Source organism: Lissotriton helveticus, chromosome 8 (genome assembly GCF_964261635.1).
Source record: "Lissotriton helveticus chromosome 8, aLisHel1.1, whole genome shotgun sequence".
NCBI lineage: Eukaryota > Metazoa > Chordata > Amphibia > Caudata > Salamandridae > Lissotriton > Lissotriton helveticus.
This window is the reverse complement of record NC_136069.1, coordinates 1,716,673,974-1,716,746,062: the sequence shown is the minus strand read 5'-3', so window position 1 is coordinate 1,716,746,062 and position 72,089 is coordinate 1,716,673,974. Positions and strand designations below refer to the sequence as shown.

General features: G+C 46.0%; 1 protein-coding gene across 1 annotated transcript; it reads left to right on the top strand.

The window, feature by feature from the left end:
- The first annotated feature begins 25,588 nt into the window (after window positions 1-25,588).
- LOC144772178 (uncharacterized) lies at window positions 25,589-51,621 on the top strand. Its single transcript, XM_078656315.1, has 3 exons — window positions 25,589-25,706; window positions 26,786-26,899; window positions 49,915-51,621. Exons 1-3 carry the CDS (start codon window positions 25,607-25,609, stop codon window positions 51,171-51,173), a joined length of 1,473 nt encoding a protein of 490 aa, XP_078512441.1. The 5' UTR covers window positions 25,589-25,606; the 3' UTR covers window positions 51,174-51,621.
- The last annotated feature ends 20,468 nt before the right edge of the window (window positions 51,622-72,089 follow it).

Here is a 72,089-nt window from a genome sequence, read left to right as displayed (position 1 = left end):
GGTATTTTAACACACTGAGTGTATTCCAACAACATCGGAATATGTATTGTATATTTGTTTCAGGTGGTCTCTGTTGATTATTTAAGCGTTCATAAGAGGAGGATTAGCCCACCGCGGTGCCTTGTTGCACCACCTCTTCACTCCCTTTTTTGATATTTTTGAGTATATGTACACCCCGTCAGTTAGGATAAACACGGAAATGAACTAACTTATGTTAAAAAGCGGCGACTGTGGAAAATGACAATGTATATGTACATAAGCGGCGTTCATTTGTGTTCACCATACCCCTCGCTGTAAGCAGAACGAATACCGCGAAGCATTGACCGCATCATCCCGCCAGCATAGGCCCATGCGCGCATGTACGCGTCAGCCATTTTAGGCACCAAGGCCTCTCTGCCCGTTTGTTAAATCCCCAGCACGCCCCCCTCCCCGTTGAACACCCCCGCTCTCTCATGCATAGGCCATAAAAACCTTCTCCCTCTGCGCGACCCCGCTCTAAAAGTGACACCCCTGCCTGACTGACACCCCCTGCATTCCTCCCAGGAACACCCTTCCCCTCTTCTGATGACCCCCCCTCTGGCTACACCTGGCCTCTCGACCCGGTCCCAAGTCATGAAACAAAGCCTCGTGGATGTACCCCCCCCCCCTGGCCCCGCATAGCAAAACGTGATACACCAACCAAAGTGCCCGATCTTATCGCCTGCCCAACCTTAGATCTGACCACCCCCTCTTTCCCTCGTGTCCTGTTGGAATGTCCGGCCGCAAGATTACAATCACATGTTACATTTGGGAGGGGGAACGACATCCGAGCGACGGGTGTGGGAATAGGCCTGAAGCTGGGATTCCAAACATGCCTTTTCGTACTTCAAAGTTTCTTTATTGCAATAAGGAATGTTTGTGCATCATAAACCTGTGTATAAAAGACGGAGCCTCAGAAAAAGTTGTTAGAGCACCTCTTGAAGACATTGTGCGCGTGTCCGAAATGACAGGCTCTCCTCATGAGAAATAAAAATCTGTTCTTGCACTCCCGCTTCCAGCGCCCGTCTCTTCATTTGGTAACTGATCAAAATGGGAACTAAGAGGCGTCTTGTGCCAGCAGCCTGGGCATCGGTTGTAAATTGGGCTGTTTTTCCTCACGTCCTCAATTCAAGCCATCTTTCCGGGGCCTCTCCACTACTGAGCTCTTCAGCGGAAGAAAGCCTCGCACCTCCGCAAGGGTCTCACAATTGATTACCCTGTCCTCGGAGGCCAGGTCGGAACTTCATTGGTGGTTGAATCACATGGGGGCCTGGAATGGAAGAGCGATCTTCGGCTCCCGTCCGGATCTCGTGATAGAGTCGGATGCCAGTCGCCTCGGCTGGTGAGCCAGTTCTGGTGCCCTCTCAGTGGGGGGTCGTTGGACGGAGGAGGAACTTCACCTCCACATCAATTGCCTGGAACTTCTTGCGGGTTCTTTCGCAATCCGGTCGTTCACGACCAACAGGGTTTCTTGTTGTGTACTCCTCCGAATGGACAATACGACGGCTGTCAGATATATCAACCGTCTGGGGGGCACTCATTCCAAAATCCTGGCGGATTTCGCCAAGGACTTTTGGAATTACTGCCTCCAACGTCAGATTTCTGTAAAAGCGGAGTATCTTCCGGGGGACCTGAATTTTGTAGCGGATTGGAACTCCAGACACTTCCGGGATGCCAGCGATTGGAAACTGGATCCTGTCGTTTTTTCACAGATCGTCTCCCTGTGGGACCCTCCATCGGTGGATCTGTTTGCCTCTCGATGGAACACCCAGCTTCCCCCATTTTTCAGTTGGAAGCCGGATCCGGGGGCGGAAGCGGTGGACGCCTTCCTTCAGGATTGGTCAAGCCTTTCCGGTTATGCTGTTCCCCCCCTTCCTTTTCATCCAGAGAGTGGCAGCCCAAGTTCGCAGACAGAAAGCCTCAATAATACTTGTCACCCCAATTTGGCGAGCACAGATTTGGTTCCCCTCTCTCCTGGAATTGTCTTGGGACAGGCCTCTTTGGTTACCATCTTCCGACAACATTCTGTCGGATCCCCTGGGTCATCATCACCCCCTGGTTCTCCAAGGCCATCTACATCTCATGGTTTGGAGGATTTCAGGAGACGATGGACTGATGTCCTAATTTTGAGAGAAGCTAAACTCCTCATCCAGCAGGCCTGGGCCCCGGGTACTACCAAGCGTTACAGGTCCGCTTGGAGACGATGGGTTCGTTGGTGTGTGGCGAAACATCTGGATCCCGTGGGCGCCTGCGTTACTGAGGTTGTAAACTTCTTGGCAGAGCTTTTTCATCAGAAGCTAGCTTATTGCACTATCAATTCTTTTCGGTCAGCTATTTCTGCGGTCATGGCGCAGTGGACGGAGCTCCTGTCGGTGAACATCCTTTAGTCTGTAAGCTCTTGAAAGGAATTCGGCTTTCGCGTCCGCCTGAGCCTTGTTATCTAGGTCTCTGGGACGTTAACGTAGTTCTGCGTTTACTCTTATCTTGGTAAGATAATAAAATAATTTCTTATCCCGAAAGGAAATTTCTGCGAAACTTACAGGGCCCTTGATATTTCTGCCCGTGTTTTTACCCCGGATGGGGTTACTGTTACCATTTCTAGGAGAACGAAGACGAGTACGAGGTCAGTATCCTATCCTGCTTTTCCAGATGCTCCTAAGTTGTGTGTGGTTAAATGCCTGAAGGCTTACGAGGACATGGCTCTAGAGGTTCGACCTCCTGGTGAACGGCAACTCCCCATTGCCATTAAAAAACCGTTTAAGGCGGTCTCTTCCCCTACCACTGCACAATGGGTCAAATGGATTATGACAGAATCCAGTATTGATATTCAACACTTTTGTGCGCACTCTACTAGGGGAGCTATGGCCTCCAAGGCTGTCCAGGTGGGTGGCAGATTGGAGGACATTATGAATGCGGCTGATTGGTCTTCAGAATCAACTTTTAATGCACCCTACTCAACAACATGACATGCCTACGTCTCTCTTCATCTTTTGATCTTCTATCTCCTCACGCCACCAGGGGGGCGGAAAGATAACCATGCCGGTGGCAAAGGGACACGGGGGAAACTGGAACGTGCAAGAATGGAGTGAAGAAGATGTAACAAATTGCAGAATGAACTGTCAAGAGCCAAACTAATTAAAGCCAATGTATACAATGCTTGACAACATCCCCACCCCCCCCGTGCGTTTTTTTTTTCTTCTTCCTCTTTCCCCATGTGTTCTCCACCAAGTACCATGTAAATATGCTCTTTATTTTCAATAAAAAATTACAGAAATAAAAAAAAAAAAGAATCAACTTTTAAAAGTTCTATTTTAAACCAATTCACAAAGCTGCTGCGCAGGTGGTAAGTAAGCTTTAAACTTGCATAATCCTCGCCTCTGCTTCCTGACATAGAATGAGAAATGTCCTAGTTATCACAAAGGAAAGTTTCAATTCTATTGAGGACGCGGAGGCGAGGATTATCCCTCCCTGGCTCTTTCTAGCCTCCCTCCCTTGCGTAGGCAGGTTCCTGGAGGTTTTCTTTTCTGCGTATCAGGAGAGTATTTTATTTACATATTCTTCTTGTACATGGATTGCTTTTATATTCTTACTTCTGCTTTATGTGCATAATTCTGTTTGCCTCTCACATTGCCTTTGCATTTCATTGCTATTGCCCTTTGGTTATTTATGCTTTAATTTATATTTCCGTTGGATGTCAAACTTAAAGTTTTCTGTGCTCCTAGGATTGGATCAGAAGATGGATTAGGTGCTGGTCGATTTAACTTCCTGCAGCAATGAAAGAGGAAGGACTACGTTAGGAGCTTCCCTATATGCTGTTTGATGGACTGTGATTGGTGGACTGGCTCCCATGACTACTACTGTGCCTCATGGGATTTGTAGTTTTTTTTGCTATTTTTTCTTCTAACTTGCTGTCATTAAAATGGAGAAGGGACATGCATAATCCTCGCCTCCGCGTCCTTAACAGAATTGAAACTTTCCTTTGTGATAACTAGGAAATGTCTCATTCCCTCAGAGTAGTATTTTCCCGGCCAGTCCCTCAGCGCTTTTATCACGGTTCACATCAGCGTACCTTTTTTTCTCGCCAATCACGCTATCCTCAAGAGTTCACACTCGATTTGATGATCTTACTTACTTTTTCTCTTCGTTTTTCCGTTTCACATATTTTCTTCTTTTTTTTCAATATTTCGCTCCTATTCCTCTTCTCTTGTTGTCTCAAAGCATATTATTTTTCTGGTTCAGCTTCTTGCATATATTCTTTTTTCCCCCTTCACTTTTCCGTTATGACTCGCGTGGATATTCCGGCGTGTGGCCTTTCCTCGATTGAACCAGGCCATAGTAGGTTTCACGGTTTCATTTATGTACGTGGTACAGTGCAAGAGACCGGCAGGAGCGGCAGCGCCACCGCCGCAGCTCAACCCCCCTCAGCTCTCTCAACTGCCACCAACTGTCACCATGAGTGTCAGCCGGCAGCTGATGTCACGGGGGGACGCGCGAGGGCAGGGGACGCGCGAGGGCAGGGGACGGGAGCCGACAAGGGACAGCGCCACCGCCGCAGCTCAAACCCCCTCAGCTCTCTCAACTGCCACCAACTGTCACCATGGGCGTCAGCCGGCAGCTGATGTCACGGGGGGACGCGCGAGGGCAGGGGACGCGCGAGGGCAGGGGACGGGAGCCGACAAGGGACAGCGCCACCGCCGCAGCTCAAACCCCCTCAGCTCTCTCAACTGCCACCAACTGTCACCATGAGCGTCACGGGGGGACGCGCGAGGGCAGGGGACGGGAGCCGACAAGGGACAGCGCCACCGCCGCAGCTCAAACCCCCTCAGCTCTCTCAACTGCCACCAACCGTCACCATGAGCGTCACGGGGGGACGCGTGAGGGCAGGGGACGCGCGAGGGCAGGGGACGGGAGCCGACAAGGGACAGCGCCACCGCCGCAGCTCAAACCCCCTCAGCTCTCTCAACTGCCACCAACCGTCACCATGAGCGTCAGCCGGCAGCTGATGTCACGGGGGGACGCGCGAGGGCAGGGACGCGCGAGGGCAGGGGACGCGCGAGGGCAGGGGACGCGCGAGGGCAGGGGACGCGTGAGGGCAGGGGACGGGAGCCGACAAGGGACAGCGCCACCGCCGGCCGCTCAACCCCCCTCAGCTCTCTCACCTCCTCGTACTCGTAATCATACTCCTACCTGCCTATTTATTTGTACTTTTTATTTTAAATATTTCTGTAGCATTGACTTAATCCGAGAAGGTATTATCGCGCTTTACATAGCGTATATAGAACATGGTGCAGTCACACACAAGGGTGCTGTGGACAGGGGCAAGAAATACGGGCGCAGGTTTGAGTACCTGGCATTGTGTCCAGGAGAGGAGAAGAGGGGGAAGGAGCAAGAATTACAGCTGAAGTGTCAAGGTGGTTTGGGACCTAGATAAGGGGTTTGGGACCTAGACTAGGGGTTTGGGACCTAGACAAGGGGCTTGGGACCTAGATAAGGGGTTTGGGACCTAGACTAGGGGTTTGGGACCCAGACAAGGGGCTTGGGACCCAGACAAGGGGTTTGGGACCTAGGCAAGGGGTTTGGGACCTAGACAAGGGGTTTGGGACCTAGACAAGGGGTTTGGGACCTAGACAAGGGGTTTAGGACCCAGACAAGGGGTTTGGGACCTAGGCAAGGGGTTTGGGACCTAGACAAGGGGTTTGGGACCTAGACAAGGGGTTTGGGACCTAGACAAGGGGTTTAGGACCCAAACAAGGGGTTTGGGACCTAGGCAAGGGGTTTGGGACCTAGACAAGGGGTTTGGGACCTAGACAAGGGGTTTGGGACCCAGGCAAGGGGTTTGGGACCTAGGCAAGGGGTTTGGGACCTAGGCAAGGGGTTTGGGACCTAGACTAGGGGTTTGGGACCCAGACAAGGGGTTTGGGACCTAGACTAGGGGTTTGGGACCTAGACAAGGGGTTTGGGACCTAGACAAGGGGTTTGGGACCTAGGCAAGGGGTTTGGGACCTAGACAAGGGGTTTGGGACCTAGACAAGGGGTTTAGGACCCAGACAAGGGGTTTGGGACCCAGGCAAGGGGTTTGGGACCTAGACAAGGGGTTTGGGACCTAGACAAGGGGTTTGGGACCCAGACAAGGGGTTTGGGACCTAGGCAAGGGGTTTGGGACCTAGGCAAGGGGTTTGGGACCTAGGCAAGGGGTTTGGGACCTAGACAAGGGGTTTGGGACCTAGACAAGGGGTTTGGGACCCAGACAAGGGGTTTGGGACCTAGGCAAGGGGTTTGGGACCTAGACAAGGGGTTTGGGACCTAGACAAGGGGCTTGGGACCCAGACAAGGGGTTTGGGACCTAGGCAAGGGGTTTGGGACCTAGACAAGGGGTTTGGGACCTAGACAAGGGGTTTGGGACCTAGACAAGGGGTTTAGGACCCAGACAAGGGGTTTGGGACCTAGGCAAGGGGTTTGGGACCTAGACAAGGGGTTTGGGACCTAGACAAGGGGTTTGGGACCCAGCAAGGGGTTTGGGACCTAGGCAAGGGGTTTGGGACCTAGGCAAGGGGTTTGGGACCTAGGCAAGGGGTTTGGGACCTAGACAAGGGGTTTGGGACCTAGACAAGGGGTTTGGGACCCAGACAAGGGGTTTGGGACCTAGGCAAGGGGTTTGGGACCTAGGCAAGGGGTTTGGGACCTAGGCAAGGGGTTTGGGACCTAGACAAGGGGTTTGGGACCTAGACAAGGGGCTTGGGACCCAGGCAAGGGGTTTGGGACCTAGGCAAGGGGTTTGGGACCTAGGCAAGGGGTTTGGGACCTAGACAAGGGGTTTGGGACCTAGACAAGGGGTTTGGGACCCAGACAAGGGGTTTGGGACCTAGGCAAGGGGTTTGGGACCTAGGCAAGGGGTTTGGGACCTAGACAAGGGGTTTGGGACCTAGACAAGGGGTTTGGGACCTAGACAAGGGGCTTGGGACCCAGACAAGGGGTTTGGGACCTAGGCAAGGGGTTTGGGACCTAGGCAAGGGGTTTGGGACCTAGACAAGGGGTTTGGGACCTAGACAAGGGGCTTGGGACCCAGACAAGGGGTTTGGGACCTAGGCAAGGGGTTTGGGACCCAGACAAGGGGTTTGGGACCTAGACAAGGGGTTTGGGACCTAGATAAGGGGTTTGGGACCTAGATAAGGGGTTTGGGACCCAGACAAGGGGTTTGGGACCTAGGCAAGGGGTTTGGGACCCAGACAAGGGGTTTGGGACCTAGACAAGGGGTTTGGGACCCAGACAAGGGGTTTGGGACCTAGACAAGGGGTTTGGGACCCAGACAAGGGGTTTGGGACCTAGGCAAGGGGTTTGGGACCTAGGCAAGGGGTTTGGGACCTAGACAAGGGGTTTGGGACCTAGACAAGGGGTTTGGGACCTAGACAAGGGGTTTAGGACCCAGACAAGGGGTTTGGGACCTAGGCAAGGGGTTTGGGACCTAGACAAGGGGTTTAGGACCCAGACAAGGGGTTTGGGACCTAGACAAGGGGTTTGGGACCTAGGCAAGGGGTTTGGGACCTAGGCAAGGGGTTTGGGACCTAGACAAGGGGTTTGGGACCTAGACAAGGGGCTTGGGACCCAGACAAGGGGTTTGGGACCTAGGCAAGGGGTTTGGGACCTAGGCAAGGGGTTTGGGACCTAGACAAGGGGTTTGGGACCTAGACAAGGGGTTTAGGACCCAGACAAGGGGTTTGGGACCTAGGCAAGGGGTTTGGGACCTAGGCAAGGGGTTTGGGACCTAGACAAGGGGTTTGGGACCTAGACAAGGGGTTTGGGACCTAGACAAGGGGCTTGGGACCCAGACAAGGGGTTTGGGACCTAGGCAAGGGGTTTGGGACCTAGGCAAGGGGTTTGGGACCTAGACAAGGGGTTTGGGACCTAGACAAGGGGCTTGGGACCCAGACAAGGGGTTTGGGACCTAGGCAAGGGGTTTGGGACCCAGACAAGGGGTTTGGGACCTAGACAAGGGGTTTGGGACCTAGATAAGGGGTTTGGGACCTAGATAAGGGGTTTGGGACCTAGATAAGGGGTTTGGGACCCAGACAAGGGGTTTGGGACCTAGGCAAGGGGTTTGGGACCCAGACAAGGGGTTTGGGACCTAGACAAGGGGTTTGGGACCTAGATAAGGGGTTTGGGACACAGACAAGGGGTTTGGGACCTAGACAAGGGGTTTGGGACCTAGACAAGGGGTTTGGGACCTAGATAAGGGGTTTGGGACCTGGACAAGGGGTTTGGGACCTAGGCAAGGGGTTTGGGACCTAGGCAAGGGGTTTGGGACCTAAACAAGGGGTTTGGGACCTAGACAAGGGGATTGGAACCTAGACAAGGGGATTGGGACCTAGACAAGGGGTTTGGCACTGATATGCTCAGTCTGACTAATGCTATTTGATTCTGCCTACTTCTGGTTGATTCTGTTCTTCTACACCTACTCGGATGCGTGCTCTTACTCCTGCTTACAGCCACTCTTGTAATTTACCTTACTTGTGCCTACTTTACTATTGATTCATACTTATACCTACTTGTACTTCCTGCAGAATTACTTTTTCCTCTACTGTTCGTGTATTTACCTCTATTTATTACAGCTCTTTGTTCTGTTTAATCGACTCTCACTCCTATTAAGATTTCTTCTAACTTACAGCACTCTTACTACAATTTGCATCTGTCTGCCCAGTTCCAGGCCACACCCATCACCGACACCCAAGTGTCCATCCATCAACTCATAACTAATCCTTCATCCATCCAGACTGGCATCCACCCAGACTGGCATCTATCACCGACACCCAAGGGTCCATCCATCAACTCATAACTAATCCTTCATCCATCCAGACTGGCATCCACCCAGACTGGCATCTATCACCGACACCCAAGGGTCCATCCATCAACTCATAACTAATCGTTCATCCATCCAGCTGTTGAACCTCCTAGCCATTTGCACATTATAGTAGCACCCTCAGCCTTCCCACAATCATTTCATCGTTTTATATTCCCACATAACTTCTTCATACATCTGTTTTCACATGCGTGCATACCTGTTGTCTAACTGCATGTGTCTGTGCGTACATCTGCATATTATCAATATGCATGTGTCAACAACAAACATGCCACCATTGCAACAAAGTACTCATATCCCTAAAACGTGCCAGACCTATTGTTTTTTCCAATGTCTGTTCTTTTTTTATTTTGTATGTAAATCAAATTATGTAGCGTTAATTTGCTGCTGAATGCAACATACAAAGTATTTTCCATCATTCGTAAACATTTTCTATTTTTGCGAAAGCATAAACAACTTGCATTAGTTTATTATTCGCACTGGTTCAAAGGTTTGTTGCTCATTTATTCCCACAAGGCCCTGGGAGCTGAGGGTGATCTTGAATGTGGGGCTGCCTCGCATTGAAGTCACCCCCCACTCCCATCACCTGCGACATGAACTCCGAATCTGATGTCTACCACTCCGCTATGCGACTCTGCCTTCCCTACTTTCCAGAAATACAGTGTAGGTAGAAAGATTGGAGTCCTGATAAGGTAAATGGCAGCTCTGGAATGAAGGCAGAACACACAGTTCTAGTGTGGAGGCGCCTGGAAATAGCCTGGGAGAGTGACACTGGAAGGTGTCTAGCACAGAGTTGAAAACCTGTATTGGCATTTGTACAAGGCATGATTTCTGGCAGACAGTCTTTAGTGGGTAATGAATTGTGCTTGTACATATGGAGAAGCTGAAGGGACTGCTATAAAGAGAGGACGCTGAGAGTAGAACACAAGGTCCTTGATACTGTGGGCTGGAATCAGCTGTGGAACTTTCAGGTGACAGCTCAGTCAGAACTGTACGTGGCTAAGATAGAAGGGTCCTTCACCTAAGCCGGAAGGGTAGAGAGGTATTCCTGTATGTGGATACGTCCTCCCGAATCCAATACTAATCACTTGAGGTATCCCAACCTGTATAATGAAAGCTCAGCACTAAACTTTTGTGGTACTGAAAAGGAAGCAATTCCTTTTTGTTAAGTAACCGTCACACACTCTAGTAGTGTCATGCTTCCTCATTGGGTTCACCCTGACTTCTAAAGGTCAGGGTAGGGTCAACCGTATTTCAGGGAGCACGTAAGAGAGATCCGCCAGGGGGTCTAAAGATAAAAATCTGTCTCCAGGTATCCCTTTATTTGTGGAGACGCAGGGGATATTGAAACATTGTATTAAAGGGGTCGTCAAGAGTTGATGGTCCCATGACCCTAGTGTCATGCAGCATGTATCAGCCCTTCTAATTGGCCACTTGGCTCCTGGGCTTTCTTCAGGGCAAAAAGCAATTCCCTCCCTGGGTATTAAGAGACGAAATGTCCCTAACTTTTAAAGCGAGGGTGCAGAAAGCTGCACTCTTGTGAAACATGGAAGGTATACTTATCTCCAATCCAGTTCTGTAATGCTTTGTATCCGCCCTATTAAGGAGGATTTCATGTGCCTCAAGGGGATGCGGTAGTAGTCTACTACTACTACCGCATCCTTGTAGTTAAACTTTTATCAAAGGTTCTGCCCCTCTGTTCCACATACTTGGGTCAAGCGTCTTCCGGCATTTGCCCCTGTCCGAACATTCCAAAGAGAAGGAGGGGGCGTGTATTAAACCAAGTATAGTAAATAGCTTGGGAGTGTGATACTTGCACGGTCTAACATAGAATTGAAAACCAGCGTTGCCAGTTGGTACGAGGTGAGATTTCTGGAAGACCGCCTGTAGTCGATAATGAATGGTGCTTGTACGTACCAGAAGCTGAAAAGTCCTAATGGCAAAACTAACCAAATTTCCCAAATTGTTTGGAAGGAAAGTCACTGGTAGATTTAACACCTGTTTATCTCCTGCCACAAGGCTTCAGAGGCATTGGTAGAGAAGGAGGATTCCAGCCAGATCACAGGGCTGGATATCAAGTTTTTGGTCAAAAAAGAGAGTTGGAGATGAGGAATAGAATTCGTGCTGACCGAGTTAAAGTATTTGGCAACAGTTTTGGAGGGAGTTCAGCATAAGATGAAAACCCATAAGGCGGCTGTGAAAGGCCCTGAGCTGATGGAACAGCAAAGGGTAAAGAGGAATGGATAAAAAAGGAGCGTGGTCCCTGACGTGCCGGCTCTCTGCTTCACCTGACATTGACGGATCTGCTCTGGAGTGATGAGCAGTAAATTATGAGGTAATAGTGCACTGTTCCTTGCAGCCTGTCTACCTCAGCCACTACTTAAGTCCCAAACTCTCCACTCCAACCACCTCCCGCGTAGTCCATGACCAATATTTGGACCTGCTTCTCCTTGATGCTGACGGTGGACCTTATGACATGTTGTGTTGTGCAGGTCTCCGTCAGACTCCACGGCTCCTTGTACGCTGTTAATTGATGCTGATGGTGGACCTTATGACGTGTTCTGCAGGTCTTCTTTAGACTCCACGGCTCCTTGTACGCTGTTTGTCTTCCTTTCGGACTACTTCATACGCACGGTTGGCCCTAACTCTATAGCAGTTCTCATTTCCCACTGCTGCTACTATCTTGTTTTCATACCTTGTGAGTTGCACCTATGGTTCGAAGTGCATAGTGCACCAGCCTTTGTATTTAACTCTAGTTGTGCTTTGCAGTAAATGTCGTTGTGAGATTCTACGGTCGCTCATGATGTGTCCATTAACGTTGTTTTTATTTTCTCCTCTTTGCAGGGCTTTGATGCTGCTGTGCTGGAATGTGACAAGAGTGTGCCTAAAAAGAGCGGCGGTGTTCCAGTAGTAGAATGTATGGATTTCAAGATGCGTCACTGCACGGTAAGTAGTGGGGCTCTGGTTGCTCTTTCTTCTCTGGTTCACTTACAGTTCGTGTAGGACAGAGAGCACCTGGGTGACTTATCCTTGAAGGAAATTAGTGGCTACTAAGTGTTGTGACTCATGTCAGGACTGCAGAAAAGGAGATCTGAACGAGCCAGAGTGCCCAGGAGTTGCTAAAACGGGCACATGGATGTGTTTCAGGAGTCCTATGTTGAAACCGAGGCAGTGCAATGAGTAGTGGCTGTAGACTGCATTTGATGGTGGGCGTCTACTTGGAGTTATCTCTACAGACTGCGATGGCAGAGATTTGACGTTGTGTGCAGGTTGAGGGGGTAAAGTCTGAGAGAAGTGACAGGAGTTGGAAGTAGGAAGATTCCACCATTTCAGAGGCATATCTCAACCTGCCAGATGCCAGTTTGCAGCCTTCTGGGTTCTTAAATGATCTCTTTATTTTCTTAATTGGATAGATCATGCGAGGAATCTAGGGTGAGGGAGGGCTGGAGTGAATGTATGGTGGAGAGTAAAGTTGAACATTGATGGCAGGGTATAACTTAATATTGTAGGTTTGTTCAGGGCATGCTGAGAGAGGTTTGTGTATATTTGTTCCTGGTTAAGCAGGATCTTGGTTTAAGGGGCTCTTTTGTGTCATCAGTAGTTGCAGCTAATGATATCGGTATCACATCAAGAGGGATTACACCTTCTTTTCTCAACTACATCAATTACAACAGAATATAATGATTTCTTATCTGATGGATGAAGTTGTGTTTGCAATTATGAGCAAAATATTATTTCCTGACCATAAAGATGCATGCTTGGATCTGATTTTAGAAATTCTGATTCTGCAAACCAATACTGGAGACAAAATTTCTCTATTCTGAAAGACAAAAACCTGGCAGAACACGTCCAAATATGAAAGAGTCCTGACCAACAATTACCTGAAAGGCTCAAGAATGCAAAGAAACATCAATTGGGGGAAGTCTTGTCTATTCCCCGTTGGACACACTACAGCCTTGCACTCTATACTGGAGCGTCTACACACTGGTAAAGATGGATGCAAATATTTATGACTGTATATCCCCACGAATGAATCTGACTGCCTTACAGATAACATTAAGCGGGTCCTACAGGAATTCAAAGAAGACATTGCCAGGTGGAGACATCTCCCCCTGACATTCTTAGGGATGGCGGCCATGAAAAAAAATGGTTACGCTCCCCAAACTGCTTTATATACTCCAAAATACATATTACAAAATCCCAGATACGATCTTCGAGGCGATAACAGATGAGGTGCAAACATTGCCATGGGACTGTGGTCACCCCCGACTAGCACTCCAAACTTTGCAGCACAGTCAGTATAACAGGGGAATTGCGCTCCCGGACCTATTGGCCTACTATAGAGCAGCATATCTGATAGTTATTAGCGAATGGGGACATGCACCTGCTGATCACCCCACGTACATCTGGAGAGGCTACAATTCCAGAAGTACTCCTTTCTGCACTACATTTATGGGGACCCTGGAATTTGAAGCTTATTACCCGCAACACAGCAAGTGATTGGAGAGGGGCGGAGCGGCAGATGAAATGGGAGAAGAGACTGACTAAATCCACACCACTGTGGGAGGGTCAGCGACTGCCGGAGTTTGAAAACGACAGGGTGTCAGAGCGTGCAATACAATTGGGATCACAACACTAGGGGATATTATACAGAAAGGAGAATTCATAACCTTCCCAGAGCTCCAAAAAGCGTAGTTTGTCCCAAAAACAGCAATACAGATACATACTACTCCAGCATGCATGGGGAGCGCAAAAACCCGAAATAACATATATCCCCGAATATGCCCCGCTAGAAGGACGACGTCTAGAGGAAGAAATACTGGAAAAGGCCGTGTCCTGGACATACAGAACGATAATCAATAATATCCCTGACACATTATCTCCACTTACAAGCAAATGGGAGGAAACTACTGGCGTGTTATAAGACATCGACTGGGATTTTTCTTTTTTTAATACTGTGTTATATAGCGCAAACTTGACCTGAATCGGATATCAGAGTGCTTTACATAGCACCAGTTGCGTTAAATTAGGACACATGTATTTTTGTTAGGCACGGGGAGATTAAGTGATTTGCCCAGAATCGCAGGATGTTCAGAAATTGCACTAATGCATCCCAGAGAAGTGGGGATTAAGCTGAGGTTACGCCTAATACAGGTCAAAGTCCTACATAGGACATACTATGAGGGAGCCAGACTCCACGCCATGGGTAGAGCAGAGACCCCAGAGTGTTTACCAAAGTCCTACATAGGACATACTATGAGGGAGCCAGACTCCACGCCATGGGTAGAGCAGAGACCCCAGAGTGTTTACCAAAGTCCTACATAGGACATACTATGAGGGAGCCAGACTCCCCGCCATGGGTAGAGCAGAGACCCCAGAGTGTTTACGCTGTAGAGCGGATAAGGGTTCTTACATTCATACATTGTGGGAATGCTACTTATTACGTTGGTATTGGTTACGGATAGTAACCGAGCTTAACAATATACTCGAATCTCAGATCCCAATTGATCCTAAATATATTCTTCTAAGCAGACACACAGAGGTTGACGTTCCCAGACATAAACTACTACTGAGTAACCTTGGGCTCATTGTCGCCAAAAGAGATATTGCAAAATACTGGGGTAGCGCAGAATTGCAACCATAACTGAATGGCGGGCAAATATGGATTTATACATGGGGGATGAAAAATGGTATACTCGGCCAGAGGGTGCCCCAGGAAGTTTAGGAAGATATGGCAGCCATGGCTGGCCTATTATGGACTAGAGGTGGGAGATAAGGGCCCTACCGCGACACAAGGTTAGTACTGAGGGGGTCCACACAAGCGGGTTAACACCCTCCGAGTCCATCAGGGAGCCAACCTAAATAAGACATGTTTAATATAGGGGAGGTGACAATGAGGGGGGAATGTCAAAAGGATTAATGTTATTGTTTGGCCTGCATTCTTACAAATACTGGTTAAAGTTTATACTCCTAATCTCTGTAACAAATGTGATATACCTGCTGATGATTCTTTTGAAAATGAATAAAAACAGTTTAAAAAATAAAAAAGAATGCAAAGGAACCATGGAAAATTAATAGAGCCTAAGCTCATTTTTACAAGATACTGTCTAGTGAGGATGCTTTAGTGGCGAGGAGGATTTAAAACTATTTTTCAACAAGATAGTTTGACTTGTTTTGTCCAGTGAAGAAACGTCAGTTGGGTGCTGACTCCAAAGTCAGGAAATAGAAAATGCTGTTAACTGTAAGAAGGTTGGAAAGTCACTTTGTATTGACAAATTGAGTGTGAAATATTAGCTAATGATATTGAATACAATTGTTCCAGTTCTTTTCCAGTTCTCTGTGATGTTTTCAATCATTTAGAATATGCGGCTTCTGAGAGCTGATTGCTTTAATTCCACGAGTAGATCCCACTGTCGCATTTTGTTTGTGCTCATAATTTAAAGTGAAGTCCCAGACCAATGAAAGAAAGCGGCTACAAAGGTAGTGTTTACAAACCCTTTTTGAACTTCTGTCCACTGGATACTCTTTGCTGTCACATTTACCTCAGTAGGCAGCAGATATTTTCCACCAGCGTTTTCTTTTTGAAATTGTTAAGAGCCCGCCATCCTTCAACCTGAGGCCCCAAGCAAGGCCTTTGAGTAAAGACTTCGAAGTTGATGCCCAAGGACCCAGACCTGCCTGTAAAAGGCTTTGTGATTTGTAGTCAAAATGTGATATCTCACATGGTTACAAATCAGGAGCTAATTCAATCTGCGATTAATTCAATCTGTTAAGCTAATGTTCTTCAACATATAAAAATAAGTTATGATCTTTGACGCAGCATTTTGAATTATAAGAAATTGTTTTTAAATTTTAGAACACTCAAGACCAAACACAAAATATCTAACAATCTGGTGTACTGATACATCATCTTCTCTACCTGGGGGACCCAGATCTCTGTCTAGTTTCCACCTGTTACATAAATTCCCAACAAATTGAACAGGCACACCATGTGCATTTAATGATATTAATCATTTGGCATCATCTGCAATTTAGCTAAGATATGGATCAGAAATTAAATATAAACAGTACACACGGTTCAGTTAAGTGTATGATATTCACACAACTCATTCAATAACTTTCCAAACTTTTAGACAACTCTGCTTAGCGTACAGCACCATCTCTGTAGACATGCACCAGTACATGTTTGAGCTTAATCTTTTTAATCTTGGTAAAAGTTGGCTACCCGGCAATTGTGCAGCGTTATAACGCGCCTGCTAATCCCAAATTAACAAGAGATTTTTGTAATTCAGGTTTTGAATGTTACCCCAGAAACCTAGATTCATTGCCTTCTAATCGTATTGGGATACCAGTAATCGGAACGTGATGGTCAGCCACTTTGTTCCAGAATTCGTGAACCCTGGGACACTCCCAGATCTTATGGGAAAACAGGTCACACAAGACATCTTTGATTCTTCTGAACTTCACCAGGGAGGTTTGTGAACAACACAGAGGAGGATTGTTAGATTGGGGGTCTCTAGTTGGCACGGGGAGGTACTTGTGACAAGTAGGGACCCTCTCCTCTAGTCAGGATAAGGGGATTACACTCCTAAAATAACCCCTGCTCACCCCCTTGGTAGCTTGGCACGAGCAGAAGGGTTTGACTTCAGAGGCGATGAAAGTTAAGCAGTTGTGACCACATACAGTAACCCAGTGACAACACTACAAATGGACACCACACAGGTTTTATATAAAAAATAAGTAGAGTTTATATTGAGTTACCACAAGACCATAAACGACAAAAATACACACTATGTTTACTTTAAGATGGTAGATTTAAGCTTAGTTCAGTTCAGTTCTTAGATGCGACACTCTGCGTCAATGTACCTTAAGTTGCACTGCGCTTCCACGCCAAGCAATGTCGCAGAGTTCAGATACAAAGAAATAAAGACGTGAAGATCTTCCTGATGCGGCACGCTTCTCGGGGATGTGAGAATTCCTCGGTTCGATGCGTAAACTGCAGCGGCGACACCCTTACAATGCGACGGCATCAGCTCCAGCGGCGACGCTCTCCTCCCACAATGGGTGGAGCTTCCGCTCGATGCGACAACTACAGCGGTGACATCCAAGATGCGATGGCAGCAGCTCCGACGGTGGTGCGCTTCTCGGGGATGCGAGGTGCTCTTTGTCGATGCGGTGCAATGCAACAGTTCCAGCGGCGACACCCTCCTTCGGAGTTGCAAAGGCAGGCACAGTGACGGAGTTCGAGTCGGAGTTGCGACAGCGACAAGCTTCTTATCTTTTAGTCGTGCTTCCAGCTCCTTGCAACACACAGTTCCTCAGGAGGCCCAAAACAGCAGAAGGCACTTCCATAAGAACTCTGGGGAGCTGGGGGTCGAAGTCTTTTGTCCCTGGGACTTCAGCAGGAGGCAAGCACTTTTCCAAGCCATTGGAGATCCTTCACAAGTTGAAAGCAAAGTACACAAAGTTCCTTTCTCCTTCATTTGGCAGTAAGGCAACCACTGCAAGCCAATCCCCCAAGCAGCACTTAAGCTTGGGAATAGTCTCTCCTCAGTTTCTTCAGGTTCCTCTCCTCAGTAAAGGTTTCTTCTTGTAGTCCAAAGTGATCTAATTTCATGGGATCAGGGTCCCAATATTTATACCCCAAAATCCTTGGTTCTCTGAGGGGAGAGGGGCCTTTGCCCAGTCCAAACCAGTTCTGAAGCACTCTGTTTACCAGACTTCTCCTTTCCTTTCACAGTGCTGGGCATGCACATCAGATGCCCCACAGGAGGTGGAGCCAGCATTGTGGAAGGCAAGTACAGTCCTGGAGCACTTTGTTTACAGGACGACTTCTCTTCTTTCAGTGTGCAGGGCAGAGACATCAACCGCTCCCCAGGGGGTGGAGCCAGCATTGTGGAAGGCAGGCACAGCTCTATTCAAGGTTCAGGTGCACTCCTCCTTCCCATCTAGATGCAGATCTCTCTGTTCACCACTGTGTGACTCAGCCTGTCTCCTAGAATTCCCCAGCCCTGTCACTCACAAAACCAGACATAGGAATACACAACCTGGCAGAGGCAGGTTTGAATGGTTAGACAAGCAAATGCCTACTTTTTAAAAGTGCTATTTGCAAACGCAGAATATTAAAATAAACTTTACTAAAAGATTTATTTTATTATTCTGAGTTCAGGCATACTAAACTTGAATTTCTACCATGTTCTCTGAGCCTGTTAGGATTATAACATGTAATAACTCTAACAGCCCATTCTGGCCTATGGAGAACAGGTAGCCTTGCAATAGTGAAAAACAAAAATGGCTGTAATTCACTATTAGGACATGCCACACACAGCAGTGCTTGTTCTACCTTACAATAAAAAAGAGATGTGTAGAGAGAAGGGTCCTAGGGGAGTTGAAGTTTATAGACCTTATTGTATCTTGTCCCCCAACTGAACTATCAAAAAAACACGAAAGATACCAAAGGTCTTTGTAAAAAAAAATTGTAAAAGTTTTTGTGTAGTCGGTACTGTTATAAATGTACGGACATATAGATACCAAGTGGTTATCTAAGAAACATAGGAGAGAGAAAGGTGATCTTTGCTAATGAAGAAAGAAACCCATCAGCACACCAGTTGGCGGAACCTCATCATCTGGGTTTTGTGGATACGAATGATGCCCGTTAAACAACTCTTCAATCCCTTCAGTGAGGGTTATGAGGTACGGATCATCAGACGAAAGGAGAAAACCATCAACCAGAAGATTAGTGTTTGAAAGGCTGACAGGGTAAGTTGCAGTGCTCAAAAGAAAACAAAATTCGTGAGAAGAATAAAAATACCTTTTTTGATGACTAAAGAACAATTTTAATGGGTTTCTTTCTTCATTAGCAAAGATCACCTTTCTCTCTCCTATGTTTCTTAGATAACCACTTGGTATCTATATGTCTTGTCCTACCTTATACTTACAATGCACCCTGCACTTAGGCCTACCATAGGGTTGACTGATATGAAGAAAAGGGAAGGTTTAGGGACTGGGAAGTGGGTGCACTTGCCCAGTGAGCATGACAGTACCAGACTGCACCCAGGTTCTGCAATGGCAGACCTTAGACACATTTTACAAGGCTGCTTCTGTGGGTGGCACAACCAGTGATGCAAGCTAACAAGCAGCATTTGGATTACACGCCCTGGGCACACTCAGTGCACTAGACTAGGGTCTGACAAGTAAACCAAATAGCCAAACATGGAACCACTGATTAGTACATCTGTTTACAATAGGGAGCACTCGCACTGTGGCACTGGATAGCAGTGGCACAGTGCCCAAAGCATGTAACACCAGCAAAAATACATGAGGCAACAGCAAAAATGGAAGGGAGACCCACGCCAGTGGTGCCAGGTCTAACAAGGATCTTCTGTTGAACTAACCATCTTGCCTCTTTCCATTCTGAGTAATATAGGAGGTCAATAATGCTCTGTCCACAGCTCTTCAGTTTTCCAAAATTATCTTGTGCGTTACTTATTAATGTCTGATAAATACTGGTAGTAACCTTATGAACTCTGGGTTCCATGACCATTCTGTATTTCAATGGCGAACTGTGCTGAACATCACTGCTTTTTGCCTTCCTTAAAGCCACAGATTCAACTTCTTTGCTGCAGCAAAAGGAGAACAGCAGTGGTTATGTCTTGTTCCAAATATTACATCCACAGTTATGGTAAGGGTTTGGAAAACCATACCGAAAAACATCACCCTGTTGGATAGGCATATCTCCGAATCACTCCCAGCATCCTCTTATGAGTGGCAACCAGTTCCTCCAATGGCAGCAGCCCGTTTGACTGCCCTTTTTTTTTATATCCTACCATGTGTTAAATTTTGCACGTCACCAAATAGTAATTTGCCACCATACTAAAAAATAATCATTTTTATTATGGAATCTTTATTCATCTCAATATGAGATAGCTAGATAAGAATATGGAGAAGTTTGGAATTCAGTGTTGTATCTCCGAGTGCGCGGCTTCTCTGGAGGAAGGCATATTTGGGTAACTTCTTTGCTGTCCTTCCTCCTACTAGGCAGTCGCCTGACTGTCCTCTTGGTAGTTTGTATTGGAGATTGGTGTGTGTTTTTCACTGTGGTTCTCTCCAGGTGGGAGGCTGATGAACAGGGCTGTTCTTCAAATGGCTTGGACCCTCACGTTCTCTGCGTTCTGCCTGGAGATTATTTGGAGGCAAACTATGCTCTACTACCATTTTTCTTAAACATGACATTCATTGTGAACATTGTACCTGTAAAAAACACTGTTAGGTGTTTTTAGGCATTTGTTCTGATTCGTAGATGACACTTCTCCATTTCACTCTTTATCTGAAACAGGAAGTGAAACTTTTTGTCTTTCCAAACCACAATGATTCCCTGTCAACAATGTCTACTAGTTTCCTAATCCATCATGTATGTATGTATGTATTGGCATATTTATTAAGCGCAACTGTCACCCAAAGGGTATCCTGGCGCTATGACCCAAAACAACACTACCAGTATGTATCCACCCTACGCCTCCCTTGGGAAAAGATGACTTTTAAGGTCCTTTTTAAAGGACAACAAATTTTGCCTACTCCTTAACGGTATCGGTAAGGAATTCCAAAGTTTGGCAGCCGCAAAGCTGAACGAGCGGCCACCCATCCACACCCTTTTAAACCTTGGAACAGTCACCAGGAAGGCCTACAAAGACCTAAGAACTCTGGCAGTGGAGTACCAAGAAAATAGATCCTGCAACATCACTGGCCCTTGACCGTGCAAAGCTCTAAAAACAAGGCAGGGCGCTTTAAAACAGATCCGTTGCTGCACCGGCAACCAATGAAGATCGAAAAGTGCAAGAGATGAAGAGGCAGAGCGTGGGCGGGAGAGGGCCAGCTTAGCCGCCATGTCCTGAACCCGCTGCAGCTTCAGGATCAAGATGTTAGGAGACCCTAGAAGCAGTGCGTTACAGTAGTCTAACCTACTGAGGATGATACTACGCACTGCTTCAATCCTAGCTGCCGGGGGGAGAAACGGAAGAATTTTTCGTAAAGTCCGGAGCAGGAGCATGCATGTCGCAGTGGTTTTGTTGACAAATGCATCTAACTGAAGACTAGGGCCAAATAGGACCCCAAGATTGCGTGCAGAGTCGGTGGCCGTCACAATACCAGGAATAGAAGTGGGCCAGAACTCTTCTGGTAAAGGACATGGGAGATAAACCTTTGTATGTCCCTTCCTATTTTCCTGCCCTTACTTCTAGTTTCTCCATATAGAAGGAGCTGGAGCTGTCTTTGCAACATCTTGCAAGCACTCCAGTAACGTTTGCATCTAGTTTCCTCCCTTGTTACTGTTTTGTTTTTTAATCACAATATTTTTTTGCAGCGCATGTAGGTTGTTGATTCTTCCCTCACTTAGTCTTCTGTGCCTCCTGTTGGATCTTGTCCTCTGCAACTCTGTCCCAGAGTTCCTGGTTGCTTGCCTCCCTTAACACAAGACGCTTGTTGCCTTCTGGCCAACTTTACAAGCGAAGAATCCTCGACTGTTGCATCCATCACTTGCCAGATCGCTGTGCCAACATTTCCTTAACCTTGATATGGATCCTGCACATGACCTTGCAGCCAGCTTCCAACAGAAAGCTCAAGACTTCAACAGTTCAGAGTTGAGATTTGAGAACACACTTTTCAGGCAGACATTTGCGGCTTTAGATCTTCCAGAGGCAGTGCAAGTACTCTTAGTTTCTCTGCAATCCAACTAAATTATGGCTGCAGGAAAATATCACCCCACCCTTACATTCGGCAATCTCGGCAACAGAAAAAGACTCAATAGTTGCCTCCAGCTCTTGACATTGAGTAAGATTAGAGATTTTCTAAAACCGTCCTTACATTCCCGTCCCTTTTAACTTAACCAAACTTTTTTTAACTTAAATAAAAGTAACCGGAAAGTAAGAACATGATTTTATTTGATGTACGATGGTCTAAATCTTGTTTTTTCTGCTTACTCCACGTTTCAAGAATCAAATATCTCCTGTTGCCACCAAATTTCAATTCATGTTAACGTCCCAATTTCTTAAATTATTTATAATCTTTTACTAGTAATTCATCTACTAACACTCCAGATGCAATCACTTTCATCAGATTCCTGGTGGTCATCCATTCCTATTTGTAAGAAATTGCAATATTATTTGGGGTGAGAGACTATTCATGTCAAGAAGCTATTGCAGCCCTTGTCAGGGTGAACCCTGAAAGTCCCTAAATGAACCTGAGCTCACCTCCCTGGTAGCTCGGCACAGAGCAGGCAGGCTTAACTTGGGGCAATGTGTAAAGTATTTGTGCAATACCAAAACAGTAATACATTCAATACCCCAAGTAATAACTATCCCAAATTGAAATAGAAAAATAGAGTAAAATGTAATAAGCAAAATGACAAAAAGATCCAATAAGGAGGAACTAGAGATATGAATTTCTAAAGCTTTAACCCCTTCGATGCTGATGACGGCCCCCAGCCGTCATGCATCACGGGGCTCGTGTGCTGATGACGGCTGGGGGCCGTCATAAACCTGCCCACTCGCGATTCTGCCGCACAGGCGCAGAATCGCGGCCGCGTCCAAGGGGTTAAGGAGAAATAGCACTGAAAAGCACTAAGCACCAATGATAGTTTATGGAGGCGGTAAAACCAGGACCTAAGCGCAGTTTGAGGCTGACCACAATGAAGTCCTGGTTGAATTCACCAAGTGGATTCGTCCCGGTAAAGGTCTGTAAGACAAAACTCTTGAAATTTCCATGTCAGAAAAGGACCTTGTCACTTTTTGAGAAGAAAAGCATTGACATTTCTCCAAAGTCCCAAAGCGGTTTGTCACTGTTTGAGAAGAACAATTCTCCCCGCTGAAATTGTAGCCGCCGCTGTGGAACGGAGGCTGAAAACATGAAGTAAGTTGATTCTGTTGAAGCTTTGGAGCTTAGGAAACTTCTACCTGAAAATGTTATAAGTCCCAACGTTTATTCAGAGGACCTTTGAGTGGTGGTTCGAAGCTGAAATTCAGTATGACTCTGTGGAACTGCCTGTCAGATACTTTTACTGGCAGTTCCTGCCGAAGTTCTGCAGGAAAAGTTTACCAAAGTTTCCAGACTTTCTACTGGTGCCCAAACATCTAAAGGCGTACACTTCTAAGGCCCCCTGGACCCCAGGAGAAGGCACTATTGACTCTCAGGGTGCCAGGCAGAGGCCAACAGTAAAGTCTAGCTCTCAGCTGTGCCTGAAGTCAGCCTAACTCTTTTGAAGGATTACCAGCTAAATATGATGTGTACAAATGCAATAAATGTTGTATAAGATTCTTATAAACAAATCATATGTGGACCGTTAGAATCTGACTAAATGTGCTATAAATGATGCTTTAAAGTGCACATAAGAGGTAATGCATCCCTGCTGTGGGTTAGAAATGACATCATCCTCAAGAATATGATGTGCATTTGCTGTTCTGTATTATACAAAGATGCTAAAAAGTGCTAGGGCGGAAACGTAGTCAAGTTTGATGGTCTGATGCTCAAAAGCCTCCAAAATGTTCACAAAAAACTAATTGTGTATGATAATTATTATATTGTCTGTTGTTTTGTTTCTTTAAAAAAAAATCCAAGTTTGCAACATAATCTCATACATTCACATTTCATCACAAATGCCATCAGTGGTTTACTTTCCGAATATTCTGTTCTCTAAAAACAGTAAAAATAAAAATAAAGAATGTACAAAATGCAGTCCAATGTAAAAGTTTTGCTGCGTTGGGCTTACAGAAGGGGCAACTTTGGTAACCCCATTTACGCTCTTATTATTGTTTAACCTCCATTTAATAAATGCAATGACTGGCCCAAGTCGAAATTTCTGCTCCCACCCCTTAGTGTTTCTGGCTTTAATATGTTTAAGGCCAACAAAAAGATTCATCAAGAAGAGGAGTTAAGGAGGCAAAGAGTTTGGGGGAAGATTACCCCTAATGCTGACAGGTCTTAACACAAACCAACCCTCTGATGTAGTCAGTGAAAAATATCACATAATTGCAGATTAGAGAGCTGGGTTCAAACATTAAAAGGCTTTCACTTGGGCTCTACTCTCTTGACCCCGTGTTGTTCCAGGCAATCCGGAGTGGTCTGATTCGTCTCTTAAATCTGTTTATTGGCTGGTCTAACTTTAGACTGTGTATTAACAAGTTATTACAGAAATTAGTAGATTATTTAATCTCCTTTATCCTGTCATGTCATGTCAAAGGTTCTTATATAGCGCCTTGTCACCGCAAGGTCTCAAGGCGCTTGCTTTGGGAACCTGTCCTGGCTTTTCCCTGTGAGATAACCCGTACTGGGCATCCCCAAGGTGAAGCTAGGCATCCCGCCGCGAGGGGGGGAGCGTAGTGGAGATTAAGCAGGCTGATGCCCAGAGCTGCAGAGTGTGAACCCATGATTCGAGTAGACACCGAATCGAGAATTATCAAGTCCGTGGACATTTGGGCTCAAGACCCTGCCGTGTTGGGAATTGAACCCTGGTCCCGGGTCTGACCTCTCCTTCAGGGTCTGCCTCCTCTAACCAGTGAGCCACACTTCTCCACTGTAACCGTATGGGCTTCCCTGTGCTTTGCAACCTCTCTGGTCTCAGCACTTTGTGTTTCCAAGAACCTTTCATGCTGGCTCTCCGCACATGTATCACCCTTGTTCCCTTTCCATCTTATGGCCTACAAGTTTGGTTGCTTGCTAGAACGTAAGGAGCACAACGCTCACCATAAGATATCTTTGTTTCTCTGCCTTTACTTGGACAGGTATATTTTAGAGTAAGTGCTAGTTTGATAATCTTGGCTCAAATTATCTTCAGCCCAGGACAAATTATCTCTAATTTGGGATTTTCTATGCTGTTCCATGGAGCTCAGTTGCATTGCCAATTATTGTCACCTAATGAAAGAGCTGGTTGACGCTCCAAGTCACGCAAACATGATCTCCACAATGTTCATCCTCTAATAACACCTTGTGAAGTTGTGTTTTTACATAGGATGTGTAGGATGGGTTTTGTCACAGATAAAGTTTGAATCTGGGTTGTGTACTTATTTCCCTAAAATTTCTATTCATGAAATCGATACCATGCCAATGACGCTTCCTAATCTAGGTGTCGATTGTTGGGTTTAGGTGGTGATTGAGTTGCATGATATCATGAAAGCGATACCATGCCAAAGACGCTTCCTAATCTAGGTGTCGAATCTTGGTTTTAGGTGGCGATTGAGTTGCATGATATCATGAAAGCGAGACCATGCCAAAGACGCTTCCTAATCTAGGTGTCGATTGTTGGTTTTAGGTGGCGATTGAGTTGCATGATATCATGAAAGCGATACCATGCCAAAGACGCTTCCTAATCTAGGTGTCGATTGTTGGTTTTAGGTGGCGATTGAGTTGCATGATATCATGAAAGCGATACCATGCCAAAGACGTTTCCTAATCTAGGTGTCGATTGTTGGTTTTAGGTGGCGATTGAGTTGCATGATATCATGAAAGCGATACCATGCCAAAGACGCTTCCTAATGTAGGTGTCGTTGTTGGTTTTAGGTGGCGATTGAGTTGCGTGATATCAGGAAAGCGATACCATGCCAAAGACGCTTCCCAATCTAGGTGTCGATTGTTGGTTTTAGGTGGCGATTGAGTTGCGTGATATCAGGAAAGCGATAACATGCCAAAGACGCTTCCTAATCTAGGTGTCGTTGTTGGTTTTAGGTGGCGATTGAGTTGCATGATATCATGAAAGCCTGCCGCAATGAAAGGAAGAAGGAGCCTTTTGGAGCACCTCCCAAGGATTTCTGCATGAGGACAGTGGGCGCAAGAGAGGAAAGGGCAAATGGTAATTAAAGCAATGAATGTTTTCCTTCTTCATTGATTGGATATTTTATTTTCATTGCTTGACAGCTCTTGTATTCATATATTTGCAGTAGTAATCTGAACACCCAATGATAAGAGCATACTGCTTCTTAGGGAAGTGGACACGTACCCCTTGCATGGGGAACACTTTTCAAATGTCAGTTGGCCTATAGTAAATTAAGAGATTTTTGTCATTTTCTGAACTGAAACATGTTTTTTTTATAATTCTGTTGGGGGTGAGGTAGAAACGAAAACCTCTGAGTTGAGTTGACGTACAGAGAAGCCGTCTGTTGGGTGGTTGTGGAGAGAGATCGGGGTGCATCAGGCACTAGCATGGGTCAGGATAAGAGAAGTAAATGGGATAATTGGGATTTGTCTTCTGTACTACATTTGCCAACGCTGTGGTCACGTGTACTATTGACCCTGCTGGTGATTGGGTCACAACACAGAAGCGCACATGTGATAGCGGCAGTCCTGGGCTGCACGACTCCTTATACCATCACAGGTGATCTCCTTTATTTTTATTTATTTATTTGATAAGTTTTATATAGCGCTGGCTAGACCCGGAGGTATCAGAGCGCTTTACATGAGGACACGCATTGTTTCAGAGCATAGTTACCAGTTACATACTTAGAAGTTACACAGTTTCAGAGCATAGTTACAAATTGCTGGAGCGTAGTTACATGCGTTAAAAACATATATGTAAGGGAAAAAGTGGCACTGCCCTGAGGAGGGGGCGGAAGAGATTTTAATCATACACTAGAGATAGATGAACATAAGGGACGAGCACTTATGACAACTCATACCAACCACAAGCTCTACCGGCCTGGGATCTTAAAGTGTGCTATTAAACGGTATCCTCCTCCTCTTCATACTAGTATTAACATAACTAACCTACCAACCATAACCTGCCATTCATACCAAACTATCCTCCCTAGTACCTACAACACTACATGCAATGCCCTTGCTAACCTACTTGCCCAAAAATACCTACTTACCGTGACTAACCTACCGATGTACAATTGCAAACACTTGATTTATGGATTTTATTTTGTGCTTCAGGCTTTATGAAGATAAAAACAGAAATGGTGCCAACGTTAGACGAAAGAGGCGTGGTCCCCTTGCAAGATTTCAAGTTTTGTTGCGACAGTGAGACGATTACAAGCAGTGCCTTTGGTAAGATCCATGTTGTTCCTGCATCCTATGTATATGGAAGGAAAGATCTTCCTCCACACCCAGGAATTTTAAACACAAATTGGAGCTCATCCTGTGATGGCTGACCGTGCACGGTGTCCTGACCCAGCCGTAGGTCATCTTGCTTTTAGGCAGTTTAAAGTGCACTTAGTTTAAATGGATTCTTTGAAGAGAATGTATTCTAATTCTAATTCATTTTAATTAATTAAGCTGTTTACACGGCTCCATCCAAAGAGCTTAGGTGGACTTTTTGAGAGTGAAAATGCTTATAAACTGTGTATGTGTTTTCAAAGCGTGTGTGGCTGTAGATACACATGCTTTGCATACTTCTGCCATCTAGTGTTGGGTCTGGATGTGTGCAAGTTGTTTTTCTTTGAAGAAGTCTTTTGAGACACAAGGTAGAGTAACAACTCCTCTTGGTGATAATGCACAGAGTATCAACTCAATTGTTAGACTGTGGAGAGGTGTGGCGCCGCGGCCAGGGCGACTGACGCTGGAATCTGGGGATCAGGGTTCGATCCCCGGCTCCGGCGGCAGGTTAGCCCAGCACCATGTGACTCTGGGCAATAGCTCGCTTAATCTTCCTGACGGCCCCTGGAAATTAATGGACAAGCCAACTCTGGTTGAGCCCAGCAATCCCCCAGGCCCATGTCTATTAGCAAATGTTTAATGTGGGCAAACCAGGGGAATCTAACAGCACCCCTCGACTTCAGGACTTCAGACAATTCTTCCTTGAAGGGAAGAAATTCAAGAGTCGACCACAGACGGCGCCAATACAATAAGGGTTTAAGACTCAGGACCTCTGCTATTGCCATTAGTCCTGCATCTAATCAAAGTGGAATTAAGGGAGTGCTACGCGGGAGCCTCAATAGATTCCTTATGTAGTGGTTTGTTGTTGATAATGGCTCAGAGTTAAGATGACCCCAGAGCTCTGCGCCATATAATGACCCCCCTCGTGCCTGGGCCCTGTATATTTCTAGTGCCGGGCTGACAGCACTCTTGCCTGACTTATTAAATACCTTCATGATGCCCCCTGTCGACTGAGACAATTTTTGTGTCGACTTTGCAATATGGGCCCCCCAATCCATAGTTTCAGTAATGGTGATGCCTAGATAAATAAAAGATGAGACTCTTTCAAGGGATTTACCATTTAGTGAGGGGTTTGGACGGGTGCTCTTAGGGTTGTTAAACACCATAAAGTTCGTTTTCTGCAGATTTATCTCTAAGCCTCTTTCCCTGCAGAATAACTGAAATCTATCCAAAACCCTTTGAAACCCCATGGGTGATTTGGCTACCAAAAGGGTGTCATCAGCGAACATCATTGCTGAAATTCTACGGGAAGCAAGTTTCGGGGCATCTAAATCGGTGTCTGTTGACAGGGCATCGATCAGGCCATTAATATAGAGGCTAAACAAGGTTGGCGCAAGGACACGGCCCTGGCGTACGCCACGTTTAATAGGTATGGGTGCTGTAAGTTTTCCTTCCCTGCCGTATCTAATTTGCGCTTAGTTGTTTTCGTGTAAGCGCCTAATAAGTTGAATTAAATACACGGGCGCCCCCATCTCAATTAAAACCGACCACAATTTTTCCCTTGGCACTAGGTCAAATGCTGACCTCAGGTCTACAAATATTAAATAGAGGCTACCCCCTCCAGGCAGACCGTCTTCCAGTACATCAGTTGAAGTCTTGGTCAAGGGTCGACAGTTTTTCCCTTAACTCTGCCTGAAGGGGGGAGAGTACACTCTTATCATCCATCCAGGATTGAAGCCTGAGGAGCAATACGCGTGCAAACATTTTTTGGGGGGATGTCAATTAAACTGATTGGTCTATAATTACTCGATAATAGTGGGGAGCCCTTTTTAAAAATCGGGATTATCTCCGCGCCGACCCAGCTAGCGGGAATCTTCATACCCATCATAATTGCGTTAAAAATACCCAGAAGTACGGAGCCCATATATCTGGCTCACTCCTAAAGAGATCCCAAGGATCTTATCCAGACCTGGGGTTTTACCTGGTACTATTTTTGCCACTGCTCCCTTTATTTCCTGTAGACTTATGCTCAGTCCTGAGCTACCATCAGAATAATGATCTGTGTCCCTTATAGCTAGGGGATGATCCACTACTGGGGCATCCAGCTTTTAGGAGTTCCTCAAAACACCTTTCCTACTTATAGACAGATTCAAAGTACTCCCGCCAGACCTCTTCATCCAGATTTGGTTCCAACGCTCTTTTAGGTATGGTTGAACCAGAATTTACAACTCCCCAGAATGTCCTCATATCTCTATCCCCTAGTGCTGTTTTTAATAGATCCCAATTTTCCAGTTCCCGCCTGTGTTCCGCTTCTTGGACAGCTAGTTTATAAACCCTTCTCAAAATTTTTATTTGGGGGCGATCCTTTGCTTTAATAGAGGCCACTAACGCACGTTTAGCCTTACGGCAAGTTGCGTTGTACCATGGGTGGGGCTCTGGCCTACCCGGTCTACTAGGTTTAGTGGGAAAAAAGAAGTTTAATAAGATTTCTTTTAATTTATTATGATTTAGCTCGATCGCCTCATTATCCATAAGGTCCCTGTTGTGACTGTATAAGCTAGCGGCTTTAACAAAAATGGGTAATAGAGCATCATAGAGACTGCTCATGTTTTCCTGTGATTGGTTAAAATTAGTCCAACGTACTCTCTTCCTACAGTTCGAGATAATTAACTTAGGATCGCTGGGAGTATTATCAGAATGAGCTCTCTCGGGGTTTAGTATTTGGAGGTCCACTACTAAGGCATCATGGTCACTGTCTGGGCGTGGAAGAATTTTAAAATCAATCATCCTGTCCCAGAAGTTGATGTTAATAAGAATGTAGTCAAGTATGAACCCTCGGTCCTTGCTATGGAACGTGTAACCATGTGTTGTTTCGGAAACTGATCTTCCATTACACGCTCTTAAAGAATGTTTAAGGACAAGGCAATTCAACTGAATGTATTTACTTTTGGCCAACTAGAGTCCGGTATTTCAAAGAGGAGGTCCTCTTCAAAAAGACTGTCAAGAAACAGGCCCTCAAGAGGTTCGAACTGACAGTTGAGGTCCCCTCCTACTATGACCATTTGGTTTAAAGCAAAACTGGATAGAAATATATCTAAATCCTCCACAGTAGTGGACTCCTTTCCCTTAGATATAGGCCTCGAGTGCACATTGATTAAAACAATTGGGAATTTAAGAGGGAACTGCAATCGAACGCATAATATGTCACTAGAGCCTGTATCAAGTTGTATAGCTGTGCAACCTAGGTGAACACCTACCCATGTAGTTAAGCCCCCTGATGGTCTCCCTACACCACCCGATACTGCCGGGATGCTAAAAGAGGCGTAACCCAACTTGGTTACTTCTCCTCTTGCCCAGGTTTCTTGGAACAAGCATATATCATATTGACTAGTGAAAGATCCCCAGTGAGGGTGGTCTATTTTATTATTGATACCCGCAACGTTCCAAGATAAAAAAAACCCGTGCAGCCTGGGGATTAAATATATTCTTGTTGACTATTTCCAAGGGCTGGGGGTTCATTTTCGCTCTACCTATTTCTGAGTCTACCTGGTCGACTATCCCTTCTGGTGTAAACCGATGGGAACTTTCATTCAGGGCTAGTTCACCCATAGTAGGGATACTGCTTCGGGAGCCGCTCTTGCACTCTCCGACCAGACCTTCCTCTCTTTGGGGATGTAGCCCTGTAGGGTAGCCCTTGAGTTCATGATCAATAGACATGGCGGATATTTCTCCATGAACGTTTTCGGGACTTCCGTTAGTCAGTCCACTCCTTCTAGCGGGCTGAACCTATTCCCAGTGGGGATATTAAAAATGGGTTGGTTTCTCCAGTTTTGACCTATATTTGGGAATACAAAGTTACTTTGAACAGGTCTCCTTCCCAACTGGTGGCAGTGATCAAACTGCTGAGGTATATTTGGGGGATCAAAAAAACCCAGAGGGAATAAAAGAATATTACCCATGTTCCTCCCAAATTCCGATGTTAAAACTCTTTCAGTTATCATTGGATTTCTAAAATTAATGACTATACAGTTTCCTTGAATGTCCTTGTGTCGTCCGCCAATCCAGCCCACCCTTCTTGTAGATAAAATCTCTTCGATATTTTCATATCCAAAATCGCTATGGTTTGTTAACCAAAGAACACATTTATTCTTTAATTCTTGGTGGGATTCTACCTGTCCCTTTCCTAATTCGGGTACACCTGCCAGAATTAATTCATAGGGAGTTGACGCATGGGGAAGATTTATATTTGGCGGACAATTGGTTTGCTCATTTTGCTCATGTGTCGGTTGAGATACTTCCTTCACCTGGCCTTGTTTATTTAGAGATTCCCCTGTTCTTTTGGTCGCTAATGGATAGTTATTTGTTGCATTAGATTGGTTTGTGGAAGACTTTGTTGCACTATCTTCATTAAGCTTCCTGACTTGTTGTGCGGATTCAAAATTTACATTTATTTTTGGTAAGGGCACTCTTTCATTTGAAATAGAACAGTGTTTGTCTACTGGGCGGCTATTTGTGGCCTGCTTACTTGTCATGTTATCGGAGGTGATATTTGCCTTAGTTATCGCCCTTGGTTTTAACCCTTTATTCGAAATTGCTTTCAGCCCTTCCAACCTTTCCAATATGGGTCTAAGCTCCTCTTTAATAATGACTCTCATTTGGGTCTGGAGATTTAGTACCTGGGCTGTCACCCACTCAGGCTAATCAGTAGCCTGACATATGGAGTCCATTGCTATACTATCCACCAAGGGCTGTTCTATATCTACTATGGGGCCCTGTTGTTTTTTTCTTTTAGCTGTCAGATTTTCTTTAGATCTTACTTTAGCTTTGATATTGCTAACCAACTGGATTGGAGCACTACAATTCGGAGACTCCATACTCGTTATATCTAGATCTAGCAGTGGGTCATTAGACAACTCGATTGGTAGAGCTTCTAATTCACACGAAGAGCTGGACATCAGTGATTCAGATTCTAAATTTGGTGTAATGGATAAACGCCTCTCAGTCCGTTCTATTCCTGAGGCCACAGCTCCCAGGGCTCCCTCCAGCTTTATCCTATCTATGGATGTGGGTTTGGTGCTAGGTTTAGGCAGAGCTGGAATTAGTTTCTTGATCGCGCAAGCCCTTTTACCCATCTTTAGAACTCAGAGTATTTTAGACAGTTAAATGAACATACCAAGGTAACATACGAATTAAAACTGCACAAACAGAAGATTCAGCGTGTCCTTGGTAGGTCCATAATAGTAAGAAATATATATGTAAAGAGGTCATAAAGGCTTTGCATCCAAATTGTAAAGCAGCAGGCAACAGTACCATTTTGTCTGAGACCCTCTTTACAGATATCAGGGGGGTGGCCCAGCCCAGCCTCTTCTGGCCTCTGACGGCCTCAGAGGGCCTGCCCTTTGTCCAGGATTTGCCCAGCGCCCGCCCGCGTGCGTCCCGCGACGCGGGAGTCCCGCAGACAATTAAATACCCACAGGTGGTCAGAGGGAAGGGCTGCCGGTTCTCTCGTGGCCCGCTGGTCTCTGGGGCTCTGAGTCCTGCCCCCAGCTGCTGCTTTCACCCTCCGGAACAAACGTGGCGTCTCCCGCAAAGCGGGAGGCGCTAGAGGTAGATATGGCCCGCATGTGGTCAGAGGGAGGGGCTGCCGGTTCTCTCGTGGCCCGCTGGTCTCTGGGGCTCTGAGTCCTGCCCCCAGCTGCTGCTTTCACCCTCTGGAACAAGAACAGCGTCTCCCCAAAATGGCTCAAAATATCACAGAGGAGCATCGAATATACTCTAGACATCTTTGGTCGTGAAGACGTCAAAGAAGAGGAAGAACGCCCTCAGCCATCAGTGGGATCCATAGTGGGCAGTTCGGCACACCGAGAGTACAGTACCTCCTGTCCCTCAACACAGTATGGATCACTTCAAAAGACATTTGGCCTATGTGGTTCAACAGACGGAGGCTCTCGGTTCACTAATGCCTTCTGGCCATGGTCCGCACCGAGCAATGGGTTCAGATGCCTCATCCTCCGTCTCGGTGCCGAAACACCGAACCAAGCCGAAGCCTTCAGCATCGAGCACTTCTGTCTTGGAATGCCACTCAGTGCCTACCCAACCGTTGGTGCCGAGCCAACCATCAATGTCCACCGCTTTGATGACAAGTACAGCTTTGATGCCGAAACCTTGAATGAACCTGAAATCTTTGAAGCAGTCTTCCAAGTCCGATTCCTGCAAGCAAGTGGAGCCCATTCTTCATAGACTCCAAGAACAACTGTATGCTAAACAAAAGCGAATCCACATCTAGCCTCATGCCGGCCGTATCCTGGCCAGATCTATGGCTTCGATTCCTCCACCACCAAAAAGACTGCTCTTTTTTCAGGAGGCTCTGGATTTACTGGTACCACCTAAACACCGGAAAAGGCCACTAGCCCTCCGCCTCTTTCAACCAGTGGTGTAGGAAGGGTGGTGCGGGCCGCCCCGGGTGTCGTCACTGAGGGGGGTGACGAAAGTACGAAAATATGTATTTTAAACATATATTTTTGCCATTTTCTCAAGCCGTGGCTGACTAGAAATTTCCGCACCGGAACCCACCTGATCTTGCTACACCACTGCTATCACCACCAGCCTCACCCTTTCCACACCTCCCAACATTCCACCTTGCACTCAGAGGCTATCTCTGGAACATCAAACATTGCTCAAACAGGAAGTCTAAGCTCTTCTCAAAGGAGCTATACAACCCATCCCTCTACGTCACCGGGATATACTCTGCATACTTCCTAATACCCAAAAATGACGGATCTTTATGGCCAATTCTAGACCTCAGGCTCTTAAACAAGTACATCTTGTCTGAACACTTCCATATGGTCACTTTACAAGATGTGAGCCCACTTCTCCAATAAGCTGACTTTATGGCAACAGTAGACCTAAAGGACGCGTATTTTCACTTATCAGTACAGCCAGCACATCTTAACTATCTGGTTTGTGGTGGGTGGCAAACATTCTCAGTTCAAATTCCTCCCTTTCGGGTGACTACTGCAGCTCTGGTATTCACGTCGTCTGTGCATCCCACTTTGTCTGAAGATGAAAGAGTTGTGTGTGCTGCCAGGGTATTTAGGTACAATGTCATTGATGATATACTTAGCATTGCACACAATCTGTATATTCAGTGAACGTTAGCATTTACGGTTTCTGTAGACATATTCAGTTGCTGCTGTGGGTGTGATGGCCACATGAGTCCCATCAATGCAGCCAATGACGTGGGGGAAACGTGCAATCTGGTAGAAGTAAAGTTTTGTTTGCTGTAATGCCTGTTGGGTGCTGGGGAAGTATATGTGATGACGACTTGGCTGAATTCTTTTTCCACAAAGTAATTAAAATGTACTTATCATTCCCGGACTTTAACTCGGAGCTTCCCACTCAAGGACCCCATCTAGTTGTTGAAGTGGAGGAGTCTCATCAAAATACCTTAGACCTTTTTTCCACAGCTAGACCCAGAAACACTCGAGCCTCTGATGCACCAAATAAAATCTGGATCCCCGTGCGACCCTGCCCCACCAAGCACGCTGGCCTTGGCTGACCAGGTCATTCTTCCGACTTTAATGGAGCTGCTGAACTCCTGCATAGTGACTAGCACTGTACCACCCACCTGGAAACATGCCATTGACCTGAGCGCCGCCTTTGACACGGTGAACCATAAAATCCTCTTGAGCCGTCTTCTTAGCATAGAAATATCAGGAGAAGCCTTGGCCTGGTTCAAGTCCTTTCTAAGTGATCAGACCTTCCAAGTCTTTAAAGGAGCCTCTGTCTCCGCAACCAAGTCCTTGGGCTGCGGGTGCCACAGGGCTCCTCCCTGAGCCCTACGCTATTTAATGCGTATATAAGACCGCTGGCTGGGATTGTCCGTCCGCATGGTATTAAGATCATTACATATGCTGACGACACCCAGCTGGTGGTCTCTCTTACACATAAGAACTGCCACCAACCACAGACCAGCCCGATTACCTGCTTGGAGCAGGTGAAGAGCTGGATGACAAAGTCATGCCTGAAGCTTAACGGGGATAAAACTGAGCTCATGCTCCTTGGCCCTTCAGCTCCCTCCACCTTGGAGCTGTTTTGGCCTACCGGCTTGGGCGTACCTCCCACACCGAAAGAAAATATAAAAAGTCTTGGGGTGTGGCTGGACAAATCCCTGACCTTCAATACACAAGCAACTAAACTGTAAGCGACTTGCTTTGGTCTCATCAGAATGATGAAAAAAATTCTTCGGCTTCTACCTTTTGACGCCAAGCCGGTAGTTATTCAGGGCCTAATCCAGTCCCGCATTGACTTCAGTAACGCCCTGTACTTAGGGGCGCCTGAATACTGCCTGCAAAAATTGCAGCGGATTCAGAACTGTGCAGCACGCACACTCCTTGGAATCCCACGCACAACCCCGATAGAGCCTGGGCTGAGAGCTCTACACTGGCTCCCTGTCGGAGAAAGAATTACGTTCAAATCCATGTGTATCACCCATCAAGCTTACTGGAAAGTTGGCCCAATAATCAGCCATTCTCTGATCACCCCTTACTATCCAAAGAAAGAGCTTCGCTCCTCCCATGCCTTTCTGGCAGCAGTCCCCCAGATCCGAAGATCCAGAGCAGGTCTTTTTCCTACAATGCGTCCAAGCTATGGAACTCACTTCCCCTACATCTAAGATCCAACCCGAACCTGCTGACCTTCCGAAGACCGCTCAAAACATTTCTTTTTAACTAACCAAGCTTACCCATGGACCGATTTCACCGGAAGGTTCAATCTAGTTCCTAGCGCCTGGACGTCTCAGGGCAGCTGCTGCACTTAACAAAACCCCTTTTCATTTCATTCATGTGATAGCCTCGGTAGCATTGCATCTAGAAAGGCATGGAAAAAGCGCTACAGGGCACTCTGCGAGACCCCGCCAACCTCTGCTATGACCCCTTGAAAACTCCCTGAGGCCAGGAGGTGCAGGTAGCACAGGACCTTCTCAATGGTGGGAATTGTTTGGGTCCTGCGTGCTGGGTGTTCCAAATAGGGTTTCAGCTCCTCAGTCAGGTACAAGATGGTGTGTGGGTGCAGCCTGTACTTGTCATGGATCTCCTCTTCAGTCTGCTGGAACAGAGTGATGCGCAGCCTGAAGATACGCTCTTGTCTCATTCTCATCTGTGCAAGAGATCGAATACGCAGTGTCCTGCCTATCACATATAGTGCTGCCATTGTGGAAGGAGCTGGTTTAAGTACCTTGCACCTGCTTACCACCTGAATGCACTTGGTGTTAATTGCGATTTATTATTTAGCGTATTTGCCATTTTCGCAAATTGCTAATTTTTCATACATGTCCTTGCGATTTCTTAAAATGCGATTTCCATTTTGAGAATTTTGCAAACTGAGAAAATCTCAATTTAAGAATTTGCAAGGATATTCGCAGATTTTTAGTTTCGCAGTAAAAGAAATCGGTATTTTTGCGAATTCTTAATTTGCGATGCGAATGTGTCTCATACATCACGATTTGCAAATTACTGTTTTTTGTGAATCGCAGCATTTGCGATAAAAAATGTGTTTCATACATATGCCCCCAAGTGCCTAGCAGTGGTAGCAGCCGATCTACGCAGACAACAAGTCCACGTATTTCTATACCTGGACAATTGGCTTATCAAAGCCGACACTCATCAGCAGTGCCAGCAACACACACAGGTTACAATAAATCTGCTCCATCGATTAGGATTCACCATCAGCGGCACCAGGTCTCACCATCAACCTCTGCAGGTTCAAACGTATTTAGGGGTTATTCTAAACACAGGAGTAGGATTAGCCTATCCCAATACTGCAAGCATCTTGAATTTGTAAGCTTTAATGCCCCAATTACACACAAATCAATAGCTCTCACTGAGGACATCCTGCATTGATGCAGTACTTCACGCGTGACTACACATGCGTGTGTTACAGGAGTGCCTAGCTCAATTGTGGCCTCAGTCACAGGGTCAATCAGAAGATCTAGTGTTAACCCCTTCTACGCTGATGACGAGCTCAGTTCGTCATGAGGTACACATCTCGTACGCTCATGACGAGCTGAGCTCGTCATGTAACGCGGTATTTACAAAACTTTAGCGCACAGCGGGAAAACCGCTAGCGCTGATGCGGTTAATAGACCACTGTACGCAGCACTCTCTGCAGTGGTGGAACACCAACAACCTGTCTCAAGGGCGGCCTTTCCTCGACCCTGTTCCACACATCACTGTCACAACGGACGCATCACTCACGGGATGGGGTGCACACAAGCAGGATCTTACAGTACAGGGTCTCTAAGACATCAAACACCTGGGTCTCCACATCAACTACCTAGTGCTTTAAACTGTTCACCTAGCAATAGAAGCGTTCTTACCGTACCTGATTGTTAAGGTTGTTCAAGTCCATACTTATAATGTAACAGTCATGTATTAGCTACGAAAACGGGAGGGCACATTCTCCAAAATTATCCAACCTATCTCTGACCACTTGGAGATGGGCTTTAAGGAAATCTGATATACATGCCGCGGCCCTCCAGAGACTCTATAGCGCAACAGGGAACAGACATTTTTCCTCACTGATAAACATCTACAGAGTAAAAATACCACCTGTATTATCCTATGCGACGGAGTACATCCCCATAAAACAATGGGCCTTTATGGATCGCAAATAGGGAAAAATGTTAAGGAAAATCATGAAAGTGTCAGATGCTGTACCTGTTCAAGCACTGAGATTGGAACTATCAGTCACAAGCTCCTACGCTGTAGCAATTGCAAATGTAATTAGGTGGGCCTACAACTTATTACACGCAAAAGAGAACACTTTAAGGTCATTGCTGAAAAAAGAGACTTTTGGGTCTGACGCTAAAAAGCAAATTTTCCTAGAGAACATGATTGAAGCATTTCGTATAGCAAATATTAGCACTAAATTGCTGCTTACTTGGTCACCAGCTCAAGTAAAACTGTTCCTAAAATGCTTCACCCCAAAATTGAGCTATGAAGTGGACTCTCGACATTGTAACAAACTAGCTACTTATAAACCCTTTGCCGACTCAATAGAATACAAACAAAACCGGTCCTACATTGGGTTTACTTTGACACATGGCGCAAGGAGGGCAATCGCTATGCTTCGATTAGGCATTCTACCCGTTCTATCATATACTTCAAGATGGCTCCCGGGAGGATCTCCTTTATGTACATTGTGTGCAGGGGGCGATCAGACTTTGGAGCATGCTTTATTTGTATGTCCGAACCAGAAAGTAATCTTAGCCCGAACTAGATTCCTAGAACCTATCTATCGCTCCTGTAGAATCACAACGGTGAGAGAACTTATATCTTTGTGCAAACAACCTCCGAATGAATTTGTTTGTTATAATCTGTACAAATTTTTAAAATCCTTTTTACCTTTGTATTGATAAAATTGAATCTTTTTAAATATGTAAAATGTAAAAAAAATCTTTTGTGGTCCTCTGTCGAGTACCAATACAAATAAAACTTTTGACTTGATGGGCTTTACATCACAACATTAGTCTGTTAGCGCAATACCTTCCAGTAACAGACAACAATTTTAAAGACCTTCTCAGCAGGGTGCTGCAACAAGTTCACAAGAGTGACCTCAACCCCCAAGTACTCTTGCTATTCTTTCACAGATTGTGGTTCCCTCAAATAGATCAGTTTGCAGCCACAGACAACGCAAAATGCTCAAACGTCCGGTCCAGGTTCCCACACGCACAATCCAAGGCCAACGCACTATGGACGAGCTGGTCAGGTATATTGGCTTACACTTTTTCTCCTCTCCCTCTCCTCCCATTTCTGGTTCAGAAGCTCAGGCAAGCAAACATCTCTCACACTAATTCTAGTAGCTTCCACATGGACCAATCAACCCTGCTTTACAACATTACTGAACCTCTCTGCAGTTCCCCATGAGAAGCTCCTCAACAGGCTGGACCTTCTCACTCAGAACCGGGAAGAAATCTGACACCCACATCCCAAGGCTCTCAACCTAGCGATCTGGCTCCTTAGGTCATAGAATTTGGGTACTTGAATCTCATACCTGAATGTATGATCATTCTTAAGGAAGCCCGTAAGCCTACCATTCAACGTGCTATGCACCTACGTGGACTAGGTTTGTTTGTTATTGTCATTCAAAACAAATTGATCCGTACAATGTCACTGTACAAAACATTGTTACCAACTTCATTTACAACTCTGCTCTAGAATTTACCTCTATAAGGTTACATCTCACTGCAGTAGCTGCCAATCTACAAAGCGATACCAAAGGGGATGATGGACGGAGCGTTTGAGCAAATCAAACACTCACCCCCAGTCAACTGATCTGGGTTTGATCCATCATCATTCTTTAGCCCACTCTACCACCCCATTTTAGACATGGCTATATGCAAATCAGTCTGACCCTGTGCCTCGTGGGAACAGTCCAGCCCGAACTGCCAAGCCATATCTTCCCTGGACCGGAAACAAGCTTCCGAGGACCGGTTTCTGGCATTCCAGCCGTCTTCAGCCAGGCTATCTTGAATCCAGTGGCAAAGTGAGCAAGGGACTCACGTCTGAGCATACCCTGCCACACTTATGGCGGCCAAAAGCAGTACAAAAGGGGGTGGTGATGGACGGAGCATCTGAATCAATCAAACACTCACACCCAGTCAAGAGATCTGGGTTTAATCCATCCTTATTCTTTAGCCCACTCTGCCACCCCAGTTCAGACATGGCGATATGCAAATCAGTCTGACCCTGTGCCTCATGGGAACAGTCCAGCCCGAACTGCCAAGCCATGTCTTCCCTGGACCGGAGACAAGCATCCTGGGACTGGTTTTGGGTTCCCAACCCTCATCAGCCAGGCTATCTTGAATCCAGTGGTAGAGTGAGCAAGGGACCCACGTCTGGGCATACCCTGCCAACTTACCCTCTTGGAATGTTAATATTGTTCATACTCTGCTCTCTGGTCCTTCATTTGAGTCCCTGCATACTTCACAAGTGGCAGCTACACCTGGAGGTTGCGCCAGCTCTCGTCTGAGAATGGGAAGAACCATGGCTTTATTTGTCCGCCACCTCTAAGAACGTGGAATAACAACAGTTCTGCAGGCTGGAGTTTCTGGAGGCACGTTCCCCTGCGAGTAGAACTTGGGACTGCGCTACGCCTCCCCCCAATTCCATTCGACTCCTGCCTGAGTTCTCAACAAGATCAGGACAGAGTGGGTCTTAACCATCCAGTGGCCCCAGATTGGGCATGTAGAGGATGGTATCCAGAACTCCTGGGCTGGAGCATCTGATCTCTGATTAGGCTGCCCTTCCAGGAGGACCTACTGTTTCAGCAACAGGGAAGGGTTCTGACCTCAGGCATCACAATCTCCACCGTCATCTTTGGACATTGAGGAGCAGTAGCTAAACACCTCCCTCCGGAGGTGACTGAATAGAGTCTCTACTAGAAAACCCATTGCTGGAGGTAAGTAACGTATCCACTTTGAACCCAATACTAGATGTCCGGTGAAAGCAGAGCATGTGGTTAACAACACTAAAAGCCACAAACCAATTGTTATGCCTAAGTAACATTTCTTTATGGTTTATACGGGCTTTGAAGATGTGCAAAAGGATCATCATAGTAATTACAACATCGTAGGCAAACGCAAACACAAGAAAAATGAATAATAAGAAAATAGTCAACTTAATATTTGTTTCTTTTGGCATCCCTATACTGTCCTGCCGCTTCATTAAGACGCATACCTTCCTTTTTAGGTCTCGGAACTGCGAACAGATTGCGAATCAATCTGTCGTTCCGAGACTCTATTGTAATCATTCTCGGTTTCAAGGAGTCAAGGGAAACAGACAAGTGAGGTGCACGCGCAACCTTGGAACTAGGATCAGGTCGCGCTCGCCTCCTGTCTCCCATGGCTCCTTGGAAGCAGACTCACACGCACGCACACACACACACACATACAGACCCCCCCCTCGCCGCGCATACACACACGCACGCACACACACACACACATACAGACCCCCCGCCGCCGCGCATACACACACGCACGCACACACAGAGACACCCCCCCCCTTCCTACCTCGTCTCGGCGGGTCTTTGTGCTCAGGGCCGGTCCTAGGCATGGGCGGTATGGGCAGCTGCCCAGGGCCTCGCGCTCAGGGGGCCCGCCGCCGCCGGCCCCGCCAGACATGAAAATGCGAAGCGCTGCGCGCACTCGTGCAGGCAGTTAAAGAGCCCCGTCACCGTGGTGCTGTGCGCAGACGGCGTTACGGCGTATCCCTTTGATGTGGGTCCCAGGGCCGCCAATCTGGTAGACCAATGACGGCCCTGGACATTCATTTTGGCCAGCCCCCGCGCGCTGTGCGCTGACGCAGCACGCACGCCGCACGCGCTCCCTGGCCTGTATGGAGTCGAGAGTATGATCTGCCGAGCCCGGGCCCGGGCCGCGTTGGCACAGACGTAACGTCTTCAGACTGTGACAGAGACAGATGGTAAGTCACGGCCCATGCCACTTTCACTTTTGTTAAGGAAATGGAAGGGCTGAGACCAGTCCAGTTCGTTGCTCCTGATTTTGTCAGTTTCTCACTCTGTATCCCCGGCCGTCAACTCGCTCCTCGGCCCATCCTATGGCGTTATCCTTTTATCCTCCTACCGACGGACTCCCGCACCGTATCTACCTGCGGCTTCCATCAGTGAATGCGGGGTGTACACTCAGGAGACATTCAAGGAATCGTCCTGTATTAGTATATTGCGGGAACGCTTCCAAATGCTTGCAAACCAGTTGGACACATCCACCAGAACACCCGATGAATACCAGGGGGCTGAGTGCACCCATGTCTGCTATGGGTAAAGGCTAGAGTGGGCGACCTGGCTATTTGGGGGTGCACCTTGAGTTGGAGAAGGGTTTTGTTTTACAGTACAAAATTTTTCTTGACACAATACTGCCAAATCAAACACACAATGCAATATACTGTACTATAGATGTATTTTTAAAGCTCGCCACATGAGACAGGTGCTGAAGCGCATTTGCACGTCTGTGGCAAGATACATTGTGCAGCTCGGATGGAAGACAGCGTGTCTGGTGTTGCTAGGAGTATGTTTTGGTGTCAAGCATGAGTGCCTGAGCCATGCTTTTATTGTACAGAAAATACTACTTTGTCAGTGATTTTTACAGCAACTCTATTTTATTTGATCTGTGTTTCGTGCACCATAAACCTGTAGCTCACCAAAGATGACGCAGAGGCCTTCTTTCCAGTCATTGGTCATCAGGGGTTATTTTTCAAGTGTGAAGCTTTGTGTAAGGAATTAGTGCCTGTAAATGAAGGTCACTGGGCCCACTCGATCTGAGTAGAATTTGCACATGCACTTTTGATGACGGAACAGGAAAGGGGCCTCCCTCGTTTTGGTCTCTGGCTCCTGATTCAAAGTGGGTGCATATATATATTTGTCATTATCAGTTTGAAACTTTCAGATACACTTTCTTTCTGCGCTGAGCCAAAATGAGAACTGTCTGTGAAAGTTGACACTTTTCTAATTATCAAGAAATAATTGGAATTTTCGAATGTGTTCTTCTTCATCAAAGCAGCTGTTTTGCCTTCTCTCTTCAGGCTCTGCGTGATGTATCATGGACTTTCCGAAGTTCTACTGAACTCTCAGAAGGCTCTTTTACGATTCAAGGACGCCCACAGTGCAGCCGTCCGAGTGCGGCCACCGATAGTTGGCAGTCTGCGGAGGCGGCCGCCGGGCCGACTAGGTTCGGGTGGGGCCTGCGGTCCTCACTCGTCCTCCCAGTTTGAAGTGGCTGGTGAGCAGACAGGACGCTGCCAAAATGAAAAGAGCAAACACTCCTCAATCAAGAATTCAACAGATTAGTGTAGTATGAAGAAGTGGTGGAAATTAATGGAAGATAATTAAATAGAAAGAAACGAGGGAACCAACAAAATCATGCGCAGCCGGAGGCTCAATGTAAGTCAAACCAACACCAGAGGCACCTTTTTTATATAGAACTGCCGTGTTCCTGACATTTTACTCGGCTTTCAGCAATTACGATCCAAGCATTTTTAGCCACAGGATTTAATAGCATCACGGGCAGTGGAGCCTTTGAGATCACCCGACTTCCTTTTAGTTTCTGTGCCTTTTTGTGCCTTATTCAGCAGCCTTCACTCCCCCGTCTCTACGTCTTATAACCTCTCTGCTCTACTGTTTGATTGTCCTACTTTTGGTGGAGTGGTTGCCATTGACGAGCGGGGCTAGGAGGAACATTGCAGAGGGACATTCTGTGGTAGCATGGTAAAGTATTTCCAAAGTTAACACAGTGGTGAGACCGGATATATGACGTTACAACGCGTTCTTTTACCACGCAGACCATTACCACGCATTTTTTACAACGCAGGACCCTTTACCACGCATACCATTACAACGCTGGTATTTACAACGCAGGTACTATTACAACGCATACCATTACAACGTAAGTATAGGTAAGTAAATAATATGGTAAAATAATTATTAATAATATTTTTTGTAATTAATAAATTATTTTAATATTTTAATTATTTATATTAATATTTATTTATTAATTTTTAAATATATATGTTAAAAATACCCCTGTACCCCAAAACCCAAACCCAGCCCTAAAACCTAAAAATACCCCTGAACCCCAAAACCCAAACCCAGCCCTGAACCCTAAAAATACCCCTGTACCCCAAAAACTGAAAACTGACCCTGAACACTAAAAATACCCCTGTACCCCAAAAACTGAAAACTGACCCTGAACCCTAAAAATACCCCTGTACCCCAAAAACTGAAAACTGACCCTGAACCCTAAAAATACCCCTGTACCCAAAAACTGAAAACTGACCCTGAACCCTAAAAATACCCCTTTACCCAAAAACTGAAAACTGACCCTGAACCCTAAAAATACCCCTTTACCCAAAAACTGAAAACTGACCCTGAACCCTAAAAATACCCCTTTACCCAAAAACTGAAAACTGACCCTGAACCCCAAAAATACCCATTTACCCAAAAACTGAAAACTGACCCTGAACCCTAAAAATACCCATTTACTCAAAACCCAAACCTAAAATATTTTAAATAAAATTATATACTTACCAATACTTACGTTGTAATGGTATGCGTTGTAAAAGTACCTGCGTTGTAAATACCAGCGTTGTAATGGTATGCGTGGTAAAGGGTCCTGCGTTGTAAAAGTTGCGTGGTAAAGGTAGGTCGTGGTAAAAGTTGCGTGGTAAAGGTTGTATACCGTGAGACCATGTGTAAAAAGAAAAAGGTAACCATGTTGTTCCTGCTTACATTTCATTTCACATGCTTTACTTACTTGCATTCCCTATGAGTGTTTGCTTTTTCTAGGATGTAAAATTTTTTTTAAGGCAGCATATTGCTCTTGTCTAGTGCGTAATTTAAATTGAGCCACATCTAGGTGTTTATGGCGGGTCAGTGAAGTGCAAGTTTCTCTCAGTGGGGCAGTATGATGTTCAGTGGGGGAGAGGATGTGGCACTATGGTCAGAGGGAGCTGCTGAATTTTTTACGCATGCCAACAGTCTCTGCAAAGATTTTTCCTTATTAGTAGCAGTGGAACATACAAATGCAGCAATGAGAAAGGTGACCAGTCAACCTTTGCAAAGGGCCCTCGACTTCACAGCAGCACAAGTCACATTTTTTAGTAACTTTTGATCCGTTTGAGCTATAAACAATATATTAGTTAAAATCCTCATATTATGCAGCAGATTCTGTATTATGTGGCAAATATGCATGCTGGGAGTTGTAGTTTGACACTGTCCAATAAAGGTTGGGCTTTGCAAGATACTGATATCCACATTACTTTGCTTCAGTGATGCCAAATAACTAAGATCAAAAGTCCTGCGAATTCACTTTCTGTGAAGTCACTTCTTGCGACGCAATATGTAATTAGAGGGGCCTCGCATCTTCCCTTTCGCCCGGGGCCTCAGAAGGCTTAGGACCGGCCCTGTTTGCGCTCCATGGTGACGTTCGCCAAATGAGGGTGAGCACTGGGCAGACTGTCTTGCACAAGGACGGGCAGGTGCCCAGTCGTCTACAGGCCCCCAACAAGTCACAGTCGTGTGCCGTCTCTGCCTCTCACGCGGCCGTACATGCGCGCTCTCCTCGCCCTTCCACTGGAGCTTCTCGCCGGGATTGCGTGCCAGTGCTCGCGCGCAGCCGCCGTCCACGGCTGCGCGTGCGCCCCCGCAGCTGAGGCAGCAGGCCTAAGGTCGCCGGTACGTGGGCAGGCCTGTCAAGTGTCACGCATCAGGCGTATACCAGCAGCTGAACAGTTAAAGATCTGCTCTGCCTCTCTCCGACGCAGTGGTTATTACAATGTTACCGACTAACAATCTGTTTGGCTGCTGTGCTGCTGAAATCCGGCTCACGTCCTCCTGGAACAGGAAGTGAGGTCGGTGACCAGAAACGGTGGGGCCAGCCTGGGGATTCGACTGGAGGAGTAAGTTGCAGCTGTGTCGTCCGGTCGGCGCCCGGCGTCCCTTAAACAGTCTTATTTCTGAGACTGCCTGAGTCAAGTGCGCTGCTGCTAGGCCTGCGCAAGAGGGGCAATCATTTAATAAAATCCGTCCCGGCCGTATTATCAAACCGGCGGGATGCCGACACAGCATGATCGACCACCTGCTGGCAGTCACACTTGGGGTCAGTCAGCACAGCCGCCACATGAAGACCAGGCACAGCGGGGGAGACTGCACGCAGTGCTGCACAGCCGTGTGGCTCAGTCAGGGTCTGTTGAGGCCGCCGGAACCCCTGTGGGCACAATGGCTGAGCACGTGGTGACTCGCAGCAACACCACAGCAGTATTGATCTTGTAGACCCGATGGACGGACCCCACCGGCGCCACCGGCCTGGCTGCTGAATTTGAACCACGCCAGCCCGGGCCGTCAGAGTGGTTCAGCAGCAGAGTCCCGTCGTCAGAGTCCTGTGAAGCAGATAAGGAGTCAGGACAGCTGATTGGTCTGGATGAGTCTATTGCTGGAGGCAGACCGGGCGGCAAACTCGCATTACCACGACCCGCGGTGACTCAAGGCCTGAGCCTGCCTGTAGCAGGCCTTGCAGATCAGAGTCGCTGCCTTTAATTATGGAGCGCTGCACCAAAATAAAACGGCAGACATTGGTTAAGCGTGTTAACCATTCAGGGAGCCCGGCAACTAACCTGCTGCCCCTGAAGGTGTCTAGGCACTTGATCTCATTATGGTAAGACAACTTTTTTCTGAGTTGATATTGTGACGTATGTACTGAGATGTGCTAACTTCGAGGTTTGCGAGGGAAAGGTTGGTGTTTTTCCCGAATAGAATTCCGGTACAGTGTACAGTGACTCTTTCCTAAATGAATTGAAAACAATTGAAAACAAAATCTGTATTATATTAGCTCGTCTGATTTTCCATTTACAATCCTGAAGCACTGTAGTGCTGAAATTCGTAACATGCATTAGTGTCGTTGAGCAACATAATTTAATTTAAAAAGTACTTCTTCTTAAATACATGTGCAAGAAACTATCTAAAACAGTTCCCGGTATATTTTATCACCGCGGCCTAGGCAACAGCTGTAGCCCAACATCAGTCCATAGACCTGAATGTACCTGAACTAATTTTTCTCTTGAGTGCAGCTCTTTTATTCTCTCTCTGTGATGGACTGTCTGGCTGACAGCTCTTACCTATGTATGTGCTACAGTACATATATATAGCTTTCTTTGTGCTTAGGACTTATCTTCAACGATACAAATGGGGAATGTCATTTCTGAATGGCCATTAGTCTCTAGACACTTTACACATAACTTTTTCTGACTTTAATATTTGTTCCAGGATTTTGTGTTTAGGATTGTGGAGTCCTCATCTGGGGAACTGATAAAGAAGTGCTCCTCATCCCAAAACGAATGGTGGATTAATAAACAAAATATATGAAACTCCACACCCATTTTTTTGCCTGTGTGAAACTTTAACCATTTCTCTTGGTCTGTCGGCGTCTGCCATACCTTTGCATTGTCTCATGAAGGGACATACTGTTTAACACACAACAGCATCCAGGCTGTAACCTATGTGTGCCTCAGCCTCACTCACCTGAGCATTGCACAATGCAGCGTGTTTGTGGCCACCGTCCAATCAGATTAAAAATGCACTAGGTTAGTTCCCTTCCCTTTCTAGAGATTTGCAGCTGTTTTAAGATCTCCTTAGAATTTCTTGTTGTTCAAATGGATGTAATTTCTGATATTTATAGGTTTCTCTCATCTTCATTGCTTGATTTTGCTCGGTAAAAAGTATCACTTATAGTCGTTGAAATGTCACTCATTATTACCGTGAAATTATGAAAATGTCACACATAGCAATCTGAAACCTTGGCAGCTATGCGTGGGGAGAAGCGGGTTGCTTTGCTAACACCCAAGCGTGCAGGCTTGCATGGTTGTGCAGGGCCCAGTGCTCCTAGTCCTTTGTGTGTTCTTGCTGGCTGGGCTTGCTGCCTTTTGGCTTTGCTGCTTGGACTTGACTACCTTAGTTTCCATGACTTTGGCTGGACTTCTCTTGGCTAGGTAGCTTTGGGCTTCCTGCGGGCTCTCTCTCTACAGGGGTCACAGTTCTCTCATTGATCCCAGCGCCTTCTCCACGGGGGCCGTAATGCTGCACAGTGTCCGATAGTGGCCCCACCCGATCCCGCCAGCTGATTCAGCAGCATATGAGCAGGTATGGCTGTAGCTCGGCACCTCTCGGGAATTCTCCTGCCCACATAGTAACAGCTACGGGGGGCGTAACACAGGCCCCCACAGCACGTCTAGCAGGACACTACAGAGTTAAGAGCATGTTCTGTTTGCAGGTGAGAATTACCCCCAGGCTGGGATTAAAGCAGTAATTGGGGCACAGACAAAAGGGACTCTGCAGGTCAGCAGCAGGACAGAGGAATGTTAAAGTTTCCATGTATGTTTTCCAGCAAAACAAAAGTGTATGTGTGATGACTGACCATGTTTTTAAGATCAAAATTACTCCACCACGCATTGTAATGGTGGCAGAAGGATATACCCAAACAGTCAATAGAAAGACAGTGAGACTGAAACACCCTTCAGTGCTGAACCAATATGTGATTGACAATATTTTAAGCCATTGACTAAAGGGTCAAGAGTGAAAGAAGGCAATGGCTAGAGGAAGATGACTAAATACTCACTGCATTCTTCTCATATTGTGCTGAGACATTCAGTTGGATAGAAATTTGAAGATTGACCTTTCTGCTGCTATGGTATTTTGGTGCAATTAGTGTTGCAATATTAAGCAATGCCAATAGCTCAAACTTAATTAACCCGAGACCTATTGCATTGTAAATGCTTGTTAACGGGGGCATCTGGTACTACAGCCTGTGAGAGCCTTGTGCTGTACTCCATTAAACGCAGTGTGAGGCTCCCTGTGCTACAAAGATGCTCTTCCTGAGCAAGTGTGAGGCAGGGATTTTAATACTGGTAATAAGCAGAAAAGGTGTGTGAAACACAAGAGTTCCTTCCCCATGCCATATTTGAGAAAGTTCCCCTTGTACACGTGAAAATATATTGTGAGAACTAAACACATAAAGAACTCAACAGCAGCAATACATCCTGCACAAATTATTACTAATGCTAAAGGACAGAATATAGGTACATATTCTGTCTGTTAGCATTAGTAATAATTTTACCTACTAAACTAGCAGATAATAATGTCATGATAATATAAAAATATGTGTATGTAGAACTAATGTGTACATATTGGTGGAAAGGTGATGGATGAAAAATTATTTCTCCGAAACTCTGGGACTGTATGTCCTGTAGCCTTCTGTATGCCAAGAGAATCACCTGGATTTCCTAGAAAGCACATCATCTAATACCTCCTTTAACAACCCTGTAATGTGAAGATCCAGAGGTGTCCTGGATCAGTCCTTGTGAATCCTAAAGCGACCTGTAACATGGAGCTTTTCAAATTATACCGCTGTGTTCTAAGTGTCCACTGCCTGTATCGGCCTTTTTATGTGTCAGTCCAGAAAGGGTATGTCCTGAAAAGGACGAGAGGAACACAAGTAGCTACCAGTCTGGACACACAAACATACGAAATGTGTTCCTGTCGTCCACAGCAGCACTCTCAAATGGGGAAAAATGCAGCATTAACTGGTGTGTAGTACCTGAGTCACTTGAGCATATGACACAGTACAGGAGTAAATAAAATACTCTACTTGTCTGGCTACTATGACCCGTTCATAAAATAAATGCAAGTGCAATACAACCAACCCAATAAGTGGAATGAATTTCATTTTTATGACTCACTTAATTGCTTAGGTTTTGATGAAAAGCATAAACCTTACCCCACACAAGCTGCTGTGGTTGGGTCAAATCTTCTGGCAAATGAGAAAAGGATTGTGCCTCTTGCGAAATTAGATTTATTCAATTATTTTTTTTTTTTTTCCTGACTGCCTGTGCCTCTCAAGATCAAATAAGGATGCAGACAATGCTCTAATATTTCCATTTAGAAACTTAAAGAAAATGTAATTCATTAAATACTTCTATTCGTAAACATTCCGGCTGGCATCCACCTTAGATCATGATACAGATACTTCCGTTTTTGTTGCAGGTGACACTGTTTGGCTCCTTAAATACTGTGATGCATTTAATGGTCTTTGTAATCCACTCGTACATTTAGAAATGACTGCTTGAAAGCATGTTGTATGAGCATGAAGGGGGAATTTTCTAAAGTTGGATTTTCTACATCTCTTTAAGACTTGTTCGAACTATCTAGTCATTTTTTTTAAACGTATGTTTCTTGTCGATAAAAAAAACACTGAACCGCGGTGTGTAGGTAAAAAGCCCTGGCCTAGCAAATTCTCCAGATTTATCAAGACTGTTCTAACTTGAAATTTGCCAGTTGTACCTGATTTACCAAATCCCTGTTTGCAATGGCTTTTGATATAATGTCTGAACTTTCTTTCAATCCAACAGACAGTGTGTTCCAGAGTAAATTTCAGAAAATGGACCAAGAAGAGTTTACAAATTTTTTGAAGTCTCGTTTAGTAAAATCAAGAAAAGGAAAAGAGATGGCCGTGAATTATTCAGAACTGAAAAAAGCTAGAGAAAAGCAACACAAGACAAAAAACAGAAATCACAAATTGCACAAAATGGCCATTAAAATTGAGGAAAATGTAAGCCAACCAACTCATAGTAGCACACCAGCGAGAAGAAAGACCCACCAGAGGATTTATACATGCACTGAATGTGGAAAAAGCTATATGTACTTTTCTTCGTTCCACAGCCACAGAAGGACTCATACAGGCGAGAAACCATATTTGTGTCCCATCTGTGGCAAGGGTTTTACTCATTTATCCACAAGGATAAAACACCAGCAAATGCATACAGGAGAGAAACCTTATAAATGTAGCGAATGTGGGAAGGGGTTTGGCTCCTCATCTCACATGCTACGACACCAGCTAATACACACAGGAGAGAAACAATATGAGTGTAAAGAATGCGGGAAGAGGTTCAACCAGTCGTCCCACTTGATTAATCACCAACAAATACATATAGAGCAGAAACAGTACACATGCAAAGAATGCAACAAGAACTTTAGCCATATCTCAACTCTAACTATTCATCAAAGGAAGCACACCGGAGAAAAGCCCTACAGTTGTCTGTTTTGTGGAAAGTGTTTTGGTGACTCGTCGTCCCTTAGTACACACCGGCGAACACACACAGGTGAGAAGCCACACAAATGCAGTGTTTGTGGGAAAAGGTTCAGACAGAAATCCTGCCTCGACCGACATCACCGCACACACACTGGAGAGAAGCCCTTTACATGTAGTGACTGCGGTAAGAGGTTCCGTCAGTCATCACAGCTGACAGCCCATCAGATGATACACACTGGAGAGAAGCCCTTTGCGTGTCTCACATGTGGCGATTGTTTCACCTATAAGGCATCCTTGATCAAACATGAGCGAACCCACACTGGAGAGAAACCTTTCGTCTGCAGTGAATGTGGAAAGGGTTTCATGGATAAGTCTTCTCTAGTTAAACATCAGAGAACACATACTGGGGAGCGGCCTTACACCTGCGCTGTCTGTGGGAGGCGTTTTAGGAATAAGTCAGCCCTTGTAAAGCACCAGGCAGTCAAACACATGGAAGCGAAACCTTACACATGTGCTTACTGCGGAAAGGGATTCCGACAGCCATACTATGTGATCAGGCACCAACGCATACACACATGAACAGGAATCATGTTATTGCATTTACCTCTAGACCGAAGGCAATAAGAAAAACTGAGGAAAAATCACTAGTACTGTACCATTCCTCCCATCCAGCAGTGCACCTTCATGTTACGGGTTTTTTTCACTGTAAAGATTTTTTCTTTTTTTTTTGCATAACCTGCTGGTGAGGATTTTCACCTTAAAATGTTTCCATTCTTCTTCTTATTTTCAAAGACCAGACTGAATAGAGACTGGTCTTGGTTTATACCAGATGCTGCAGGGTCTGTTGGTTTTACAGACATATTCTAGAACTGTGAACTATCTGAATCAGGTTCTGATAAAGTTTACTGTATTAAAGATGTATACATTTCTTGAAACTCTTCTGTACTTAAATAATGAATAATTCTTGTGTAGATATGAATGTAATTATAAGTAGCAAAAACACATAATTAATTAAAAAACATTTGGAAGGTGAACGCTGCTTGTGTTAAATTATTAATCTAAGAAGGTAAAATTCTCCATATTGTGCTTCTTACAATGCATCAAAAGTGCCCCCTCTTTCAAACTCAAACTAATGAAGTCTTAACAGGGGGCTTCATGCTGAGCCCATGGGCCTCACTGCGGAATGGCGGAAGCTGCTGTGCCAGCAAACACGCTTGTCTGCCACTTTACATTTTTACCACTGTTTTGCAGGTATGTTGTGCTGCAAGGAACCTGTGCTACTATGGCCTGTCTCCTTTTGTTTACATCTGAACTCTGATATGGAGCTGTGATTTCGCAAGGTACACAGGATTCTGCACACAATCCATCAGTTTTGTTTCAGTGACCAGAGTTAAATGCAGTTAAAGTGCTACCCTCATGAGTCCTTATTATGGTAAGTGTTTCCAAAGAGAGGCAACATTGCTTGCCAAGTAAAGGGAAACAATATATATGTTTAATCCCTCCCCTGCTGTTGCGTAATCCCTCACCTGGAATGCCCTGTCAAGTCCCCTGCCATCTCCTGGATTTGTGAGTGTCTTGTTGTGCTTCTTCAGTGTGTAGTGTGAGTGACTGTTCTGTGTGCCCTGCAGGCTGTTTGAAGTTGTGGTTGGTGCTCTCCTGCTTCTTGTGGGTCCTTTTAGTTACCCTAAACATAACTATAAGTTCTGTGTGCCCGGCAGGCTGTTTGAAGTTGTGGTTGATGCTCTCCTGCTTCTTGTGGGTCCTTTTACTTAACCTATACACAACTATAATAACCAAGCCTTAGCAATGCCAATCGTTTTGGCTTTTGTGTAGTGAAAGAATCTTACCAGGCTTCATCATTTTGCAAAGAGGAATCCATGCACACACTCAAAGAACTGTAATGGAAGCTTCCCTCACATGCAAAAGGAAGTCCCTGCTGCTCCCATATCCTTCCTCAAGTGCCTTCTGCTCTAGAAAAGGAGCAATGTGATGTGATTGGGATGTTTGGGTAGCGTCTGGTGGAAAGGTTGTATTCATAGTTTACAGTGCGTGTCTGGTTAGGGCTTACAGAAGCAGTGACACCACCCTTGTGCAATAGGAAAGAGGGGGAATGTTAGCCGTGCCCAGAATCAGGCTTTTTGGGTCTGAAGCAGTCTCTCAGCATGCCACATGCAGAGGTTACCCCATGATGTTGTACTTCTGTGTCTCCGTTCTCCATGGCAACACCCAATTCTGCAAAGCAACCCTACTGCCTTTGTAGACTTTGGCCGTACAATGGTCAGAGCACTTCTCCTTGCTCCAAAGTCCCCTAGAATAACACACATTTCTAGGACGCCCACTTGATTGCTGCCCAGGTGGGGAACAGAACTATCTTGCCCATCCTTCCCGTCGGCTGGTACGCTGCACCAACTATGGAGCCGTGCAGGTGCGTCAAAAGGATATTGTTGCTCCCATGGGATGTGTCGGGTCCAAGAGCAGCCAGTCATCGCCCGGAGGAGGCTGGGCCACCCCTCTTGGCTCAGGCTCAAGTGTTTCAAACACCCTTATTCCCTGACAAGTAGCCATCCTGATTTCGCCAAGGATAGTGTAACAGAGATTCATACACAGGTCTAACTTTGTTTGACCCACTTCATGCGGATTCTGTAATGGCCTAATCGTGTTCTGTTGTGGATTTGTATTACAACCCTGCCATGGCACATTGGGAGAGCCGTACATGATAAATACTGCCAAGATGGGAAAGAGGAAAGCTGTGTTAAGCCTCCAGGGGGAGAAAAGGAATGTGTGGGCAGTAACGCACACTGCAGACAATTGTTTCCTAACTGATATAGATAATCTTCTTGAAGACTTGGAGACTAAACTGGGGGATAAGACCTTGTCAACATCTGGGGGGATCCACAGGCCAGTAAAATTAGCAAAAATTGTTGGGGGGAAAAAAGGAGAATTTCTCCGGCTCAACAGCCTAATAACCCCAATATTTTCAACTTAAGGAGCTCTAGTGGGATCCCCCATGTGGTCAATTTCTCCCATAATTTACTGCGATCCACCCTAAAAAGCAGTGCTGTAGTCTATAAATAGTGGAACAGGGGTGGGTGCTTCTTGTCCATTTGTGTGGATCAATATGCCAACGCTATGATGTTGTCCATGGTTGAGGAGTATGGACTAAATCCTGACTGTAAAAACAGGAGGATTCCTTTTTCTTTTGCCCATGACTCCAGCTCGTCCAAGAGGACTCTGGCGTAAGCCTTTGCTTCTAGGTCAAGCAAGGCAACAAACCTGTAGTTAGCTGGGTTGTAGCGGTCACCTTTTTAACTGATAGGAAAGAGTATAGAGCCTCTCCAAGAGCACGGCATTGTTGAGGTGATAAAAACGTAATTAAAAAGGGGGGTTCAAATTGATGCACAGAAATCCTGATGCTGATTTTAATACTGGGGCAGGAATCCCGTTTGGCCCCGATGCTTTATCTTTCCATATTTTATTGATCTCTATTACTTTGCCTTCGATGATTGAAATGCCTTGAAGGGGGTGACACGGAGCATTCCCCGCATCCAGTGAATCGGTTGAGTAGAGATGTTTGACATACCTCCTACAGGCTTGTTCGGTGACCCAGGTCTCCTTTGTTATTGCTAGGTTGTCAATTTAAGTACCTCCGCAGCCCGGACTGGTTCTTCCCCTTCGAAAGAGAAAAGACTATAAGCCACTCTGTTTCGATTTGCTCCCTTTCACTTTTTCATACTTTCTTTTTGTCGGATAACCTACAGTAATGGAATGCCCAGCAATTGGTTTGCCACCTCTTTTCTTGGCATCCAAGGCCCTCCGAAGAGCGCGATTACAGTTGATTCATTCCTTGAGATGGCGGGGAACATATGATGACGTTGCAAGGCTATTACTCGGATCTTGTATGGTGCGTTCCCCAGCTTCTGTTGAAGATCTGCGATGAGAGCTTCACAATCACCTATCACTGAGGTTGCGGTAGATGGCTTTGAGCCGAGTTTACTCTTCTCCACCCACGCTGACAGATTATATCCGAGCTTATCTGACCGTTTGATTCTTTGAAGAACCTTGTACCGCTCTTCTCCTGTAGTTTCCCCAGTCGCTTGGAATGAGACCACTTTAGGGGCTTATAATTGTAAGGTGGCACCAGGGGCCTGTGTTTGCTTTCGCCCCTGTCATCAATTTCAAAATGTACAAGCCTGGCTGCGATCAATCGTATCACTGAGCATTAAGGGCCTCCATTTTCCCATCGATGGATTGCAGGCTGGCTTGGATTACAGCTAGTGTTTTTTTCCAGAGCGGTCAGTGGCTCAGAGGTGGCATCCAGCTCTGAGTCCAAAGCAGCAGTTTGTAGCGGTATTCCTGATTTATGCAGTTCAAAGTTTAGGTTTGACTGATTCTTGTCTGTCTTTCCCATGACGACAGGACTGCGATGACACTACCACAGAGGCAGCACATATCGCCCCACGATCACACCAGCACCAGATCAGACTGTACGAGGTATCCAGCAGGCACTGGACGGCTGGGGGATGCAGGGCACACCACCAGGCACTATATGATCTGTAGGCCTGTGCGGCCTGGCCTCACCGCGCCAGTAGGGGCCAAGTCAGAGCTACCGTAGACAAACGACCAGTCCCAGTGCCCAACGTTGACTGCTATCTGGAAGTTGGCCTGATCTACAAGTTGGTGCAGAGCTGAACTTTTCGAACAGGTGTGCCTGAGTTTCTCCAGCGTAGTGTGAACCAGAAGTAATAAACACAAATCACAAACTGGAACTCACAAAACAATTAATGTATCCACACTGTTTTAATTCACAATGGGATAAAGTATATTCAATATACAAGACAATTTATCATGAAATTTAAGACGGTTGCATAGTGCCCTGGGGGAGGGAAGGGGAGGAAGTGATAGTCAAGTGAGGATGTGAGGATAGAAGGAATTGGTGACAATAAAATCAAACCGTTGGCGATATTATATTGACAAATTAAATGCAAAACAAAAATGACCAGAGGTTCAAGCATTTAAATGAAATGTCATACTTCACAAAGTACAATTACTGTTACAATGGTGGCGTGAAGTTGACACAAGGAAAGGTAGTTGTCGACGTTTCGACCCTCTAATGTACGCAGGGATAAGTTGTGCCCTTGCAATGGGGTCTTCTTCAGGACCAAAAGGATGGGGCAGGCAACCTGATAAAGATGTGTAAAGGGAAACTAAATTATTCAAAGGGATATGAATTTTAACATACTAAAATCAGGGTAAGCACACAATGGACATTTGGAAAATCATCATTATCTACGTATATTAATTGCTCCACATGAGTGGGCAGGTCGTGCCCAGAGGGTGATGGCACACCTGACCCATCTCCGACTATAACAATGAGTCAACTCCTAATGGTTTGTAGGAATTGTAGACCGGAGCGTTAAAGTCCGGCAACTACGGTGAAAAGGAAAATTTATTCTAACCATAGAATTGGGATAATTAATAAGTCAAAAGTACCTGCAGGGAAAAGATCACAAGGAGATACGTGGTGACATCTCATGGGGTTCTTATCGTTGATACGTGTCTGCGAAGGGAACACGTAACAATTGAATTGGGACATTTAATTTGGAAATAATTTACACTGTGACGTATAAAAAGTTACACCGACATATGGTAGAACTGGCTTACCGACTGCCTCGAAATGATGGAGGAAATGCAGTTGTCGGTAGAACGATTGCACCTAAAAATAAGTAAACAGAGGGGGGCGGGCTGATCAATATAAAGCAAGTGGGCCATTGCCATGTCTGTGCACAAATGAAGACGACGCAGTAGTTAAAAAAAATCCGTGGTTGACAAATTGTGTGTGCGTGGATGGCAAATGACTATGAAAGCAAGGCAAAACTGAATTCTTTGGTGCCAGCCACTAAGATGGCTACACGTCATTGGGTATGGGCTCCCAATTAAACACAATGCAGGCGGAGTCTACTTTTTGAATCAATCTTTTTGATTTTAATTTTCATTTAGTTTATCATTTTTTCATTTGTTTAAGCGGATTTTTCACATTTCCAAAAGAAAACATTTCAACACAACATAGAATCTACAAATATGAACTTTTTTCAATACTGTACCCCTTAGTATCATTCCTACACATTCTCTCTCCAAAAAAAAAATTCTCACATAAAACACATTCACACTCAAATATTCTAATAGCAAAAATATTTTCTGTACAATTTATATACAATTTCTACAAGAACCATAGTATACAGTTTGTGAAATACATCGATCTGAATGCAAGTATCATTTATATTTTCCTTACGGTTCAAACAATAATAAGGAAAATATAAATGATACTTGCATTCAGATCGATGTATTTCACAAACTGTATACTATGGTTCTTGTAGAAATTGTATATAAATTGTACAGAAAATATTTTTGCTATTAGAATATTTGAGTGTGAATGTGTTTTATGTTGTGTTGAAATGTTTTTCTTTTGGAAATGTGAAAAATCCGCTTAAAGAAATGAAAAAATGATAAACTAAATGAAAATTAAAATCAAAAAGATTGATTCAAAAAGTAGACTCCGCCTGCATAGTGTTTAATTCGTATGTGGTTGATATAAATAGGAACTGTGATTCATATTGGCAGCATCGGCAGTTGTTTTGTAGTATAATTTAGCCACTAAGATGGCGGCACATTATGTGTCGCGATGCTGGGAGGCTCACGGCACGCCTCTGATTAAGGAAAGAGGCAGAACACTCCGACGTCGCAGAAGATCCCACAAAAGCAGCATGCAACTTCAGGTAAGCTGCTGCATGCGCATGGAAAAGCTCCAGTGAAGACGTTTGAAATTGATAGTGTCAGTTAAATTGATGACGGTTAACTTCCCAGGATTCATGAAAGCTTAGATAATGTTACTTTTCAATTGAAAATGGCCCCATCCAATCGCCAGTAAAAACATTTATCACAGCGAAAATGTCACAAAAATACCGACTCTACCAACTGAACTTCATGCTGTAGTTATACGGAAGAAATAATGTGGGGCACAGGGGCTTGTTTCAATTGAAATGTCACGCAATTCTAAACGAGTGCAGCATACAGATGGAAGAGATAATGTGGGGCACAGGGGGGGCTGTCCGGATTGATGGACACCGGTGGGACCTCAGTGCGTGCTGAGTTTGTGCTTGTTTCCTTTTTTTCATTTGAAGGTGAATGTATTTAGAGAGAAATACCTGTGAGGCGCCTTGAAAGTCTTTTCTGTAACATCTTGTTCCTGTTGCGTTGACCAGTCGTGTGCTACTTGAGGTATCTAATCTCCAGTGTATTGTAGAAGGCATGATGAGGTTTCTCAGGCCCCTTGTACCCACTGTTGTGCGTGAGAACGTCTCCAAATCGTCGCCAAAAATATGTGTAGTAATCTGGACAACACAAGTGTTAGAAATGGGATCCCTGGCTGGCCAGGGCTTGCGCCAAAGTCAGTCATGGACCACCACTCCTAAGTCAGGGCAAGGGAGTTACACGCCAAGATAACCCCTGCTCACCCTCTAGGTAACTTGGCGCGAGCAGCAAGGCTAAACTTGGAGGCGATGTGAGTTGAGTATTTGCGCATGCACTCCAGCAACAACACCCAAAGGCCCACCACAAAGGAAACTCCACACAAGGTTATATAAAAATAGCCTTTGTATTACACCAAAACACATTAGATAAAAACACACACTTTACAATGTGCCAACAGGCACGGGCAGAATTTACAGGGGATATGTACAAGACAGGGCCACCTGGACCACTGTCAGGAATCAGCACTTTTAGAAGTAACACTTTTAGAAATAGCACTTAGAACATAGAACGTAGGATGTAAAATCACTGTAGCACACAACCAGTAACTACTGGTAACCAGGATCTCACTAGTACCACCTGCACCAGGAGAAAAACAACCACCTAAGTATCACAATACCTGTAGGGGTGTAAGAACATGACACATGATGCATAACATACATTCAGCGGTGTAAGGAAGGAAAAATACATGATGCATCAACAATACATTCAGAGGTGTAAGAACAAGGCACATGACGCACACAAACACATTCAGAGGTGCAGCACAAGAACAATTGCTCCAAACTCACATAAGTCACCACCTGTGACTGTCCCTAGGCCAACTGGCCTTGTGGGGGCTAGGACGCCCTGTGTCCCAAGTCAGGGGCCTAAACGGAGCAGTTGCCCACAAAGTGCTGGGCAACCGGTGCAACCAATGGTGGGGTCAATGTTGGAGCCTTACAGGCTCTGAAGCAATAAAATGTCCCCTCTTAGCCTCTCAGGGCTCTAAACAAATGACTGCCCCCTCTGAGCCTCTCTGGGCTCTGGAAACAACAGTGGGGCCTGTGAGCCTCTCGTGGGCTTTGCAGCGCAACTTGAACTGCCCCCTAAGCCCCTCTGGGCTCTATATCAATAATGGCCGCCCCAAGCCTCTCGGGCTCTGAACTTAAGCAATGGCCCGAGCCTCTCAGGGCTCATTAACACAATGCCCTCGGTTGGTGGAGCCTTTGCGGCTCTGAACAATCAAGTGCCCCCAGTAATTCCCTCGGGGACTCAGAACCAGGGGAGGGGCCCAGAGGAACGGCCCGCGGGGCCGCCTGCACTCACCGGCTGTGTGGGAGGTGGCGTCTCCTTTCCTGCGGCGTCTCCTCTCGCGGCTCTCCTCACGGGCTGCGGGGTTCTCCCTTCACTCGGGGAGCCTCGCGGCCGGACTTCTCTTTCGTTTTCCGGCTCCTGCGCTGTGCTCCGGGACTCTCCCTTGCTCTCGGGAGCCCCGGGGGAGGGACGCCGGCTGCGGGGCGGGACTTCCGGTCGGCCGCGCTCGGTTTGGGCGGCCGGCCAACCACTTCCGGGTCGTCGCGGGCAGCGCGGCGGCCCGTTCCAGGCACTCGTAGGCGGGGGATAAGCAGCAAATGCCGGGTGGGCACCGGCTCTTTTAAAAGGACAATAAATCGAGGTGGCACTCGATCTTAGGGCGGCAATGTCCCTGGCAGGGTGGGCACCTGCCAGAGGACTTCAAAATCGGCAACAAGCAGCAAATAAGCGGGGTGGGCTCCCGCGCCGCAAATGTGCAAAAAGGGGGATCCCCACGCCGGGGAATCCCTCGAGGGCGGCAACTAAGTGGCCAAATGCCGGGTGGGCACCGGCAGAGAGATACCGCGCTCCCAAGCGCTATAATAGCAAATAAAGGGCTTCCAGGCGCTTAGAGGCCCACAAGTACCCCAAAAGTCCTACAGGAGTGCAGAAAGGCAGGGGGGGCAAGGCTGGGCCAGGGGCCAGCTCACTGGCCCTCCAGGCAGAAAGGCAGTCCAAGTGGCGGTTCCTCCTGGCACCAGCAGCAGCAGCCCCCCTCAAGTAGGATCAGGAAAGAATAACTTCTATGGGGACACAGCCCTATTTTTATACACCACATTCCTTTGTTCTGGCACAGGGTGAGGGGAGAAACCAGTCGCAGCTGGTTGGTGAGCACTCTTAATGTGCTCAATCACCCTTTTCATTCACTGGCAGGGCTAGGGTCATCAGTCGCACCACAGGGGGCGGAGCCAGCATTGTCAGGGGAAAACCCAGCCTCATTCAGGACACAGGTACACTCCTCCCCAGCCATCAGCATGCTAATCTCCCACTCACCACCGGGCAGACCCATCCAGCCTTCCTGGAGCCTGGCATGCCAGCCAGCTCCAGCCAATCACGCGCCCGGCATATTTTACCCTAATATGCCAACTCCTAGAAGTGGCATTTGTACACAAGACACAATCATGCCACATACATCATTGCGAAGCATTCACTCTCACGAGTTCGCACACGTACCAAATTCGAGCCTGTACACCCCACGCATCAGGAACTACCAGGGACACATACATTCCCCATTCATTCCTATGGGAGGGCAGGCCTATCTCACCACATGTACTCAAAGTGCGCACGCACTTTCCTCTGGGACACAGGGAAAGTGCGCAGAACCCCAAAAATCACCATCACCAGGTCACCATTACAAGCAAAAAGTTTAGGGGTGAACCTGCTAGAAGGGCCAAGTCCAACAACAAGTATGATGAAGCCAACTTAGCTTTATTGAAGAGTAGATAAGCAGGTAAGAAGATCTCTCTCAGAAGTCCTAAGTATCAATTAATAATCCCACCGGGAGCAGCCTGCTAGCTGCTCAGCCCCATCCATCCATCCGTCACTCTGCTCCAGTCATTCAAGCATTCCACACTCAGCCCATACACCAACATTTCACTCAGAACACTCACACAGGCTGAGCAGCCAGGGACAAGTTAACATAAGAGATAGATAGTAATAGGAGAACACTACAGTATTCTAATCCTAATTCATTTTAATTAATTAAGCTGTTTACAGGGCTCCATCCAAAGAGATTAGGTGGACTTGAGAATGATAATGCTTATAAACTGTGTATATGTTTTTAAAGCGTGTGTGGCTGTAGATACACATGCTTTGCATACTTCTGCCATCTAGTGTTGGGTCTGGATGTGTGCAAGTTGTTTTTCTTTGAAGAAGTCTTTTGAGTCACGAGGTAGAGTGACACCTCCTCTTGGTGATAATGCACAGGGCATCAACTCAATTGTTAGACTGTTTTCTTTCCGCCGTCTGGTTTGGACGTGTGTGCCTGCAGTCTGGTTCAACGCTGTCACAGTCCTATTTTTGGTTGGTACAACACTATTCCCCTCATTGTCATTGCTTAGATCACGTTTTCCATTCTGCTCATTGAGCAATAGCTAGATCACGCATTGATTCGATTTGCTTAGGCCACGCCCCCCCCGCAGGGCCTCACCCTACGGGCTCTGCTTCAGTCTCCATCAATTTCTCAGAGAATGCCTTGCTGGTGATGGAACGACGCCCTTCTGTTTCTGCCCTCGAGGACACAAGAAGTATCTTCTACACCATATTTATAATGTGTGTTTGCCCCCAGAAGAAAGAGAAGCGGATTGCACCGTCTGCCACTCCTTCTGCTCCAAGAAAACCCTTCGAGACCATCAAGCACATTGACTCAAAATACTCTAGACATCTTTGGTCGTGAAGATGTCAAAGAAGAGGAAGAACACCCTCAGCCATCAATGGTATCCATAGTGGGCAGTTCAACTCCAACCTCGAGGTCGACCTGGATTTGGAGGAAGTTACACCGGCTCAGCACACCGAGAGCACAGTACCTCCTGTCCCTCAATGCAGTATGGATCACTTCAAAAAGACATTCAGCCTATCTGGTTCAACAGACGGAGGCTTTGGTTTCACTAATGCCTTCTGGCCATGGTCGGCACCGAGCAATGGGTTCCGATGCCTCACCCTCCGTCTCGGTGCCAAACACCAAACCAAGCAGAAGCCTTCGGCATCGAGCACTTCTGTCTTGGAATGCCACTCAGTACCTACCCAACCGTTGGTGCCGAGCCAACCATCATTGTCCACCGCTTTGATGACAAGTAGAGCTTTGGTGCCGAAACCTTGCTTGGACCTGAAACCTTTGATGCAGTCTTCCAAGTCTGATTCCTGCAAGCAAGTGGAGCCCATTCTTCATAGACTCCAAGAACAACTGCAAACGCAAATCCACATCCAGCCTCCTGCCGGCCGTATCCTGGCCAGATCTATGGCTTCGATTCCTCCACCACCAAAAAGACTGCTTTCTTTTCAGGAGGCTCTGGATTTACTGGTACCACCTAAACACTGGAAAAGGCCACTACCCTCTGCCTCTTTCTACCAGTGGTGTATGAAGGTTGTGCGGGCCGCCCCGGGTGTCATCACTGAGGGGGGTGACGAAAGTAAGAAAATATGTGTTTTAAACATATATTTTTGCCATTTTGTCAAGCCGGGACTGACTAGAAATTTCCGCACCGGATCCCACCTGACCTAGCTACGCCACTGCTTTCACCACCAGCTTCACCCTTTCCACCACAGTCTATTGAAGACCCACTAGATATTTCACCTCGGGGGTTTCCACAATATGATAATGGGCATGTTGGGGGACAAGACACTTTTGTGACACCACCATATATCGACCCCTGGGAGACTTATGATATCGACCCTCCAGGGGACACAGTCCCAGATTTGTATCCCACCTGTCCCTCCCCTCCTGATGACTCAACATCATATCAGGAGTTGATAGGCAGAGCTGCTGCTTTTCACGATGTACAACTCCATATGGAGCCTTTAGAAGAGACCCCATCATCTGCTCTTACGGCTACACAGTATCTACCTATGCTAAAGGGCATGCTAAGACACACAGAGGACATCTTTAAAGACTGTATTAGGACTAGAGTGGTAACGCTCAGGGTAGATAAAAAGTGTCAATCCTCCCCATCTGATCCCATCTACATCAGGGGCCAATTACCACCGACTCACTTGTTAACACCACTGCTCACAAGCGTGCCAACTTGCAAGCTTGTGAAGATGCCCCGCTTTGTGATGAAGACAGCAAATGTATTGATGCAGCAGAGAAGACGGTTGCAGCACAATCCGCCAATCATTTGTGTATTGCCAATTTAATGGGCCTACTTGCTAGTTATGGTCATGCTCACTGGGATGAGCTGAAGGACCTGCTCCAATATCTCTCAGAGAAACACAAAAAGCCAGGACAAAAACTTTCTCTGAAGCCAAGCGTATATCAAATACCTCAATAAGCTGTGCTTTAGACTCTTCTGGCCCTGCAGCTCGGTGTATCAACACCAGCAACTTGCTCAGATGCCATGAATGGCTCCTAAGGTCCTTAAAATGCTTTTTAATAAGGAACATCTGTTTGGTTCCCAAGTAAACCACACTCTAGAGATAATTTACAAAGACACAGAGACAGCTGAAGCAATGGGGGCCTCCAGACACCTACTCCCTGTGACTCCTTTCGCTGCCCTAATTATCATGGAGGTTCCAAGGCAGTCTCTTCCGACAGCTCCTACCACCGTAATGAAGGTCACCAGACCTCCCCTAGAAGTTGTTTCCGAAACTCCTATAGGGGTAACAATGCCAAGGGCAGCACAATACCGACTGCCAAGCAATGCCTTCCCTCTCCTATCCCCCGACCATATAACGCCTATCAGAGGTCGCTTGCAAGATTTTCTACCCACATTACAAACAATTACATCAGACCAGCGGGTGTTGGACATTATCCAACATGGTTATTGTCTGAAACTCATTACCACACCTCCTAACATTCCACCTTGCACTCAGAGGCTATCTCTGGAGCAGCAAACATTGCTCAAACAGGAAGTCTAAGCATTTCTCAAAGGAGCTATACAACCCATCCCTCTATGTCACCGGGATATACTCTGCATACTTCCTAATACCCAAAAAGGACAGATCTTTACGGCCAATTATAGACCTCAGGCTCCTAAACCAGTACATCCTGTCCGAACACTTCCATATGGTCCCTTTACAAGATGTGAGCCCACTTCTCCAATAAGGTGACTTTATGGCAACAGTAGACCTAAAGTATTTTCACATATCAATACAGCCAGCACATCGTAACTATCTGGTTTGTGGTGGGTGGCAAACATTCTCAGTTAAAATTCCTCCCTTTTGGATGACTACTGCAGCTCTGGTATTCACTATGGGCCATATGTATGAATATCCAGTTTTGTGAATCTCAAATTGCGATATTTTGCGATTTACAGTTTGAGATTCGCAAATCGGGATGTATTTTAAAAATCACTAACGATTAGTGATTTCTTAAAAATCGCAAAAAAATCTCAGAAACATGATTTGCGATTCCTTAATTGCGAAGTTCACAAATTAAGAAATCGCAAAAGCGGGAATCTGCAATATAGGTGCAGCCTGATGACATCCCAACCAGGAAGTAGGAGTAATTTGCTGCACCTGATTGCCTGAACCACAGTCAGAGGCTGTTTGGAGAGTGTGAGGAGTCAGCACAGCAGAGTTGTGGAAAAGTAAATTTTGCCATGTTCTGTGTCCCTACGTGTTCCCCATGCTATGTTATATGTGCATGATTAATATGCATATGTATTCCCCATGATCGATTAAAGACGCAATTACAGTTGTGTCCAACTCTAGTATGCCAGTTCCCGGTTTTTGTGAATACAACGAATATCAGGCCTATGTAAAGCTACGTTGCCACGTTTCTCAGTGTGCACGTTATTTCATTGTAGAGTCCCCGTTTCTAGGCCTCAAAAGGGCCCGGACACCAGATTCAGCTCCAGTCTCCTGAGCCCTCGCTGAGGAGCGATACAGCCCCCACCTGTATTCCTGACCCTTCACTTACTTCCTGCCTCACAGTGCCCGGCTCGGCCTGGCTCTGCCTGCCAGTCTGCCAAGAGTATGTTATGATTCTAGTTATCAGTCCAGCTCTCCTTCTCTGCATTCCTAAGCTACTGAATCGCATCAATAGTTTCCGTCACAGTCTAGCCTTTACGTCTCCATGTAAGAGAAATACTGTATTAATGGTCATTTAATATTCCTTAACACGCACTACATGTAGAATAATGCATGCACCAGTCTTAGTGTCTGTTAGCCTTTGCCCTGATAACTTTTGGATTCTATCAACATGTTCTCTAAACATCAGATACTAGATAATGTTTAGGTACATGTCGCCCTGACTCTCCAGACTTCAGTCTCTGCTCCTAGCACAGAAGTCATAGCCCCCAGCTTCTCCCTAGTAACACGTCATTGCCAGCTTGCGCGCACCTCTAGGTCAGAGGTTCCGGCTCCTTAGGTAGCCCCCTCCATGTTTCCGCCCCATTTATGACATATTCTGTTACGTTTGCATCACATGTCTATGTTCACGCCTCCTGTTACACCTACTTTCAGCCTTATCTTTCGCGACTGCTACAGTTCCCTCCCACTGCTACGCCTACTGTATCTACTGTAATGCAATTGTTTTAGTATATATATGTTGTGTACTGTTATTAAAGCTAGCGCGCGCTCATTCCAGATCTTGCCCGTGCAGGTTGTCCTGTTCCTGTCCTTTATGCTGTATTAAACCTGCAAACTCCTACTACCTCGAATCTTGACTCTTATTTATTGAGCTATCTGTTATTGTTATATCCAGTCAAAAATAGAGGTATTATTTATTTATTTACCACATAATGGCGCCCGAATAGGGACTTGCCGTTTCCCCACGCGCCGGAGAAGCCACGCCAGCCCCCTGACCCTCTGCAGCCGTGACGGAACCATACCGTGCACGTGCAGATATTTCTGCTTCAAGTATCCCTCAGGCCCACGGAGGAGACGGAGGTTGCGGTCCAGCATCCAGACGAGGCGGTGGAGGAACGCGGCGAGTCCCGACCAGAGCCCAAGCCGAGAGTCCAAGGTCCGAGGTATCCGGAGGCCCACCCGTAACTGAAGTCCGAAGTTCGTCCGTCCGGCGTCGTAGCAGTCCAGTCCAGTCCGAGGCCTTCCGTTCTTGCTGCCCGGTGAGTACCGTTGCTGGGGTAGTATCTAGACAGGGTCAATTGCATTGTCTCTGGTCCGTGGGTTTGGGGTACACAGATCCAACACGAAGTGTCCACCTAGGTGGATGCGGGTCCTGACGTGTCTCTTTAAGAGACCGGTAAGTTTCGTACTGTTTTAGCAGTGCATCTAGTTTCTGTTCTAGTCCGTTCTGTTCTCGAGAAATTCATGTATTCTGTTTTCAGTATTCCAGGTAGTATTCTGTCCGAACTGTTATTTTAAATGTCATTCATGTATTTCAATGTCGTGGTGTGAAAGTGGTGTTTTTCAAAGTCATTATTGTGTTCATTGTGTATTGTATTGTGTCTAGACTCCAGCCCAGTCATGCCATTGTTTTCCAAATTACGTCAGTTAAGAACTAGAAAAGGTCTGTTAGAAGAAGCAGTTCCTGTCCCGCCTAGGGACAGTCCAGGTCATTTTATGTATCAAAAGCATGGCATAAGTGCCATATTATATCTAGATTTATGGGTGGAGTACACCAAGGAATTAGAGGAAAAGTATGGATGGCCCGTATCAGGTACGTGGGATGCCGAGTGCATCATGCGAGTAGAAGAAGCATTATGGAAAAAGAAAGCCAGACAGTCACAGAAAGATGCCATCGAGTTATGGCGCAAAGAATCTCATAAAAGAACAGAAAAAGAAATCAGAAAGTCAGAATTAAGTAGAGAATCCTCAGAAAGAGCCCAAGAAAGGGAATTAATCGAGATAGGTGAACGAGTTAAAACCGAACAGTCAGACAGACAGAGGAATGCCCTCATTAAGGGTATGTACCCTCTTCTTGCCGAGGGCTTGCCAAAAGCGACCCCGGAGGCATCCAGTAATTTTCCGCCACCTTTGGTTCCGACCAAGCTACGTCACAAACCGACCGCAGCTGATATTTTTCTCTCGTCCTATTTGGACGACACAGTCCCAGAATATGCTAATCCTGTTCCGCCAGCTCCTGTAAATAATGCAATTCCTGCTCCTCCAGTCACCGGGGCACCTGTTACAGTACCTGTTACGGTACCCCCGGTCCAGCCCGTAGTACAAATTCCCGCCACGTCAGTCACCTTGCCAGCACGAAGAGTATCAGTTGATGATTCTAGTATAGGGGCCGCGGGAGGAGGTCCTCCTCGTACCCCGCCGCCAAATAGACGTCTAGGAGCAGTCGAGTTACATGAACGTGCGTTACAGCGTACGCCCAAATATCAGTCCATTGCAGAAATCAGGCGAGCTCTTACTGAATGCTGTTATGATCCAGTCCCAGGCGAGGATAGTATGGTTATATATTCCGTACGTATAAGGCAGGTGTCCGAGTATTTGGTCACCCTACCGAATATGAAAGAAGATCTAGACAGAATGTATCGTTTCATTCGTACTGGACAAGATCCAGAAAGTATTGGCGAAGCCATGTCTCAAAGGAAAGCCGAGATTCAGCTTATGCTATTAAAGTTTCTAATTAATTGTTTAATAAGAGAACAAGATTCCCCGACTAAAGATCCGGCCGAAATGAAAGTTCTGACAAGGTGGAGTGATAATATAGCCGAGGGTAAGCACAGAACCATCTGCAGTATAGAGAGTATGTACAAGAAAATACGTAAAGAAATAATAAGGTTACACGAACAACGCAGAGAAGCACAAGTAAGCGAGAAAGAAAATGACTCTCCTACTGAGGAGGTAGAGGACGAGAATACCGCCAGAATAGCGTATGTAGGTAAATCTAGATTTCCAGACCGACATTTACGTCTAGAACACAAGGAAGTTTTTCATCATCCAGCACCAGAGCAAGGCTCTCTAGAACAAGTATTTCAAGGTACCGACCATATTCTGAAATCACGAATTGGTTATAGTGAATTAAGTACTATGCATGAACAAGAACTAGCCCGATCAGCAGTCCGATGGATTACTGATTCTACCACTTTTCCAGACGAAATAGTGGCACAAATGTTTCTGAAACTGCCCCCAGCCGAGCAGCGACTGGTGGGTATGTATATGATCCAGCACCTCATTACATTGTATGAGGGTCAACATTCTGATCCAGGTCCGTTACATGATATCCTGAATGAATTACTCCAGTATAGATGGAAAGGTTTAGGTACCGATTTAATTAGTGTCATTCTAGAACAGCGCCATAAATATAGAACGTTTCTGAACCCGCATTTTGTTCATGTTTCACCCCCAGAAAGTAAACCGTTCTACATAGACAGACAGAATCCGTTACGAGAAGTACACCCAGTTAGGACAGCGGGTGGTGAAATGCAACGGGTGTTTGTTTACACCCCAGTCACCAAGATGGAACTCTTAGAGATGAAGAAGTTAATTCCCTGTCACGACAAAGATCCAGCAGGGTTCCACCGAGAATTAAAAGACATGCTCCGTATGGGAGAATACACGTATCCAGATATAATTAAAATGTTAAAAGTCCTGTTGCCTGCGGGCATATATGAAAAACTCAAGGAAAAAGATTGGGAGGTGGGAGAGAAAAAGATCGATTGGACAGCTCTAGAAGCTGAAGATAAGATACGAGTACCAGGTACCGGTTTAGGAGACAAATGTAAAGAATTACCCGAGCTATTAATTCAAGTTTTGCCAAGATTATTAGCCACTAAAAAGGAAGACTGGGATGCAATCTCAGCCTGTAAACAGAAACAAGACGAAGACACTAGTGATTTTTATTCTAGATTTGAGAAATGTTTTATAATAAACAGTGGTCTCAAGACGAGTAGTGAGTCATACCCTCATCTTTTTGTTACTAAACTAGTCGAGAATTCAAGTCCACAAGTTAAGAATCGAGTTTTGAAAGTCGAAAGTACATGGCAAGCTAGTACTCCGTCCCAGATGTTACAGATGCTCCAGTACCACCAGAATAGAATCAGGGAAGAGCAAGAACACGAAAAAAGACGTATGAAAGACACGAAAATGAAAGTACTAGTTGCACAATCTGTTCCTCAAGACAGTCAGAAGAGGGGTACGAATCAAGCCAGTCATCCTACAGCTCCCGTTAAAGGGACCTGCAATTATTGTAAACAGCCAGGTCATTTTATAAACGAGTGTGCAGTTCTGAAACACAACATAGCCACTGGTAAAACTAAAGAAAGACCACGTCCGCCTAGACAAGAACAAGTTTCACAGACTTCTCAGCCACAGAATGCACAACAGACAGTTCCAGCACCGCAGCCTATTGCTGCAACACAGCATGTTACACAGCAGATGTATCAGTATGCACAGTCCGAGTATCCGGAGTACCAACAGTATTCATGAAACAGCCTAGAGAGGGAGGTAGGCTTGCCTCTCATCGAGATACCTGTAGATCAAGAGGGTCCCTATGTTCACAGTCAAGTATTAGGGAAAGACAGAAAGTTTTTGATTGATACAGGGGCAAGTAGGACCACCATAAGTCACGACGAGGTTCCAGGGGCTCCGCTCTCAGGCTCAAGAAATGTTTCCCTTGGATTTTCAGGAAAGCCTATTGTAAACGGGATTTCTAAACCAGTTACTCTAGAAGTAGGTCCATTGTCCCGAACTACTGACCTGTTACTTACGAAGTCATGTCCAGAAAATTTGTTAGGCATTAAGACACTGAAAGAATTAGGTGCAGTTATTTGCTGCTCCCCAGAGGGAATACGTTTATTTTTACGTGACTTTAAGGGTCACTATGTTTTACGAGATTTTGATCCAAGATTGTCCAATGTTCCCCAGCATCTATGGGCACAAGGTCCAACTGATGTTGGTTTTATGCAAATCACACCCCATCGTGTGACTCTCAAACAAGGTGTAGTGTTACCACGAATCAGACAGTACAGATTGCCACTTGAGGCTGTAGCAGCCTTATCCAAAATTATTGACGAGCTCATGGCTCAAGGAGTAGTTGTAGAAACTGACTCCAATGTATGTAATTCTCCTATCATTCCAGTCATGAAACGTACTGATCCAAATGCACCTCCAGTATATCGATTAGTGATTGACCTTCAAGAACTCAATAAATGTATTATTCCCCAGTACCCAGTTGTTCCAGATATCTCTTCCCTATTGACAGCCATTGATTCTGAAGCCACATTTTTTACAGTCATAGACCTCAAGAACGCGTTTTTCAGTGTCCCCATTCATCCAGACAGCCAGTTCCTTTTCGGATTCTGTTTAAATGGAAGGAGCTATAAATTCACACGAGCTCCTCAAGGTTTCACAGAAAGTCCTAGTATTTACAGTCAAGCACTTAAAAGACAACTAGACAATATTCACATGCCAACTGACACTGCCCTGCTCCAGTATGTCGATGATCTACTGATCACAGCCCGTTCTGAACGTGCTTGCGAACGAGCATCACTCACAGTTCTGTATTTTCTAGTCGAGATGGGGCACAAGGTGTCCCCTTCGAAGCTTCAATTCTGTGTCCAGCAAGTGATCTACTTAGGCCACTTACTGTCCAAGTGGGGTAGGCAGTTGACACCTGACCGTATCCAGTTAATAGCGAGCCTTCCTCAGCCCAAGACCCAGAAGGAGGTACGTGCCTTTATCGGCCTTACTTCTTATTGCAGACAATGGATTCCTCAGTATGCATTTCTAGCCAAGCCACTGATACAGTTAACGACACAGGAGGCAGCCGCATCGACTGTTCTCCCTTGGACATCTGAACATACACTTAGTTTTAATGAATTAAAGAAAGCTCTATGCCAAGCACCTGTTTTAGCTACACCGAACTACAGTAAGCCTTTTACACTTTTTGTCACAGAACGTGACGGTACAGCATTATCTGTTCTCACACAAGATCAAGCAGGACAATACAAGCCCTGTGCTTATTTTTCGAGCACATTAGATCCAGTAGCCCAGGCTCTGCCTGCGTGCCTCAAGTCAGTTGCAGCCACAGCACTAGCTATCAGACAAAGTGATTCCATAGTATTAGGACATTCCCTGACAGTACAGGTTCCACACTCCGTGGAAGTTCTTTTAAACCGAACACAGACTCAGCACTTGACAATTGCACGTTTAACAGGTTATGAATTGACACTGTTCCAGCCACACATAGAAATCAGACGCTGCAACGTTCTAAATCCTGCTAAACTGTTACCGTCAGTTACTCCAAATCCGGCCACACATGACTGTGTGGAAGTAGTTAACACCATGACTAAACCAAGACAAGACCAGACAGATATTCCATTATCAGATCCCGACCTGACACTTTATGTGGATGGTTCATGTATGAGAACAAGTACAGGAGAATTAGTAGCCGCGTATGCAGTGACTACTGACACTAAAGTTATTGAAACACACCGTATTGACACCCTGTCTGCTCAAGCAGCAGAGCTAGTTGCTCTGACTCAAGCCTGCATACACGCCAAGAACCTGAAAGTTAATATTTACACAGATTCACGCTACGCATTTGGAGTCGTACACGACTTCGGAGTGCTCTGGCAGGAGAGAGGTTTCATGACTTCTCATGGAACCAAGATTCAGCATGGTCTCCTCATTCAAGCTCTGTTAGATGCAATACATTTACCGACAGCTATCGCTATCATGAAATGCAAAGCACATACTAAGGTTACTGACATTATTTCCCAAGGTAATGATCTAGCAGATCGAACAGCCAAGCTTACAGCACAGACACCAGACATACCAGTTAACAAGACACCGACATCCACTCTAGAACAGACTACTTGTATGACAGTTAAGGACCCCACTCAAGATGTCATAGATATCCAGTCACATGCTACTCCCGACGAAATTAAGAAATGGTCCGAACAAGGAGGGGTCCAGACAGATCAAGGATGGTTGACGAAGGGAAAAGCCACATGGTTTCTCCCCGACTCAATGGTTCAAGTCATTATTAATACCGCACATAGTCCTGCACACTTAGGAGAAAAAGCTATGTTAGACAGTATCCAGAACATTTGGTTCAACAAACATTTACGAGCTGCAGCCAAGCAGAAAATCCGTACCTGTATGATATGTTGTCAATTTAATCCAGGTAAAAGTGTCCCGGTGGAACAAGGTGGATTCCAGCCCCCTGACCACCCTTTTGAAGTCCTCCAAATGGATTATATTCAGATGGAGCGATGTCGAGGTTTCAAATATGTCCTTGTAGTTGTATGCGCTTTGTCCAGGTGGACAGAGGCATATCCA

Excerpts from the sequence above, each read along its gene's own strand:
- LOC144772178 (XM_078656315.1), top strand. The coding sequence starts at position 25,607 with ATGAAAGCCTGCCGCAATGAAAGGAAGAAGGAGCCTTTTGGAGCACCT. Across the intron at positions 25,707-26,785 it reads AAGAGAGGAAAGGGCAAATG|GCTTTATGAAGATAAAAACA; the intron begins GTAATTAAAGCA and ends TTTGTGCTTCAG. Across the intron at positions 26,900-49,914 it reads GATTACAAGCAGTGCCTTTG|ACAGTGTGTTCCAGAGTAAA; the intron begins GTAAGATCCATG and ends TCAATCCAACAG.